This window comes from Coregonus lavaretus (assembly GCF_964263955.1).
Source record: "Coregonus lavaretus genome assembly, chromosome: 13".
NCBI lineage: Eukaryota > Metazoa > Chordata > Actinopteri > Salmoniformes > Salmonidae > Coregonus > Coregonus lavaretus.
This window is the reverse complement of record NC_140000.1, coordinates 19894928-19966809: the sequence shown is the minus strand read 5'-3', so window position 1 is coordinate 19966809 and position 71882 is coordinate 19894928. Positions and strand designations below refer to the sequence as shown.

Below are 71882 nucleotides of genomic sequence, written 5' to 3'. Positions count from 1 at the left end.
TTTTTTTGTGATTACGATCTTGTCTCATCACTGCAACTCCCCAACGGGCTTGGGAGAGGCGAAGGTCGAGTAATGCGTCCTCCGAAACATGACCCGCCAAACCGCGTTTCTTAACACCCGCTCACTTAGCCCGGAAGCCAGCTGCATCAATGTGTCGGAGGAAACACTGTTCAACTGACGACCAAAGTCAGCCTGCAGGCGCCCGGCCCGCCACAAGGAGTCGCTAGAGCACAATGAGCCAAGTAAAGCCCCCCAGCCAAACCCTCCCCTAACCCGGATTACACTGGCCAATTGTGCGCCGCCATATGGGACCCCCGGTCACGGCCGGTAAGGACACAGCCTGGGATCGAACAGCAGGCTGTAGTGACGCCGCTACAATGTGATGTAGTGCCTTAGACCGCTGCACCATTCGGTAGTCCCTCAACTAGCTATCTTAAGGTTAATGCACTTACTCTAAGTAGCTTTGGATAAAAGCATCTGCTAAATTACTAAAATGTAAATATAAATGTCTAAGTGCCTTGACAAACCCACAGCTAGAGCTGCACTTGGCATGAACACGTCATCTCAACAACATACCAGGAATGAACAAAATCACTTTAACCTTTTACAGGAATTTACCTTGAAGTTCTTGGTGTGCCACACTATTTATAGTAAACAAGGCTACCTGGGTTTTAACTCACCTGTGGTAAGGCCAGAAGCACGCTAAGGCCCCAGGCCAAACCCAGCATCCTCTTGTTCCTGTGGTGGGAGTTGAGTGAGTCCAGCGGGTGCAGGATGGCGTGGTGCCTGTCCAGACTGACCACCACCAGAATGAAGGCTGACGAGTGCATGGCAAACAGCTTGAGGAAGCACAGCATCTTACACATGGCGTCTCCGCCATACCACTGCACCGTGATGTTCCAAATGGCGTCCAGTGGCATCACCACAAAGGTCATCATCAGGTCGGCGGTAGCCAGGCTCATGATGAGTGGTCGCAGGTGAGAAGCCAGGCGCCGGCCACGCCCCCGGCACACACTGACCAATAACGCAAGGTTGCTGCAGGCAGCAAATAGGAAGAGGATTAAGGTGGCGCAGACACGGAATTGGGCGGCTCGGGTGAAGGTGGGCGCCTCCCAGTCAACCAGAGGGGGAAACTGGGACATGTTTGAGAGGGCAGGTTGCATTGATCCGGTGGCACCCGCTAATGTAGGCCTCAGGAGGGACAGGTTGCCAGACATCCTGGGTTGGAAAAGAAAAGGGTTATATGAATGACTGTAGATTACAAAGTAAAACATGTATGTCATTATCGTCATTACATACATTATTATCATATACACATAAAAGTTTTTATGCGCCGTCAGTTATTCTATGTTGCTCTGGATAGGATAAGTGATTATTAATGTCACGATCGTCTATAAAGGGAGCAGACCAATACGCAGCGCGTTGAGTGAACATGATGACTTTAATAAAGAAAGCACGTAACTACAAAACAAAAGACGATAGTGAAGTCCAACAGTGACAAAATACTGAACCTGGAACAAAAACCCACAAACACAAGGTGAAAACAGACAGTATAAATATGGCTCCCAATCAGAGATAACGAGCCGACAGCTGACACTCGTTACCTCCGATTGGGAGTCACTGACCAAACACGGAAACAAAACCAAAACCAAACACAACAAATGAACACACCCTATACCCCACACACCCAAATGAATACACCCTGGCTCAAACAACACAGTCCCGGAGCCAGAGCGTGACAGTACCCCCCCCTAAAGGCGCGGACTGCGACCGCGCCTCAATACGGGCTAAACAAGGGAGGGCTGGGCGGGCATACCTCTTCGGCGGTGGTTCTGGCTCTGGTCGTGGTCCCCACCCCACCATAGTCACTACCCGCTTTCGTAGCCTCCTCCAACTGACCCCCACCGGATTAAGGGGCAGCACCGGACTAAGAGGCAGCACCGGACTAAGGGGCAGCACTGGACTAAGGGGCAGCACCGGACTAAGGGGCAGCACCAGACTAAGGGGCAGCACCGGACTAAGGGGCAGTACCGGACTAAGGGGCAGCACCAGGATAAGGGGCAGCACCGGACTCAATGGCGGATCCTGGCTGGCTGGCTCTGGCGGATCCTGGCTGGACGGCTCATGGCTGGCTGAAGGATCTGGCTGCTCATGGCTGGCTGACGGATCTGGCTGCTCATGGCTGGCTGACGGATCTGGCTGCTCATGGCTGGCCGACGGATCTGGCTGCTCATGGCTGGCCGACGGATCTGGCTGCTCATGGCTGGCTGAAGGATCTGGCTGCTCATGGCTGGCTGACGGATCTGGCTGCTCATGGCTGGCTGACGGATCTGGCTGCTCATGGCTGGCCGACGGATCTGGCTGCTCATGGCTGGCCGACGGATCTGGCTGCTCATGGCTGGCTGACGGATCTGGCTGATCCTGTCTGGCCGAAGGCTCTGGCTGATCCTGTCTGGCGGAAGGCTCTGGCTGATCCTGTCTGGCGGAAGGCTCTGGCCGATCCTGTCTGGCGGAAGGCTCTGGCTGATCCTGTCTGGCGGAAGGCTCTGGCTGATCCTGTCTGGCGGAAGGCTCTAGCGGCTCCTGTCTGGCGGAAGGCTTTAGCGGCTCCGGTCTGGCGGACGGCTCTGAAGGCTCATGGCAGACGGGCGGCTTATGCAGCGCTTGGCAGACGGACAGTTCAGACGGCGTTGGGCAGACAGGCAGTTCAGGCGCCGTTGGGCAGACGGGCAGTTCAAGCGCCGTTGGGCAGACGGGCAGTTCAGGCGCCGTTGGGCAGACGGGCAGTTCAGGCGCCGTTGGGCAGACGGCCGACTCTGGCCGGCCGAGACGCACTATAGGCCTGGTGCGTGGTGCCGGAACTGGTGGTCCCGGGCTGAGGACACGCATCTCAGGGCTAGTGCGGGGAGTAGCAACAGGGCATGCTGGACCCTGGGGACGCACATAAGGCCTAGTGCGTGGTGCCGGAACTGGTGGTCCCGGGCTGAGGACACGCATCTCAGGGCTAGTGCGGGGAGCAGCAACAGGCCGGACCGGGCTGGCGACGCGCACCGTAGGTTTGGTGCGAGTGGCAGGAACAGGCCGGGTCGGGCTGGCGACGCGCACCGTAGGCTTGGTGCGGGTGGCAGGAACAGGCCGGGCTGGGCTGGCGACGCACACCGTAGACTTGGTGCGGGTGGCAGGAACAGGCCGGACCGGGCTGGCGACGCACACTGTAGACTTGGTGCGGGTGGCAGGAACAGGCCGGACCGGGCTGGCGACGCGCACCGTAGGTTTGGTGCGAGTGGCAGGAACAGGCCGGGTCGGGCTGGCGACGCACACCGTAGACTTGGTGCGGGTGGCAGGAACAGGCCGGACCGGGCTGGCGACGCGCACCGTAGACTTGGTGCGGGTGGCAGGAACAGGCCGGACCGGGCTGGCGACGCACACCGTGGGCCTGATGCGTGGAGTAGGAACAGGCCGGTCCGTACTGGGAACACACACCACTGGCTTTAACTGGGGATCAGGAACGGGCCGGACCGGACTGGTAACACACATCAGTCTCTCACGCCGTGCCGCAACAACTTCCCTTCCTCTACTCGCCAATGGCTCCCGTAATCCGATAGCCTTCTCTCCACGTCTCTCTGTGGCAGCCTCCTGCTGCCCAGCCGCCCAAGCCATGTGCCCCCCCCAAAAAACTTTTTGGGGTTGCCTCTCGTCCCTCCGACGATGGCCCTGCCGACGCCGTTGTTCCTCTCTCCGTCGCCTCTCCACTGTCTCGCTCCGTGGACAGACGCCCACCCAGACCCTCCCCTAGACTGTATGCTGGTGCGCCCGGAGTGCGCACCTTTAGGGGGGGGTACTGTGACACTCTGGCTCCGGGACTTTTGTATTTGAGCCAGGGTGTATTTGTTTTGTTGGGTTTTGTTGTGGGGTTTGTTGTATAGGGTGTATTCGGTTGGTTGTGTTTTGGGTGAGTTAATTGTGGTGTCGTGTGACTCCCAATCGGAGGTAACGAGTGTCAGCTGTCGGCTCGTTATCTCTGATTGGGAGCCATATTTATCTGTATGTTTTCCTTTGGGTGTTGTGGGTTTTTGTTCCTGTACAGTCATATTCACTGTGGACTTCACGAGTCGTCTTTTGTTTTGTATTTTGTGCGTTATCAATTAAAGTCATGTTCGCTCAACGCGCTGCGCTTTGGTCCGCTTCCTTTCAAGACGGCCGTGACAATTAATGTAAAATAAGACTTCAGGCGACTGAATAAACAGCATACACTACATCAAGATGGTTGTTTTTAATTTCATCATTTAGTCCACCAAACAACTCATCAGAGAGAAGCGTACCCACTGGGCACACCACGATATTTCAACGTGGAAAATGTGGTAATATTTGGTTGAGACGTTGATCAATGAGATTACAACATATTCACCCACTCAAACAGATGGTTGAATTGCCAATGTGTTATCACTATGCTTTCAACCATCTAAAAGCACAACCAAATTCCAATGGAAAAACAATGTCTGATTTTTGGATTAATTGTCACCCAAATGTCTATCACTGCGCTTTCAACCATCTAAAAGCACAACCAAATTCCAATGGAAAAACAATGTCTGATTTTTTTATTAATTGTCACCCAAATGTCTATCACTGCGCTTTCAACCATCTAAAAGCACAGCAAAGTTAAAATGGGAATACAGTGTCAGATATTTTGTTTAATGTGTTATCACTGTGTTTAATTAATCTAATAGAAAACCAAATGACCTGTATTGCAGTTGAGAATACATTAATGCCGTTCGAGATTCTGTGCAGATTGTTACAGCAATTGTGAAGATCTCCATAGACCTGCAACGTGCTACGCATACTATCTTTAACATGCATGCTTTATTTGATTACATAAGAAGAAATGTATAGTTACAATAACCTCAAAATGTGCCAATGGACGTTTTACAAATTTTAAGGTTGAATGTAACATTAGTTTGCAAGATAGCCTAAACTTTAGGCTATTTACTGTATTACAAAAGTAATATTAAATTCTGTTTGGTTGACAACGCAACCAAATATCAACATTTAAAGGAGATGTATATACTGCTTGGATAGATAGATCTAAGCCACTGTCTTAATCCGATTCTTTAATTTATATTTTTGGTTGAGTTGGAGACGTGAATCCAACATATAATTTGTTAACCTTTGGACAAGTTAATAGGCAATTTATTGTATTTCAAAAGTGATATTGAATTGTTTTTGGTTGTCAATGCAACCAAATATCAACATTTGAAGGAGATGTATATTCTGCTTGGATAGTTCCATCTGTGCCACTGACTTAGTCTGGCTTTAATTCCAGTTTGTCTACAAATTAATAATTGATATGTTGGATTCACGTCTCCATCTCAATAAAAAATTGACGTTAAAGAATAAGACTAAATCAAATCATACTTTAAATGCACTTCAAACAAAGTTTGTATTTTCAATTTTTTGTTGAATTCTGGGTTTAATTGAAACAATAGCTGTTGATGACTTTGAAAATGCTATACAGGCCTAAATAGCATCATTGATGTTACAGTGGGGAAAAAAGTATTTAGTCAGCCACCAATTGTGCAAGTTCTCCCACTTTAAAAGATGAGAGAGGCCTGTAATTTTCATCATAGGTACACGTCAACTATGACAGACAAAATGAGAAAAATAAAACCAGAAAATCACATTGTAGGATTTTTAATGAATTTATTTGCAAATTATGGTGGGAAATAAGTATTTGGTCACCTACAAACAAGCAAGATTTCTGGCTCTCACAGACCTGTAACTTCTTCTTTAAGAGGCTCCTCTGTCCTCCACTCGTTACCTGTATTAATGGCACCTGTTTGAACTTGTTATCAGTATAAAAGACACCTGTCCACTACCTCAAACAGTCACACTCCAAACTCCACTATAGCCAAGACCAAAGAGCTGTCAAAGGACACCAGAAACAAAATTGTAGACCTGCACCAGGCTGGGAAGACTGAATCTGCAATAGGTAAGCAGCTTGGTTTGAAGAAATCAACTGTGGGAGCAATTATTAGGAAATGGAAGACATACAAGACCACTGATAATCTCCCTCGATCTGGGGCTCCACGCAAGATCTCACCCCGTGGGGTCAAAATGATCACAAGAACGGTGAGCAAAAATCCCAGAACCACACGGGGGGACCTAGTGAATGACCTGCAGAGAGCTGGGACCAAAGTAACAAAGCCTACCATCAGTAACACACTACGCCGCCAGGGACTCAAATCCTGCAGTGCCAGATGTGTCCCCCTGCTTAAGCCAGTACATGTCCAGGCCCGTCTGAAGTTTGCTAGAGTGCATTTGGATGATCCAGAAGAGTATTGGGACAATGTCATATGGTCAGATGAAACCAAAAAACTTGTCGTGTTTGGAGGACAAAGAATGCTGAGTTGCATCCAAAGAACACCATACCTACTGTGAAGCATGGGGGTGGAAACATCATGCTTTGGGGCTGTTTTTCTGCAAAGGGACCAGGACGACTGATCCGTGTAAAGGAAAGAATGAATGGGGCCATGTATCGTGAGATTTTGAGTGAAAACCTCCTTCCATCAGCAAGGGCATTGAAGATGAAACGTGGTTGGGTCTTTCAGCATGACAATGATCCCAAACACACAGCCCGGGCAACGAAGGAGTGGCTTCGTAAGAAGCATTTCAAGGTCCTGGAGTGTCCTAGCCAGTCTCCAGATCTCAACCCCATAGAAAATCTTTGGAGGGAGTTGAAAGTCTGTGTTGCCCAGCGACAGCCCCAAAACATCACTGCTCTAGAGGAGATCTGCATGGAGGAATGGGCCAAAATACCAGCAACAGTGTGTGAAAACCTTGTGAAGACTTACAGAAAACATTTGACCTGTGTCATTGCCAACAAAGGGTATATAACAAAGTATTGAGAAACTTTTGTTATTGACCAAATACTTATTTTCCACCATAATTTGCAAATAAATTCATTACAAATCCTACAATGTGATTTTCTGGAGAAAAAAAATCTCATTTTGTCTGTCATAGTTGATGTGTACCTATGATGAAAATTACAGGCCTCTCTCATCTTTTTAAGGGGGAGAACTTGCACAATTGGTGGCTGACTAAATACTTTTTTCCCCCACTGTATATGAGTGATAAAGTATGGTCACATTTAATTTGCTCTGTTAAACCTACCCTTTGGAATGACTTCGATAGCAACAGTGAATCTATTTAGTTTTAAGTGGAGATCTCCCACCAATAATTCTCACGATAGCACATTGGTAATACTCAGTGACAAATATCATAGCTAAGCAGGGCTGGGTTTGGTTAAAACCTAAAAACCCTGGATGGGAGACCAAAGGGTAGATTATCCAGAAGGAGGTGCTGCCCAGCCTATTGGTTTTTTTCTGATAGTGGATTTTTTTACATTGAAGATCTGACGTTGTTTTAAAGGTAAAAATTCAACATATTTTACACAAAGGTTGTCTATGTTTAAATTTGGTTACCATGATGACATAATCCGGAGGCAGAAATGTCACCCTCAAAACAACAGCTGATGATTTTCCACGCAGATTCCACATCACAATACGTTGACAAATTAAGTTGAAACAACATTTATTCAACCAGTTTGTGCATGGTGGGCAATGGCATCAAGATGATAAACAATTATCCCGCTGACAGAATCGCAGAGTGACATATTGTAATCTCTTGGTAATCAGAATATGACGCTGCCTGTTATTGCTCAACTATACACAGAAGGCCAGTGGAGATGTATGGGTATTCAACACACTGTTTCTCACTAATGAGACACGAGGCAGCCTCCCCTGCTAATAACAAACCTCTGCAGTATAACTCACACAGTAATCACACCAGCACTGCATCTTCCCCACTCATAACTGCTGTTTTTATGGCTCTAGTTGGCCTCCCAAATATCCCTCTATTCTGTTGGCTAGACACAGGTTTGGCATGTCAGCTAAACTCTAGTCCAGTGTAACATATTTATCTGAAGTCTTGAACACCAGGAAAAAGGCCATATAGATGCTACTGTACTTTTCACGACAGATGTTTGTGAGGAAATGTACATAGGATGTATGTTTGAATGGAATGCTCTGTGTGGAATTGGACTTGGGATAAATGCACTGTACTGAAAAAACAGACATTAAATCCTATGCTCAATAAGCAATACAGGACCTGCTGTTTCAAATAGGCTGTAGTGTTGGTGAGAAGCATTGCAATCATTACTTTGGAAGAAAACAGTGATCCAACCTGATCCGATTCTGTGACCCCAATGGGGTTGTAATAGAGGCCTACCTACCAGTAAATAACCGTGTTGACTCTGACCATGATGGATCTTTTTTATACCTCTTTATGGCCAATGCAATCAGCCCACACACAGAGCACAATAACCTGGCCTGTGTTGCATCCTAGCCTCAGAGGACTGCAATTAGTGCCCTAAAGCATCATTGTGTGCACTGTTTGTGGACTGTGATTCATAACGGCACAGTGACGTACAGTACAGCATGGACCATAGTGGGGGAGAGAGATGTCTTTGCACATCAAAGTGTAATGACAAAGCCTCAAAGTGAGAGGCTGATCCAGGAGGACTTCATGTATATCACACACATACAGTGCCTTGCAAAAGTATTCAACCCCCTTTGCATTTTTCCTATTTTGTTGCATTACAACCTGTAATTTAAATGGATTTTGATTTTGATTTCATGTAATGGACATACACCTAATAGTCCAAATTGGTGAAGTGAAATGAAAAAAATAACTTGTTTCAAAGAATTCTAAAAAATTAATAATGGAAAAGTGGTGAGTGCATATGTATTCACCCCCTATGCTATGAAGCCCCTAAATAAGATCTGGTGCAACCAATTACCTTCAGAAGTCACATAACTAGTTAAATAAAGTCCACCTGTGTGCAATCTAAATGTCACATGATCTGTCACATGATCTCAGTATATATACACCTGTTCTGAAAGGCCCCAGAGTCTGCAACACCACTAAGCAAGGGGCACCACCAAGACCAAGGAGCTCTCCAAACAGGTCAGGGACAAAGTTGTGGAGAAGTACAGATCAGGGTTGGGTTATTTAAAAAATATCAGAAACTTTGAACATCCCACGGAGCACCATTAAAATCATTATTAAAAAATGGAAAGAATATGGCACCACAACAAACCTGCCAAGAGAGGGCCGCCCACCAAAACTCATGGACCAGGCAAGGAGGGCATTAATCAGAGAGGCAACAAAGAGACCAAAGATAACCCTGAAGGAGCTGCAAAGCACAGTGGAGATTGGAGTATCTGTCCATAGGACCACTTTAAGCCTTACACTCCACAGAGCTGGGCTTTACGGAAGAGTGGCCAGAAAAATGCCATTGCTTAAAGAAAAAAATAAGCAAACACGGTTGGTGTTCGCCAAAAGGCATGTGGGAGAATCCCCAAACATATGAAAGAAGGTACTCTGGTCAGATGAGACTAAAATTGAGCTTTTTGGCCATCAAGGAAAACGCTATGTCTGGCGCAAACCCAACACCTCTCATCACCCCGAGAACCCCATCCCCACAGTGAAGCATGGTGGTGGCAGCATCATGCTGTGGGGATGTTTTTCATTGGCAGGGACTGGGAAACTGGTCAGAATTGAAGGAATGATGGATGGCGCTAAATACAGGGAAATTCTTGAGGGAAACCTGTTTCAGTCTTCCAGAGATTTGAGACTGGGATGGAGGTTCACCTTCCAGCAGGACAATGACCCTAAGCATACTGCTAAAGCAACATTCGAGTGGTTTAAGGGGAAACATTTAAATGTCTTGGAATGGCCTAGTCAAAGCCCAGACCTCAATCCAATTGAGAATCTGTGGTATGACTTAAAGATTGCTGTACACCAGCGGAACCCATCCAACATGAAGTAGCTGGAGCAGTTTTGCCTTGAAGAATGGGAAAAAATCCCAGTGGCTAGATGTGCCAAGCTTATAGAGACATACCCCAAGAGACTTGCAGCTGTAATTGCTGCAAAAGGTGGCTCTACAAAGTATTGACTTTGGGGGGGTGAATAGTTATGCACACTCAAGTTTTCAGTTTTTTTGTTTTATTTCTTGTTTGTGTCACAATACAAATATGTTGTATCTTCAAAGTGGTAGGCATGTTGTGTAAATCAAATGATACAAACCCCCAAAAATCCATTTTAATTCCAGGTTGTAAGGCAACAAAATAGGAAAAATGCCAAGGGGGTGAATACTTTCACAAGCCACTGTATCAGAGGTATTAAGGTTGGAAGTAGGATTATGATATGTATTCATCATCATTAATTTGATTTTACAGCATAATATCAAATTAGATAAAATGATCAGATAGTATGTCACAGTGACTATAAATCTTATCTTAGCAAGTGCAGTAGATTTAAACATCAATCAACAACCGTCAAAACATTATCAACGAGTACTCAAACACGTGCTATTCACCTAGAGTAAGATGGAATGACACTGAACCTGGAAACACAAAAAGCCAGTGGGTTGAACGCTTGGGGGCAGAGGCTGTTGTTTGGGCTACATGTGCCTTCTGCCTTCTGACTATTGGCTTAAAAGTCGATGTAGAGGACTGCAGAGCCTGACCTTACCCCACTCCAGAGCTGTCAAAACACTTTCCAAAGACATTGCCCTGTGAATACTAAAGAAAAATAAGAAAGCTCATGTGTTTCTACAGCAGGGACATTGGGACAGGGAGACTTCTGCTCTCCGCCAGAGAGAAATGTCATACCAGAATGTGCCGAAAACGCCGGCTGGTGCAACGGATTCCTCATTAGCTAATTTCGTTTGTCAGCCTACCCTGGGGACTAATGTAGTTTATACATCTTCTACAAAGGGCATTGTCATTTGTAATGACTCATATGCAGAGATGGTGTTTGTTATTGGTTTGTAACACAGGGAAAGCCACATTAGATTGAATACTTTTCAGCCTCCTCTGACCACGACTCGTCTCTATTCGGCCCACCATCAGATCCTGATGGCCCCAGTACTGATGCTGAGAACATTGACACAACACTGCACTTAAAGTAGCAGGACAAAGACAACCTTTCTCTTTATCTCCCTGATTTTGAATACCCAACCGTATCACCCTTTCAGTTTAGATGACCTTGGACAAGTGTGTGTGTGTCATATGCCACACACACACTCCCTCTCTCTTTTGCTTTGTCTCTCTCACCATCTCACTTTAATTAATTCAACATTAATTAAGCCTTTCCTATGCCACACACACACGCACACACACGCACACACACACACACACACACACACACACACACTTTCTCTCTCACCATCTTGCTCACATTAATTAAGTATTTCAACACTGATCCTCACTCTGTCTCCTCTCAATATGTTAACATATTCAAAATGCTCTTGCAGTGTAAAATATCCCATACATTGCAGCTGGCATAGGTGTTAACCACGTAATAAAATTATGTGAGTTATTTTTAGTGGCTGTGATTGTTCTCCCATCCACTGAAGAATCCCTGGCACAGGCACGCGAATGTGTCTGTAGGACATTGGGATCAAGTATCACGCAGTAAATCGATCATCCCAGTCATACACCAGTAGCCTACTGGGGACTTCAAGCAGGGTTCACGGTGTACATTCATGAATTATTTTTTGGCGTCAACGCAAAGCGGCGGTAATATAAGTCCTATATCTAAACCCCGTTCCGTTCTACCCTTGAGCAAGGCAGTTAACCCCCAACAACAACTGCTCCCCAGGCGCCGTGAACGTCATAAGGCAGCACCCCGCACCTATCAGATTCAAAGGGGTTGGGTTAAATGCAGAAGACACATTTCGGTTGGCGTCACTGCCTTTGCTATTTTGGCTTGTGTGCAAGGGAAAACATCCCGGTCGATTCGGAAACTGCAGCAATCTGGATTATACACTTTAAGTGAGGCGAAAACCTTTTACCCAAACTTTGAAAATGGAAGGTAAAAAATGAAAGTATAAGACCTATATATTGAAAATGGAAGGTAAAAAATGAAAGTATAAGACCTATATATTTGTAAAGTTTTGCCTTTATATCTTGGGACATTTGGTTGTTTTCATGGAGTAACTGGACAAGAAGCGTAGATATGCAGGGTTATGGAATATTTTATTCTATTTATGGTTAGTCCCATATAGTCCTTTAACAAATTGGAATATTTATTGATTGTTATGCCACTATAATGTAGGCTATACAACAGTTATTCAAATTGATCCTACAGCGCGTTTATGTAGGCTAGTCATCTGTCCATCACATAATGACGACATGCAGTGAGATATATTACAGGACCATGCTCACTCTTACCTTGTTTAAAGCTCAACTCACTTGGAATGCGCGCATTCCTCTCTATATGCCAAAAAGCACACTTTCTCTCCGATACAATGGTGTCTATTCCAATTGATCAGCTAAACCGTCATGCATTGAAATATCTGTATTATCTTCAGTTGCCGCAGCATCAAAGATAATTGAAAACCAAAATTACGGATTTGTCTCTAAAGTAGGCCTACAACAATTTGACTGTAGCCCATTTCAGCGTTTCAGTTGATCCACTTTTTTTCACTCTGTTTTCTTTTTGTATATCTCAATATCCATGGGAGTTTCCCAAATGATCCAATGTCCAATCCTTGTCGGGCTCCGAAGCTGGTGAAATAGGCTCAGCAGCTACAGAGCAGTTCAACAGACCACTCTTTCCCAGTACTGTCAGTGCTTTCCTCGAAAATCGACCAGGAGGGGAGCTGTCCATACACCCAGGTGCTGAAAAGAAACCTGGTGCATCAAAAGCATAGACTACAGATTCTTTGCCAACACTGATTTGCAGGCACGTGCACAGATAGGGGTCCAACTGTGCCAGAACACCTGCCCCTTTGGCCTCCCACTCGCCAAGTGCCCTTTTTTGTGGTGGCATAGTTTTATATTTTTTGGTATACAGTTTTTGTCGTTGTTCTGAACACACTGCCCCCTAGTCGTCGTGATGACGTCAAATGTGCCCTGTATGGAGCGCATGTGCGCCAGGTTGTGCCTTTTTCCTAGTCTGCCCTGTATGGAGTTGTGTTGAGCGATTAGTTCTTTTTGAGGTAGGTTCAGTTTCGGTACTTTTTTTTAAACATAAAATGCACTATGCATTATGTGGGTTGAATGTTGTAACAACACAGAATACACAGGTGGACTGCAATTAAGTTGTAAAAACATCTCAATGATGCACCTGAGTTTAATTTCGAGTCTAATAGCAAAGGATCTGAATACTTATGTAAATAAGGTATTTCTTTTTTTAAATGTGTAATACATTTGCAAAATTTATAAAAACCTGTTTTCGCTTTGTCATTATGGAGTATTGTGTGTAGATTGATGAGGATCCATTTTAGAATAAGGCTGTAACATAACAAAATGTGGAAAAAGTCAAGGGATCTGAATACTTTCCGAATGCACTGTAACCATTACAATAAAAGCACTGCATGAATCTATCATCTTATTTGCAGTACGAGAAAACATTGCCTTTAATAAAAGCATTTCATGCAATTCTTCGTCATTTTGTATGACTAGAGACAAGCGGAATATTTTTTAATACCACAACAGAGCGCATGCTGCAGCACCGAAGACATTTAGATTTCTATAAAGGCTATTGTTAAAAAAGAGGATAGCCTAAGTTTGGAACAGTGCTAAAGTTGTCTACCAACTGTAAAAATTGAGCGCAACAGAACCAGTTACAACTGAAGTATCTGATCATCAATGAATTAGAGAAAAAGCCATGTGTTGTTTAACACAGCAGCCACATAGGTTTAAGGTTTAATTTATTTAATTTATTATTTAATTTATTATTTATTTACTATTATTTGTTAATCTAATTTTACTGCTGGCATGAGTTACTTAATGTGGAATAGAGTTCCATGTAGTCATGGCTCTATGTAGTACTGTGCCCCTCCCATTGTCTGTTCTTGACTTGGGGATTGTGAAGAGACCTCTGGTGGCATGTCTTGTGGGGTATGCATGGGTGTCATTCAACATGTCAATAGCTCTCACAAATACAAGTAGTGATGAAGTCAATCTCTCCTCCACTTTGAGCCAGGAGAGATTGACCTGCATATTATTAATGTTATCTCTCTGTGTACATCCAAGGGCCAGCCGTGCTGCCCTGTTCTGAACCAATTGCAATTTTCCAAAGTCCCTCTTTGTGGCACCTGACCACATTACTGAACAGTAGTCCAGGTGCAACAAAACTAGGGCCTGTAGGACCTGCCTTGTTGATAGTGCTGTTAAGAATGCAGATCAGCGCTTTATTATAGACAGACTTCTCCCCATCCTAGCTACTGTTGTATCAATATGTTTTGACCATGACAGTTTACAATCCAGGGTTACTCCAAGCAATTTAGTCTCCTCAACTTGCTCAATTTCCACATTATTCATTACAAGATTTAGGGTTTAGTAAATGATTTGTCCCAAATACAATGCTTTTAGTTTTAGAAATATTTAGGACTAACTTATTCCTTGCCACCCATTCTGAAACTAACTGCAGCTCTTTGTTAAGTGTTGCTGTCATTTCAGTCGCTGTGGTAGCTGACCTGTATAGTGTTGAGTCATCCGCATACATAGACACTGGCTTTACTCAAAGCCAGTGGCATGTCGTTAGTAAAGATTGAAAAAAGTAAGGGGCCTAGACAGCGGCCCTGCGGAATTCCTGATTCTACCTGGATTTTGTTGGAGAGGCTTCCATTAAAGAACCCCCTCTGTGTTCTGTTAGACAGGTAACTCTTTATCCACAATATAGCAGGAGGTGTAAAGCCATAACACATACGTTTTTCCAGCAACAGACTATGATAGATAATGTCAAAAGCCGTACTGAAGTCTAACAAAACAGCCCCCACAATATTTTTAATCATCAATTTCTCTCAGCCAATCATCAGTCATTTGTGTAAATGCTGTGCTTATTGAATGTCCTTCCCTAAAAGCGTGCTGAAAGTCTGTTGTTAATTTGTTTACTGTGAAATAGCATTTTATCTGGTCAAACACCATTTTTCCCAAACGTTTACTAAGGGTTGGTAACAGGCTGATTGGTTGGCTATTTGAGCCAGTTAAGTGGGCTTTACTATTCTTAAGTAGGGGAATAACTTTTGCTTCCCTCCAGGCCTGAGGGCACACACTTTCTAGTAGGCTTAAATTGAAGATATGGTAAATAGGAGTGGCAATATCGCCCGCTATTATCCTCAGTAATTTTCCATCCAAGTTGTCAGACCCCGGTGGCTTGTCATTGTTGATCGACAATAATACTTTTTCCACCTCTTCCACACTTACTTTACGGAATTCAAAATTACAATGCTTGTTTTTCATAATTTGGTCAGATATACTTGGGTGTGTAGTGTCAGCGTTTGTTGTTGTCATGTCATGCCTAAGTTTGCTAATCTTGCCAATGAAAAAATCATTAAAGTAGTTGGCAATATCAGTGGGTTTTGTGATGAATGAGCCATCTGATTCAATGAATGATGGAGCGGAGTTTGCCTTTTTGCCCGAAATTTCATTTAAGGTGCTCCAAAGCTTTTTACTTTCATTCTTTATGTAATTTATCTTTGTTTCATAGTGTAGTTTCTTCTTCTTTTTATTCAGTTTAGTCACATGATTTCTCAATTTGCAGTACATTTGCCAATCGGTTGTACAGCCAGAACTATTTGCCATCTCTTTTGCCTCATCCCTCTCAACCTTACTTTTCAATTCCTCATAAATCCACAGGGATTTAACAGTTTTTACAGTCATTTTCTTAATGGGTGCATGCTTATTAGTAACTGGGATAAGGAATTTCATAAATGTGTCAAGTGCAGCGTCTGGTTTCTCGTCATTACACACCACAGACCAACAAATATTCTTCACATGAACAACATAGGAATCACTACAGAATTTTTATATGACCTCTTATACACAATATTAGGCCCAGCCTTTGGAACATTGGTTTTCCTAGATATGGCTACTATATTATGATCACTACATCCGATGGATTTGCATACTGCTTTCTAACAAATTTCTGCAGCATTAGTAAAGATTTGATCAATACTGTGATTAGGGCATGGGAATATAAGAGCATCTGCTAGGCTAAATGAACAAACTAGGCATGCATAGCTCACCGCGTGATCCTCAAACCAAAGACTGGCCAAACTTGTGTTTCTAAAAGTGAGTCCAAAAGGCACTGTTGAATGAATATATAGCGTAATAAGGCATTTTTTGTTTTATGATTATTTAATTGTAAGCTATTTTTTTTTGTACATGTAATTTTATACAACATAATTGCAAAATATATAGGCATGTTGCTAACGTGCTGTTGTTGATGTGTTGTTGAAATGCCGAGCGCTCCTGCCAGCCTGTAACATGTCACAAATGCTTCACAATTGATTTCTTTAAATGGCAGGCTATAGCCTTGAAATAATAAAATAGCTTAAATAATTCATTTTCAGACTTTTTCTTTGCAACTTTGCCTAGGTCAGCATCCAGGAGTCGCCTCTTCACTGTTGACGTTGAGACTGGTGTTTTGCGGGTACTATTTAATGAAGCTGCCAGTTGAGGACCTGTGAGGCGTCTGTTTCTCAAACTGGACACTCTAATGTATTTGTCCTCTTGCTCAGTTGTGCACCGGGGCCTCCCACTCCTCTTTCTATTCTGGTTAGAGACAGTTTGTGCTGTTCTGTGAAGGAAGTAGTACACAGCGTTGTACGAGATCTTCAGTTTCTTGGCAATTTCTCACATGGAATAGTCTTCATTTCTCAGAACAAGAATAGACTGATGAGTTTCAGAAGAAAGTTATTTGTTTCTGGCCTTTTTGTTCCTGTAATCGAACCCACAATTGATGATGCTCCAGATACTCAACTAGTCTCAAGAAGGCCAGTTTTATTGCTTCTTTAAATCAGCACAACAGTTTTCAGCTGTGCTAACACAATTGCAAAAGGGTTTTCTAATGATCAATTAGCCTTTTAAAATGATAAACCTGGATTAGCAAACACAACGTGCCATTGGAACACAGGACTGATGGTTGCTGATAATCGGCCTCTGTACGCCTATGTAGATATTCCATTAAATATCAGCCGTTTCCAGCTACAATAGCCATTTACCATCCAGGTCCATTTTTTTTTAAGCTAACAAGGGGTAGGCCTATGCTTTTAGCATTACAAATAAAATAAAAGCCACAATACCCTCACATACCCCCTCAATTCGAGCCCTGGTTTTAACTTAACACACCAAGCTCTTCACTGACACTTAGATATTTAAGGAGTGCATGGTGACTGAAGGAATTGGCTGACAAAATCTATGGATAGTAGACTATAATTTCATCTGTCAAACAGGTAGGCCTACCTCTTATTTCATGAATAGGAAGACATGGGCTCAAACACAAAGCCCTCTTGTTGTTAGTAGTCTAAAGTAAAATTAAAATGAAGACTGTTTAAATGAATTAGGCCTTCTCGAATTAGCCTACTTTTAGCACCAATGCGCTGTCCATCTCCACGGCTGTCGCTTCATAGTAATGTAAGTTTTGTAAATTACTCGAATATGGCTTATTGTGAGGTCAATAACACTGATACATAGCTTCATTACGGGCAACGAAACATATTGTTTTTATTCAAATCAATTCTACCAGTAGCAAGCTGTCACGCCCTGACCTAGAGAACTCTTGTTGGTTGGGTCAGGGTGTGAGTTCAGTTTGAGATCTATGTTATTGTATTTCTATGTTGGTTTCTAGTAGTTGTATTTCTATGTTTGGCCGGGTGTGATTCCCAATCAGAGGCAGCTGTCGCTCGTTGTCTCTGATTGAGGATCATACATAGGTAGCCTGGTTGCCTACCTTAGTTGTGGGATCTTGACTCGCGTTTGGCTTGTTGTGTTGTAGCCACTGTTTGAGCTTCACGTGTCGTTATTTTGTCAAGTGTTTATTCGTATTAATAAACATGTACGCATACCACGCTGCACCTTGGTCTGACCCATCTCTCAACGATCGTGACACAAGCTTACTGCCGGTCCTCTTTCTCATCTTTGTGCTCTCCCTCTCAAACTGAACAGGACATCAGTAGGCCTCGTCCGCAAGCACAGAATAGAGAGAGCATTTTTTGGACAGGGGGAGGTTAGGCATATTTTCTCAAAGTGTGCCCTTTAGGAAAACCAATTAAACAGATTGAGCGCTTGTTATTTTTGTGTTCTCTTGTAGCAATGATAAACGGCGATGGCTTTGTTAAGCCTTGGGGGGACCATTAATTTACAAAGGATCACAGTTAAATACTTCAAAAATAGATTGCATTTATTTCAAATTGTACAACCATTATTCAACTGAAGAGTAGAGATTTAAGTTAACATGATCAAAGAAATTATACACATTATGACAATCTTAGAATATTGACTATCAAGACATCTTGAAATAAGGCAACAGTAAACATGTCATCCCCCACGAATGATGCAGCGCTTCCCTTGGGCCAATCAGTGTAGTTTTGTAAATGACGGAGCTCTATGGCAAGACGCATCATTCACCGAAGTTTCGTTAAAATCGGGACAGTGGTGTCTGAGATATCGCTTGTGACTAACATACGAACGAACATACTAATGTATTAACGGACGGAGACAGATCCACAGTCCCCTCCCGATTTCATTGTGGGGGACAATGACCAGCATACACACAAGGAGTGTTTGGAAGACAAAGGCAATGACAAGGCAACACTTGTACGTGCAGGAGATGAGACAGACAATATTCTACAGTAGCACTTACTTACATGTGCATTATAATTTTTTATACCAATTTGCAAAGAGCAGATTTGACCCATAGAAATACACTCAATAGAGTCATTCCTATGAATACTTTCAATTAACCAACCACATTAGCCTGGACTTGCATCTAGTCACATGACTGTGCAGATTTGGGACTTCCATTTCTTTAACAGGGGTATGGTCTCTTCATTATCTGACACACCAGTGGGTGGAACTTCGGAGCTCTCGGACAATGGAGTCTCACTAAAACACATGATACGTGTTCAGTCAGTATCAAACCAAAGCTGATTACTGGAAATAACTCAGTCAACATTACGTACCTGTTAGTCTGTGTTGTCCTCGGTTTAATGCTCTCATATAAATGCTCACCTACAGAAGGATTAAAACAAACAGTCTAAATAGGTTGAACAAAGCTTTTGATAACATAGCCATTACTTTCTTGTAACAATAATATTATGTGCAGAATGTGGATTTAAAAAAATTATAGCTTTATTTTAACAGGCTAGAGTGGTCCTCTGTCCAAATAAGGACTACTTAGCCCACAGACTACTTATAGCTAGTAGCTAGCTACTTCCCCAATGGGAGATTTGTGCAAAAGTTCATGTTGTGCACCTGTTTCTCAGGTTAAGATTGAGGGGGAGTGGTTCTTACGCTGCTGGGTGAGTCCAGGGTGGTCTGATGGGGTCTGGTAATGAGGATCGGGCTGCTCATATGTATTATTCAGGTTCCTGGAGGTGAGAGGAAGAGTCACGCTCAAACATCTTCATCTCAAAAATAACTTTTCAAGAATAATTAAAATGACAAGCAGCAGTGTAACATTGGCCACACACACAGCAATGCCAAGTTAAAGGCATCTTAGATATATGGTTACTCGGGGAACGGGAGAATAACAAACAGTGCAGCTATGCAGAAATGAGTGTGTGTGTGTGTTTACAGGAGGATGGTAATGAATCATCAGTGGAGGCCAAGGTCATCCCCACGCACATGAATTACGTATGAGGTTTTGTTTTCTCTGCTGGTGCTCTTATGATACATCTGTGGCTGTCTGATGACTCTCCATTTTCCCATTATTCTAGTCTTCTCTGCAGAGCAGACACTCCCAGAGCTCATCTTCTTCAGTGTAATTTAAGAAAACCCAACAGGTCTTTATACCTTAACGACATTCTGCAAAAATAAACAATTTAAGAGGCCGGCGTCTGGTGGCACGAAATGAAAAAGTGTTTGATTTTTCCAGTGTGCTAATAAAGAATCAAAGTCAATCACAACAAGTAAAATTACCCTGGGTTTATTTATGGGTTGTCTGGATGGGTGTTATTGGGCGTATGCACATGTGTGTATAATGGTGCATCTATGTATGTGTGCCAATGTGTACAGTAAATTAGTGATAATGTGCATTGTGTGCACATGTATGATGATGTTTACAGTGTGTGTGTGTGTTAAATGCCTTGCCTGTTTGCCCCTGGCAGCACAGTCAGATAGCCCGGCTGCTCAGTGAGAGATCCTGTCACCGGTGACTGGGAGTCACCTGCTTCTCCCATGGTCACTGTGTGTGCCTGTTCTCCATCTGGCCCCAGGGCTTCCTCCTCCTTCCCTTGCTCTTCGGTAGACACCTCTGTAGAGCCAGCTCCACTCACTAGGGAACAACAGCCCAGTCAGTACACTGGAGATTAAACTGTATAAACGCATGAGTACACTAACAAGTTCTACAAGAGAGTTGAAAGTGGCTTGAAATTGAAACATTTTTCACAGTCAACATTTAAGCTGAAGGTCCTCACCTTGGGGCTCGTTCTTTGCCCTATGGCCATTCAGAACAGCTTTTCTATTTTGAGTATGTAGACGAGGGCCGAGACCTCTCTATGCAGAGTGTAGTGATGGTTTCCACACAAGCACGCACATCACACGCACACACACACACACACACTTCATTATAGTTCCCACCAACAGACCAGAAGATGGTTGATATATTATCTGGTTATAGTGTTGATATATTAACTAGATACTGGATGATAGATAAAGAAATCAGTTTGTTTTCCTGCAACTGAGTATGACGGTCAGGAGTGTGGTGTCCAGACAGTACCTACCTGGGGTTTTCCAGGGATGGTCAGTGACAGCCTGTGTTGCAGGGCCTCACTCAGCTTGTTGACCAGACGCTCCTGGACCGAGCTGGACGAGTCCTGGAAATGAAGACAGCGGTTATCCAACGTTATACGGTCTGATAAGATCTGAGTAACTATATATAATTGGAAAAGTATATTCTATTGGGGATCGATTGTATGGGTTGGTGTATTTGTAGTAGTGATCCCTTTACCTTGCACTTTGACAGTAAACCCAGAGCTTGTTTGTAGTAGAGGGTGGCTCTCTCCAGGTCTCTCAACTTAAAACGAGCTTCCCCTAAACCCTCACAAGCCTGCCATTGGCCCTTATAGTCATCTAGATATATAGAGAGAGCGAGAGAGAAAAGGAGGAAGAAGAAAGATAAATATAAAGAGATATTGAGAAAGTTGAGTAAACAAGGTAGAGAGAGAGAGAGAGAGAGACAGAGAGAGAGAGAGAGACAGAGAGAGAATGAGGGTGAGACTTAAAGTGTCAAAAGGGGTCAATGGATGTAAAGAGTCATTAATAGTCTGTTTAAACATTTATAACACACTTCAACATATAATATAATATAATAGATATATAATAGAATAAAGTTGGACTTGATTTTGTACCAGTGTCTTTGAAGGCCTGCAGGGCGTGGAGGTAGTTCTCTGCTGCCTCCTCATGCTCCCCCAGCTGACTGAGGGCAAAGGCCAAGTTACTGAAGCAGCGGCCCTGAGCACGACGACTGCCCAAAGACCCTGACACAGAGACACAGCATGAGGGGGAGAGAGAAGGGGGAGGGGTATCAGAGAGAGATACAGAGTGAGAGAGAAACAGAGATTAAAGAGGGAGAGTGGTTAATATAGGGAACAAGAGAATCTTTACAGCGTCATCACTTTTTTACTCACTTAAAAAAAGCATAAGTAGCTATAATGTCATGCTCACATCCCCAACAGCATGTTGGCTGACCCAAAAAAGATCTTATAACCGTTACATGCACATACGCGCAAGACATACCAGTGTGTGAGTCACTCAGTGGTGCTGTGGTAAGCATTCTGTAAGTCCCCATGGGATTGCCTCAGTGGAGTTTCAGCCACACACACACTTCTCTCTTTTGCTAATGTGAGAGCTGCTCACAGAGACAGATTAGAGGCACGGAGAGCACTGGACACACAGACACACCCAGATACTGTAAAGGATTAATCAGGGTATAATGAAATGTGTGAGGAATGGTCTACCCCTCTGCCTAAACAATTACTCCTACACACCTCAGGTGACATGTTCCTCACACACACATTATTCTCTGTGGCTCAGTTGGTAGAGGGCTTGCAACACCAGGGTTGTGGGTTCGATTCTTGCTGGCACCACTCATACGAAAAAAGATATGCACGCAGAGTGCTTTGGAGAAAAGCGCATGCTAAATGGCATATCATTATTACATACAGAAAAGAACAGCACTGAACTGTGCAGAAAATATAGTATAACTATAATTTATGTAATAAGCTCACCATGCAGGCTGGCTGCCTGGCGGTGGTAGTCCAGGGCCTGCCGGTACTGGCTCAGTGTGTTGTGAACGGCTCCCAAGTTCTGTAGGACCACGGCCAGCCTGCTGGGCTTGGTGCTGGCCAGGGGCAGGGCCCGCTCATAGCACCCGGCTGCCTCCTGGAACAACTTCAGCTGGGAGAAACTCAAGCCCAGGTCGTTGTACACCTTACCTGAAAGACGGCGGGAAAAGGTCCCAAAACTGTGATCAAATTGTTGACTGACAATGTTGTTACTCTTTAGTTTTTTCCTCAATTCAGTTACCCTGACAGTTTACCTACCGAGCATCTCTGGGTCTTTGATGTTGTCGCTCAGCTCGAGGCAATCAGTGAGCACGGTGATGATATCATCCATGGTGAAGTCATCTGACTGGAGCATGTGACTTCCTGCCTCTTTGAAGGCCGTGGCGGCTGAGTCCAGCTTGCCTGCCCCCCTGTAGCTCTCCCCAGCCCTCTGGAAGCTCTGAGCTGCCTGGGTCCAGTCCTGAAAACACACAGCTTGAATCAGAACCAGCTCTACGTAGGACAGTCAGTGAGCTGTCAGTATATAGATCTGGCTGCTATACATCTCAAATGAGTCAGTCAGACATTGCAGAATCTCTTACAAATGATTATGAATTAGGGATGTGCATCTTTCCTTTTCAAGACGATTCAATATGCATCTAGATACATGGGCTTCGATACAGGAACAATTTGTTTTAGTTTGAAACGATTCGGTGCGATTTGGTTTGATTAGAGGAACGAATCGAAGCGATTCGGTTCGATGCGATGCACTAACATTTGTTGCGTAAACACATTCATTTTCCATTTTAAATTAAAATCTGCTGCTGATGGAGCTTATGAGCTGGGCCTCTCTCAGCTGTAGCTGTCTGAGCTGACTTCTGTGTGTGTGCACGTACGTGTGTGTAAATGATGTATATGTCTATATTGTATTTAGGCACCTGAGCTGAGCCATAAGGGAAACTCGGCATCTACCACCCCACTTTCAGTTGGGGCGGGGTTGAGCTGAAATCACCATCACCCACTAATTAATTTGTCATTTTTGCAGATTAAAAGTGTTGGAGATAGTAATGTATCAATATTCTGGGCCAATTGTGCACCGCCCTATGGGACTCCCGATCACGGCAGGTTGTGATACAGCCCAGGATTGAACCCGGGTCTGTAGTGAAGCCACTCGGGAGGCCTCAGCACAATCTTAATGTGCATGAAGGCAAAACTCCTGGTGTTAAGTTTTGGAATGGCTTAAGGGGATGAAGATAAGTACAGTTTACTGTTCCCCTATAATGGTTAGGGGTTGAGATTTTTGGGGAGGGCAATCTGATCCTTGAGCTGAACCATAAACAACATACACCTGGAGCTGACTGACCTGTAGGAGCAGGTGACAGTGGGACATTTTCATGCAGGTGTCCCCCTCACTGGCCCCGTCCCCCTGGGAGCGGTACAGCTGGGCTGCCTGGAGGTAGTGACCAGCCGCCCGGCTGTGGTTCCCCAGGGTCTCATGGGCTACAGCCAGGTTGAACTGGAGGTCTGCTACCCGCTCGCCCCTCTCTCCTGGCTGGGCACGCTTCAGGAAGTCCAGCCCCTTCTGGGCTTTACCCGCCTCCACGTAGGCAGCTCCCAAGTTAAAGGCACATGCCCGCTGGACCCTGGTCTCCTTTAGCTGTGGGTGATAGAGTATGGTCAGAGAGGCAACTTAAACATTATAAAAGCTAACATAAGTACCAGTAAACATTATGCAGCATATTTGACTTTCTTCCATACAGTATGTCTAAATGTTGTGGTTGTCAGATGTATGTCGTTGTGAAAACCAATTACCATTTGGTGGACAATAAAGATTGTGTAAACACTGTAATCCATTTGGACTTGGAACCAGACAAGCTTTTGTTGCCTGGACATTTTCCAAAAAAGAAAATCATGTGCCCAACTCTCCCTCTCACAGTTTTAGTAAGCCCTATATTATATGGGTACAAAATGTCTCAAAAGGGACAATGAGGAAGTAGCCTAAGTAATGTCACCTCTATGGAAGCTTTGAAGGCCTTTTTGAAGCAGCTGAGAGCTTCTTCACAGTCTCCTTGCTTTAGGGCAATGTTGCCAGAGGCTGTGAGCTCATCAATGTCCACCTGGACCTTCAGGACATCAGCCTCTTTGTCGTTGCTCTTTACATCCCCGTCACTCTTCTTCTTCTTCTTCTTCTTCCTGTCCTCATGTGAAGGGTAGCTATCAGATGCCATGTTGGGTTCGCCAGGTGGTGGCTACAGGATAGCATTATGAAGAGACTGATGGAAAGAGAGAGAAATAATTATGAAGGTCAGATTATAGTCACACTCACTCTGGTCATGAGACACTGACAGTACTGCCCTCCTTTGGTGACAGTGAGTACTAGCTATGTGGCTAATAACATGAGGACTCTTCTTCAAATAAATGTTTAATCAAGTCTATTATGTGACACCTCCTGCTCACTGAAATACATTTATATTAGGCATATATAGCCAGTATTCTCGTATTCAAATAAACATTTTTGAGAAGTAGCATGGACAGATGTTTATCTTGTTTGCTAGCTAACTTAGCTACTTTCATCTCAACTGATGTGCTGCAAAGTTGAAACCACATGACTAGCTAATGCGTTACTAGCTTCTCGAGTCTTGGTAACATGGCTGACGTAGCAAACTTAGCTAGCTATTTCACTCACATTTTCTAGATGAACATCCATCCAAGACAGAGCCGTTTAAATTAGTTGGTTAGGTCGACAAATACATCGGTAAAGTATCCGTACAGCCTTAACACCTAGTTAGTCTATATCGCTGGCTTTTCTTGTTAGCTAGTTAACGTTACCGAGTTACTGCTTTGTAGAGCCACGGATAGCTATGAAGTAGCAGGTCTGTTGCTATGGCAATATTAAATAGGAAGTGAGAAGTGTTGGCCATAGAAATGATTTTAGGCACAATTAACAAGGAGACTGAAGCAGCAACTTAAATATATTATTGCTATCTATGACTATTTACAAAATGTTTACATTTTTATTTATTTTTATTTTTACAAGTACCAAGTAAACATGTCCCAGAAAGTTATTTATGGTTATCACGTGTGTTCGAACGTTTCTAAAATACAAATCATGTACCACAATGCAAAGCGACCACCTGTATTGGCCAATCAGAACAGCTTCTGATTAGCCAATGAGAGGACGGCGGGATATTCAAAGTTCAAACTTTACGGAAATGTAAACAGAAAAATGTGTCTGCACTACAGTTGAGTCGAGTCAGTAAGAGAGGAGGAAGGATTGTGTAAAACATTTTTTTTTTTAGAATGTGGAAACAGGATCAACAATTTAATTGAAACACTAACCACATGCGAAAATCATATCGATAACTTGACACCAAAAAATATAACTAGCGTTTTTAGACTACTTGCCAGTAATCTCGTCGGCGAAAAAGTCAAGAAAATGGGAGATTCGGGCACACAAACGCGTTCAGGCTGTAAGTTAAGCGACCGTGGCTTGTAACCTAATTAACCAAAGTTTGTTAGACAGTAAACTGGTTGTTTTGCCTGTTTTAGGTGGGTTGCTAACTATAGCTAGCAGGTAACGTTAGCGAATGAGCTAACCTTAACGTTAAAGGCTTACTGTAACGTTATAGCTAGCTAACTCGCTTGCAAGGCTCCTTATATAGCTAACGTTAGCTAACTTGTCAAGGTTAACTTGGGTCAAGTTCATGTCAACTCAGGTATTTAGCTAGGTTAGCTAACTAGATGGTGCTTTGTATAAAGTGATTTGATTGTTTGACATTTTTTACAGATGAGCGGTTGACAGCTGAGGAGATGGATGAACAACGCATCCAGAATGTTGCCTATCAATACCTGTGCCGTTTGGAAGAGGCTAAAAGGTATGTTCAGTTTAAACTTTCTTCTCAGTTGGTTTCGGGCAATAACTGACTTTTACTTCAGACTATCAGTATCACTTCACCCTATCATGGATAGCTAACTTGCTTTTGAAGTGAATTGGCCAACTCTCTGTCCACAGGAAACTGGAAAAGCAACTATCTCTGTCAATAAGTCTGATTGCTCATTATGTTTCAACACATCACATGCAAATTCTTGCATTGATATTCGCTAGTATATTAATATTAGACTTACTTTCTCTCTTGACAGGTGGATGGAAGCTTGTCTCCATGAGGAGCTTCCTGCCCCGACTGAGCTGGAGGAGGGCCTGAGGAACGGGGTGCTGCTGGCCAAGCTAGGCCACTGTTTCGCCCCCAAGATAGTCCCCCTCAAAAAGATCTATGACCTGGACCAGGAACGCTTTAAGGTCTGATCTACTGTTCACCGCCCAATGGTTTTACAGAAATGCCTCTGTCAGTAAGAAAGACTGAGTTTCCTGCTGAGTAACTTTCTTTTTGACAGTTTGTCCTTTCTTTTTCTCTGAAAAATAGCACTCTGCCCCTTGTTTCCCTTCTGGATCCTTTAGAACTACCTATTTTTACTAGTACCTGCTTTTCTGCTATAATATAGTATTTTCACGTGACTGAAAACCAACTCCTTTAGAGCTGAGATTTGAATTTGTGCTGAGCAAGCATAATACTCTATTTCCAATGCATTTAATAGTGTAGCTGAATATCAAAGATGTGTCATGATGCAGATTAATCCAACGGATCATATGTTTCTGCCTCAGGGTATGGGATTGCAGTTCCGCCACACAGACAACATCAACCATTGGCGCAATGCGATGGCAGAGATCGGACTACCAACGGTAAATTAAAGGGAGAAATAAACTCTTTATTAGGCCTCTCCTCACGTATAACAATAGCAATCTTGTTTACTGTTATGCCTGAACTGCACCTAACCCATCCTTGTTGTTTCAGATGTTCCACCCAGAGACGACTGACATCTATGATAAGAAGAACATGCCCAGGACTGTGTACTGCATCCATGCTCTCAGCCTCTACCTTTTCCGACTAGGTTTGGCCCCTCAGATCCATGACCTCTGTGGCAAGGTCAAATTTACAGGTAAAGAGTCCCAGTAGGCCCTTACTATTCAATCACAACTGGTAACTGGGTTAAAGGGAAAATACCATATTAATGTTCCTCTGTCATTCCTGTGTTTTTGGGGTAATATTTATTCTCCAGAGGAGGAGATTAACAACATGAAACGGGAGCTGGACAAATATGGCATCCAGATGCCAGCCTTTAGCAAGATTGGGGGAATCTTAGCCAATGAGATAACAGTGGATGAGGCTGCTGGTAAGTAGATGCACAGATATTTTACTTTGTTGTTTTCAGATATAGAAAATACACCATATTTCAAGTTAAAATATGAATTCACACTGGCCCAAAATGTGTTTGTTTTAGACAAGGGGTTGTCTGTTGGCGCATTGGTACTCTCCACTTAAACTGATATGGATGAGATTCCAAAATTGAAACGCCTATAGACGCATCAGATACTATTGAAGTTCCTTGGTCATCGACTGTCATTTAAGAGTCAATGTTGTCACCGTCCTTGAATAGTTTACCAAAATGTTGCCTCCATCTCCCTTCTCTCTCCCTCCAGTCCACGCTGCAGTTATAGCTATCAACGAGGCGGTGGAGAGGGGGCACGTGGAGGTCACTGCCCAGGCCCTGCGGAACCCCAGCGCTATGCTCACCAACCTGCAGGAGCACCTGATGCCAGTCTACCAGGAGATGCTGCGCCAGGCACGGGCACAGAAGGCGGCTCTCGCCTACACCAAGGTGACTAACTGACTGAATTAATATGATCATTAAAAAATGCATTTATAGCCGTATCCCTGGTACAGAGTTTCTGTTGGTGTCAGGATAGTAATCATGTGTACTGAATTTCTAGCGTAACGGTTCAGAGGAGAAGGATATCTATGAGGAATACCTGACCCAAAGTGAGATTCAAGAGAACATTGACAAAGTGAATGGTGAGTAGGACTTAACCATCAAACAGATAAATAAGAAGATAAATAACAATCGGAACTAAACCGAGTATTTTGTCACTGTGTTTGCAGTGCGTGCAGCCATAGAGCAGGTGGACGAGGCCCTGGATTGTGGGGACTCTATGGCCCTCCTGGAAGCCCTCCAGGTCCCCTGTCTGGCCCTGAGGGGCCTCCAAAGAGACCACGGGCCCTGGTACCTGGAGCAGCTGGCCACTGACCGTGAACAGAAGGCCCTGGTGAGAAACTGCACATTCACACGTGCACACACACACAAACATTGTGACCCCTGACCTTTGCTCTCTGACCTGTGGCAGGACATGGGCTGTGTGGACCCTCTGGAGCGAGATGAGCTGCAGGAGGGTGTGTGTGTGGCTAACGAGGAGGCCCAGCGCAACCAGACAAGTCAGTACAAACTCAACTAAATACTGTATCGTAGTCAGTTCTTATCACAAGGGGCATGCACTATATCAATTCCAGTGACTTTTGAGTTGCTGCGTGTGTGCCCTGTCCTTTGCACTCACAATGTTCCATTGTAGATCCATCCAAATAAAATGTGCATGTGTTTTATACAGTGCAGAAAGCTGTGAGGTCCATCAATGAGGCCCTGCGTCTTGGGGAGCCCAGGCAGACTGTTCGTGCCCTCATGGATCCTGATGCCCACCTCCCAGACGTCTACCCCTTTGCATCAGCGCTCTACCAGAGTGAACTGGCCCCACTGCAGCGGCAGAGCCCTCAGGTAGGTTAGGCTACAGTTCCCCACCTGGCCCTTCAAGCTACCATGGTCACCTAATCATCTCCACCATCCCATCTCAACTCAACTCATTTTCTCTGAACTCCATGCAATGCTGTCTTGGCTGTAAAAAAGACTGTGTGTCCATTAACATTTTTGTAAAATAAAGGTACAAAAATGAAAAGTAATATAAACAATATAGGGGGAAATTACCAGGTTACCGAAATGGAATCACTTTGTATGTAAACTAACTGTAGTGAATGTGGTCCTTGGTGCCTGCAGGGGGAGCTGCAGCAGGAGGAGCTGTTTGTAGCAGTGGAGATGCTCTCGGCAGTGGCTCTCATCAACCAGGCGGTGGAGGCCAAAGATGTGGGGGCCTTCTGTGCCACGCTGGTCAGCCCTGCAGCCGGCCTGGCCGATATTGATGACAGCCTAGTCCAGAGGTGGGTTTCCAGTACTACTCTCCTGACAATTCTCAGTTGTCTCCATGTAGCCTAGTTGCAGATCTGTATACTTTAACCAACTCCTTTGTTATTTGCCTCAGGTACTTTGAGGAGCTGGGTGATCAGAGGAGGAAGGCTGGGAGAGTTCTGCTGACATGGAACGAGCTCCAGAGAGGACTTAACTCTGTAAACGCAGCAGCACAGGAAGAACATGACCGTACGTTTGGAGAACTGAACACCAACTCCCAGAAACACTCTGGGTTTAGGTCCATTGACAGAAATATTTTGTCGGATGCTATTTGACTCTAAAACCAGAGGAACACCTTGTATTTGACTGGATCTGCTTCCTGTTTGTCCACAGAGATCCTCACCATCGGGTTGATTAACCAGGCTCTGTGCCGAGGCGACCCTCAGAAGACTCTGGCTGCACTGCTGCTGCCCTCTAGTGGCCTTGAGGAGGTGGCGACACTCAATGCCTGCCGCTATCACGACGTACTTACCAGAGCCCGGAAGCAGAAGGCTGAGGTATGTCAGCCATGAAGACATAATAGTTTAAAACAGGGAATATAAACAAGATTTTGTCGTTCATTATTCAATGCTGTGTTCAATGCTGTGCCCTGTCCTATCACAGGTGAGCTGTGACCCAGGAGCTGAGTTGTGGTTGGCTGACATTCAGGAAGGAGTGAGAAGAGCCAATCACGACACTCAAAGAGCCCTGAAGAGTGAGTTGGCATAATACCCTCCACATCATGTTTTTTTTTTAAGCCATATTGAAATTCTATACGGAATGTATAACTTTATCTTAACGTTGTGTGTGGGTGTGTTTCCCTGGCCAGTGTCCCTGGGCTTGGCGGCCGTGAACCAGGCAGTGAAGGAGGGCAAGGCGTCCCAGACGCTGCGAGTCCTGCGTTTGCCAGAGGTGGCGCTACGGAGCGTTGTGACAGAATGCGCTGGAGCGTACCAGGCTGAACTCACCGCCCTACTAGGAGCCAAATCTGTGGGAGGTCCGTACCCACTTCCGTGATTCACTTGCGTTCATTCTGGTGATGATCTATGCACTAGTAGCATATTAGCTGCCATAATTGGTCAGCATTAACCGTAGACTCAACGATGCACAAAGTAAACATCAATATCGGGTCGATTTCAGCAACAACTAAGAGCGTTGAAGCGTGAGGCTAAACTTCTCCACTGTTTTGGTCCCGTAGCCACCACATTGTAGCAGAGTGAAGCGCACCCGTGCTCATGCGCAGATACTATGTGACTATTGTATCGCGCTCGTCTCAATATCTGCGGTGTTGCTCCTGGCAGCATCATAAAACTGAGTCTACCTTTAAGCTTCTAGGTAGTGACAAGCCCTAATCTCTATCTGATGTACTGGGACTCAGGGGACAACCGGAGCCCATGGCTGAAGACCAAGACTGAGGACAGCCCCTACTACTTCCACCTGCACAAGCTGGAGGGCACCTGGGAGAGACCGCAGGGCTTCGTTCAGAGCACAGTGTTCCTGGCCCACAAAGAAATACAGGTCAAAATACAAAATTACCTGTAAATACAGTGCAAACGAGCTACAGTTTGTATTGATTAGTTAAGCCAACAGTTATGGCTGACTGTCTCTGTGGTCTGTCTCCCTCTACAGGCGGTGCTGAGCAGTGTGACTGCGGCCCACAGCCGGGAGGTGCATTGGAAAGCCAGCGAGGGCCTGGTGGTGCAGCTGCAGGCCAGGGCCCAGGGATTCCTCCTCAGACAGAGGCTGGGTGCCCGTCTGCACTTCCTCAACACCCAGCTACCAGCCGTCATCACCATCCAGGTCAGCTAGCTAAGGGTTAACGCATAGAACCACAGTGCAAAGACTAACTTTACATACCCAAATACATTTTCCAAACGGCACGGTGCTCAATGTGTGTTTTTGTTTCCAGTCCCACTGGAGGAGGTTCGTACAGCAGAGGGCCTACAGAAAGAGGCTACAGTATCTCTACCAGAACTGGAGGGCTGTGGTCACGGTAAGGTCGACCAAATAAGCTCTTTGTAAATTAGATGACAAACCCTGTGTTATCCTGTGTTGAAGTTGACATCTGTTGTTCTTACTGTTTCTCACGTGGGTGTGTGTTTTAGCTCCAGGCCAGTGTGAAGATGTGGATTGCTCGGAGGAAATACCTTTCTCGTCGGCGCTTCTTCAGACGTCACGTGAGTGCAACCAACCCATCACCCCTGTACACAAACCCTCATCTCTAATTTTGAACCATTTTGTTGGGGGGAAATTGCTGCTTGTAGCCTGACCTTTGTCCTTCTACAGGTGGGCGCCATTATAAAGATCCAGGCATTCTTCCGAGCCAACAAGGCCCGTGAGGAATACAGAATGCTTGGTAGGTGGCCACAGCTCCACTCACAAGTCTGTGCCTGGTTTCCCACACTCTTTTTATTTTTTACAATGATCATAACTAAAGTCCAATGTAAATACCAAGTCTATTGCATAAGACCAGCCTCACTTGCATTGACATCCCCCGTGTCAACACCTTGATCTTTCTCTTCCAGTCCACTCCGCTACCCCGCCGCTGTCGGTAGTGAGGAAGTTTGCCCACCTGCTGGAGATGGGTGACAACGACATCCGCCAGGAGGGGGAGCTGCTGCGTATGAGGGAGGAGGTGGTGAGGACCATTCGCTCCAACCGCCAGCTAGAGACTGACCTGGACCTAATGGACCTCAAGATAGGACTGCTGGTCCGCAACCGTGTCACACTGCAGGTCGGAGCCTAGTTCATTCTGTTATTACTACACTTGTTTCATCAATTCTATTTATTTTTGTTTTGGAATGGGCCTAGAAGTGTCCATAGTCCATCACACTTCTCATCCATTTATTTGATTAACTAACGTGACTACAGGAGGTAGTTTCCCACTGCAAGAAGCTGACCAAGAAGAACAAGGAGCAGCTGTCGGACATGATGGCTCTGGACAAGAGCAAGGGCCTCAAGGCCCTGAGCAAAGACAAGAGGGAGAAACTGGAGGCTTACCAGCACCTCTTCTATCTGCTACAGGTGAGCTGAAGGAAACAACATTTTTTGAATAGGTATTATTGATACAGGGTCAGATATTTTATCTGCCCCCTCATATGTGGCCTGTGCTGAGTTTTCTACAATTGCTTGTTTAATTTTAGTGTATGTGTTCTCAAGACTCAGCCTCTGTACCTGGCCCAGCTGATCTTCCTGATGCCCCAGAATAAAAGCACTCTCTTCATGGAGACGGTCATCTTCACCCTGTTCAACTACGGCTCCGACTGCAGGGAGGCCTACCTGCTGCTGCAGCTGTTCACCACTGCGCTGCGCCACGAGATCAAGTCAGTGTTCGCACACTATATACACACACACACACACACACACACAGGCTGCTCAGGGGGATCAAGTTGCATTGAACTCAACATCTCACTTTTTCTCTCTCTCTCTCCCTCCCTCTCTCAGGTGGAAGGTGGACCAGCCCCAGGAGGTGGTGACCGGGAACCCCACAGTCATTAAGATGTTGGTGAGTTTCTACCGCCATGCCCGCGGTCAGACTGCGTTGAAGGAGATCCTGGGGCCGGCCATTAGAGAGGTGCTGCAGGACCGCACCCTCAGCATCCGCACGGACCCCTGCGAGATCTACAAGAGCTGGGTCAACCAGACCGAGACCCAGACCGGCCACAAGAGGTCAGCACTGAGCCAGGAGCAAATGTAGTATCACAGCGGCACACACACATACTCCTATAGAGATCCCTCTACTAGAGTTGGCTTGACTAGACAGTTTTAGATTGGTCAGTATACAGCAAGAAATACATATACTATGCAGACTGGTTTACTTACTTTAGTTGAATGCACTGATTTGATTTGCTCATGACTGGGATTTAAAGATATGTACGCTCACACTCTCAGATTGGCTTCGAGGTCCATTGAGAACAGTATGTACATGCATACAGACACAGCAACATACTCTGTCTCCTCTCCCCACCCCCAGCTCCCTGCCCTATGAGGTGAGTGCAGAGCAGGCCCTGGCCCACCCCGAGGTACAGCGTCGCCTGGACATCTCCATCGTCAACCTTAAGAACCTCACAGACCGCCTGCTCAACGCTATCACCAGCAACCTGCACAAATTACCGTAAGAGGCCCTCCATGTGCACTCTGCAGAGCTTCTTTTTCATTCTCAATGTAATTAGTTTGAATCACAGCAACCTAATCAAACAGCTGTTGGACATTCACGTCTTCTTCTCACCAGATTTGGCTACAAATTGATTTAGTTTGATTTGTTTCTCTGAGACTTTATTTTCTGTGATGGGAGTTCAACTCTCAGGTTTTCTCCTTCCTCCCACTGTTTCAGATATGGGATGCGCTACACAGCCAAGGTCCTGAGAGATTCTCTACATGAGAAGTTTCCTCAGGCCAGCGAGGACGAGCTTTACAAGGTATACTACTGACCAGACTCGATTTAATAAATCACTTAGATACGGTTAGATATGATCTGAACCATGCATGTGTGATGACGTGCTCTTGTTTGTGTTGTGGTCAGATTGTGGGGAACCTGGTGTTATGATGGTTGTATTGTGGGGAGCCTGGTGTTGTGGTCAGATTGTGGGGAGCCTGGTGTTATGATGGTTGTATTGTGGGGAGCCTGGTGTTATGATGGTTGTTGTGGTCAGATTGTGGGGAGCCTGGTGTTATGATGGTTGTGTTGTGGTCAGATTTTGGGGAGCCTGGTGTTATGATGGTTGTGTTGTGGTCAGATTGTGTGGAGCCTGGTGTTATGATGGTTGTGTTGTGGTCAGATTGTGGGGAGCCTGGTGTTATGATGGTTGTGTTGTGGTCAGATTGTGTGGAGCCTGGTGTTATGATGGTTGTGTTGTGGTCAGATTGTGTGGAGCCTGGTGTTATGATGGTTGTGTTGTGGTCAGATTGTGTGGAGCCTGGTGTTATGATGGTTGTGTTGTGGTCAGATTGTGGGGAGCCTGGTGTTATGATGGTTGTGTTGTGGTCAGATTGTGGGGAACCTGGTGTACTACCGCTACATGAACCCAGCCGTGGTGGCTCCGGATGGTTTTGACGTGGTAGAGTTCTCGGCCGGCTCCTCCCTGCTCCCTGAGCAGCGCCGCATCCTGGGTTCCATCGCACGCATCCTGCAGCATGCCGCCTCACACAAACACTTCCACGGCGACGGCGCTCACCTGCGCGCCCTCAACGACTACATTACCCTGACGCACTCCAAGTTCCGGTGAGTCATCCCGTCTTTTTAGCGCAACCTCCACCACCTTTTCAGAAGAGAGCTTTATTACTATAATTAGGCTATACATGCTAAATGGCTCTTAAGCATTATTCATATATCTTCCGCAGTAAGTTCCTGCGTGCTGCGTGTGACGTGCCGGAGCCAGAGGAGCGTTTTAACATTGATGAGTACTCTGAGATTGTCATCCTCAACAAGCCTGTCATCTACATCTCCATCAGTGAGCTCCTCAACACACATAAGGTCTGGATGCCACATAAGCTAAAGATGCATACTAACTTTTTGTTTTTAATGGGTTCAGGGGGAGGTGGGTTGGGAACAGACCTTTTCAGTTTAGTAGATCCTGTACACTAAAGTGTGTGTGTGTGTGTAGCTTCTGCTGGAGCATCAGGACTCCCTGTGTCCTGACCAGTCTGACCCGTTGCTGACTCTGCTGAGAGACCTGGGGAAGGTGCCCACTATCCATGCTCTGGTTGGTGAGGGGGCTGTAAGCCCCGCGGAGCCCCAGACAGAGCAGAACCTGGCCCAGTACAGTAAGATGGAGGTGTCCCTCACCCTCACCAGCAAGTTTGATGTGTTCAGGGGCTCTGACGATCACCCTGACGCCAGGGGGATTCTCCTCAGGTAGGGGCTTAAACCATTTAACATTTCAGTGTGGTAAGACTATCACACAATGAAAATGGCATGTCTAATGTGAAGTGTGTGTGCTTGTGTTTTGCAGTACCAAACAGTTGATCATCGACGTGATCCGAGCCCAGCCTGGAGACACACTGAGTGAGGTCCTCAGAGCCGCCTCCTCTCAGGATCAGGTATATTTCACAGCTCTTCACTGGGCTCCCACACACCCTCTTTCTCTCACTAATCCATCCATGGGGAGTTGGTAGTAGTTAACCCCCTAACCGCTGGTGTATTCCTCTCAGGAGGTGCAGCATGGGTGGATGATGCACCGCCGCGCCCAGAGGGACGCCCGCACCCCCGAGAAGATGAAGAGGAACCAGTCGATCGTTGCCGACGGCAACCTGTCTCTGGAGGAGAAGAAGCGGAAGATCCAGCGTAGCCTGAGGAGGCTGGAGAGCCTGGGGGTCCTGACCCCACCTGACTCTGAGACACAGATACTACAGCTCATAGCCAAGGTGGATGGAGACAGATATCATACCAAATCAACTACATCCATCTCGTCGCAATTGGTCGCCATTTTGTATTTGCAAAAAAAAATTAAACAAATGTTTTACCTTCTTTCCAAACCACCCCTCCCAGGACATCCGCCACCAGCGTCTGTACCGGCAGCGTCGTCAGGCTGAGCTGGTCAAGCTGAGACAGACCATGGGCAGCCTGCACTGCAAGAGCTCCTTCCACAGCGAACAGGTGGACTTCTACAGTCAGTACATCACCACCTGCCTGGATAACCTCACCGCCAAACACAGGTACACACAAACACATGTGGGAGTGTGACCACACTGCTTGAGGTTCAGTAGGAAAACTGCAACACACTGCTACTGTGCTGAGTTCTCTCTCTCTCTCTTCCTCAGTAAGGTGAGTGGAAAGAAGGCAGCAGAGAGCAAAGGGAAGAAGAGCAAGCAGCCCACTCTGACCTACACTGCTGCCCGTTTACATGAGAAAGGAGTCCTGTTGGAGATCGAGGACCTGCCAGTTACACAGTGAGTATACACACACTCAAGCATGAATGTGCACACACACACCACCCTACCAAATCACCATGTATGGTTACCTAGGTCCTCAAGAAATGACATGTATTTTATTATTTCTCCTCAGGTTTAAGAATGTGATCTTTGACATTGTGCCGGGTGAGGAGGGTGGCACGTTCCAGGTGAAGGCTCGCTTTTTGGGGGTGGACATGGAGAAGTTCCCCCTCAAATACCAGGTGAGTCTGGGTAGTAGGAGAATTAAACTAGAACAGACATTTCAATACAAACCTATGGTCTGTGTTTGTGTAATTGATGTATATCACAGTCTCACTGAAATCAGTGCTCTATATTGCATTTGCTGCAATTATAAATTATTTTGTGCTGCTATTTTGAAAAATCCTGGATTTCAGAACTGTCTATTCACACATCTGTGTTTGTAGGACCTGCTGCAGCTGCAGTATGAGGGAGTGGCGGTGATGAAGATGTTCGACAAGGCCAAAGTCAATGTCAACCTGCTCATCTTCCTCCTCAACAAGAAGTTCTTCAAGAAGTGAGGGGTTAGAGGATACTGCCAGACCACCTACCCCAAAACGGGGCCAAATGCTATTATTAACTCATACCTATACACATCTATTTTTGTACCAATGGATCGTTTTTGTTCATATCTGAGTAAATTGATCCAATCAGTTAATTTAGAAGGATGCTATTCAAACAGGAAATTCACAAAACATGGTCAGTAAGGATGAGGAGGGTTGCTCCTCTTAACAATAATGAATTTGCTCAAGTGTGTACAAATGTGTTTTTGCATAGCCCAACTCCCTCTGAGACACCTGCAGAGAGTTGGGGTCAGAGCCAGCCAGGGGCAGACATTATTAACGGCCTACCTGGAGCAATTAGCGTTAAGGTCTTGCCCAACGGCATTAGACAGATGTTTTACCTTGTCGGCTCTGGGATTTGATCCGGCGACCTTTCGGTTATACTGGCCCAACACCATTGTCTTACGTCAGATCGTGTCACTCCTACGCGACGCTCGTCCCTCAACCACAAATCAGTGCAGACAGCCGTCATGTTATCTGATGTGAGACAACGGGCCCAACACTCTAACCTTGAGGTTACCTGCTGCCCAACTATTTGCCTTGAGAGATGTTGCTCCTCATTTTACTTGTTGTGATGACAGCTGTATAGTATGCCTCAATTTGTATTAATCTCACCCTCCCAGATTTGTTTTATCTTTTATCTACTTTAAGATATTAGAGCAGCTTTACTTTAATAAGGGATTTTAATCAAAAGGGATGTGCATCCGTATTTACATACAATATTTGTTTATCTCTAGTGGTGCTATCTGTGTACGAACGGCTTCATCTTTTATCATTTATTTAATCCACTGATGTTATACGACGACTGTATCCTAATCTTATTTTCAGCCGGCTGATTTCACCACCTTTCTCCCTTTCAAAAACTCACTGAGCAACTTCTCATACATTTTTAAATAGAAACGCTACAGTTTGCCACATAGCAGCCTACACAATCCTCTAGTATTTTGTGCACTACTTGAAATGGGCACAGGACTGCTGCATTTGCTCCCGACTCCACATACATATGCTCTTAGGGGATTTGATGTTGTGCAGCTTAACGTTTCAAATGTCAATGTTTCATTGGCCTAGCAACAGGAACTGGTACTGTAACATGTGCCTTGGGACTTCCTGTGATCATGGCTTATTGTCTCCCTGATGTGTAGGTTACAGACAGGGCTGGCCACATTGTAAGGAATTTGTGTATTTGACCCTAAAGACTGATGAAACAGGGTATTGCAGTGAAGGTGACTTCATTAGCTAGGCTTCTGTCAGCTGGAGCCTTGTGGTCCAACCTTTGACCCCTAACCTAAGAGGCTTGACCTTTTCTTTAGTCTGGGCTTGAAACTTGGTTCAAACTTATGTACATATTTTCTGTCATTTATTTGTATTTTCATCTGTCATTCCGCTACCCTTATGTCAGTCTTCATTTGTTTTATTCTATCTCATTCTCTTTTCAACACTAATATGTTCAGGCCAGTCACAATTTCCACCATTTGGTTGCTAATTTGATGTGGACCAACATGACAATACAACTCTCCTTATTCTCTCCACATAGTGCTGTAGCTGTAAGGGAAATTGGTTAAGCTAACCAGACAATAGACCAACTGCCTGATAAATTGTTGTTCTAATGAATCTGACTATGCAATGGAAACTGTTAACACTCCTGTTTTTACTTTTATATTTAAATAAAAATGTAATTGTTCTTTCACAATTTCTCTGTCAGTTTGTTTTACATACTTGATTACATTTCTAAAGATTAATCTATTTTCTTCACCTGTTATTCTTAATGGCTGTTTTTTTTCTAATGCTTTATTATATCTTCGTAATGGCCATCAGACATTTTTATCCAAACCATCTCAGCAGATGCTTGCTTGCTCTGTGAGCTCCACAAACTGGTAAATAAAAAAACCTACCATGGATATTCACCATGTACACTACATGACCAAAAGTATGTGGACACCTGCTTGTCGAACATCTCATTACAAAATCATGGGCATTAATATGGAGTTGGTCCCCCCCCTTTGCGGCTATAACAGCCTCCACTCTTCTGGGATGGCTTTCCACTAGATGTTGGAACATTGCTGCGGGGACTTGCTTCCATTGAGCCAGGAACATTAGTGAGGTCGGGCACTGATGTTTGGCGATTAGGACTGGCTCACAGTCGGCATTCCAATTCATCCCAAAGGTGTTCGATGGGGTTGAGGTCAGGGCTCTGTGCAGGCTAGTCAAGTTCTTCCATACCGATCTCGACAAACCATTACTGTATGGACCTCGCTTTGTGCACGGGGCATTTTCATGCTGAAACGGGAAAGGGCATTCCCCAAACTGTTGCCACAAAATTGGAAGCACAGAATCGTCTAGAATGTCATTGTATGCTGTAGCGTTAAGATTTCCCTTCACTGGAACTAAGGGGCTGAGCCCTAACCATGAAAAACAGCCCCAGACCATTATTCCTCCTCCACCAAACTTTACAGTTGGCACTATGCATTCGGCCAGGTAGAGTTCTCCTGGCATCCGCCAAACCCAGATTCGTCCGTCAGACTGCCAGATGGTGAAGCTTGATTAACTACTCCAGAGTCCAATGGCGGAGAGTTTTACACCACTGCAGCCGACGCTTGGCATTGAGCATGGTGATCTTAGGCTTGTGTGCGGCTGCTCGGCCATGGGAAACAATTTCATGAAGCTCCCGACGAGCAGTTCTTGTGCTGATGTTGCTTCCAGAGGCAGTTTGGAACTCGGTAGTGAGTTGCAACCGAGGACAGACGATTTTTACGTGCATCAGCACTCTGCAGTCCCGTTCTTTGAGCTTGTGAGGCCTACCACGTCACAGTTGTTGCTCCTAGACATTTCCACTTCACAATAACAGCACTTACAGTTGACCGGGGCAGCTCTAGCAGGGCAGAAATTTAATGAACTGACTTGTTGGAAAGGTGGGATCCATTGATGGTGCCAGGTTGAAAGTTACTGAGCTCTTCAGTAAGGCCATTCTACTGTCAATGTTTGTCTATGGAGATTGCATGGCTGTGTTAAGTGTTGATTACTCATGGCAATTAAATGACCTTTGCTTATTGTTAGACCGTGCATAATGCATGCTGAATGCTGGTCCCATACTGGTAGCCTACCACAGCTGTGAAATATGATGTTTAAAAGACATAAGGTCCAAGTGATTGCATAAGAAATATCCTACAAAAACTTGCATCAAAGTAGGCTACAATCAATCAATTCAACGTGATGTCTACACTAGAGCAACTGACAACATGACAATATGTCACATTTACGATGGCATATAGCCTAAATATTGTGTTGTTGACAGGATGGGCATCTCGGTCAATTTCTCCTAGTTTCTCCCCTCCAGACAACAACATACACCTTTGAGTAGAGGCGCGTCAGTGACACAAGCACAGTCCAATAATTTGTCTGTCTGGATACGGACAGAGAGCGTGAGAGCTTGACGGGGCCCAATCAGCGCTTTTGTATTGCCTGCCAGTGCCGGGGACTGACTGGTTGTGAGGATTTACTGCAGCGCCCCAGGATCCCAAAACCAAATCCGAAGCGAGTGGAACCTGCTGGGTGAAGGCGAGTCAGGTGAGACCGAGGATTTAGCCGCGGCCTATCTAAACTGAAGTTTAACTAAAAACCTCAATGCCCGGATCATGGTTTTAGATGTGATAAGGTTCCAGACTTCAGTCCAACTGAAGTACTGGGACAATGTGAGATGAGTAGCGAAATAACGGTGACATACATAGTAGTTCTATTGGGTTAATAGTGATTCGTTTTGCCGTTATTTTTAGTTCCAAAATGTAGGTAATAAAAGAGGTCTACCTAAAACAGCAGATACAAACGTTGATAATGTTTCAAGGTTCCACATTTGTTTACATTGTAGCAATACAGCGCGCGTGGATCATATTGATACATATAGAGCAGAAATATGTTTATTGTTTAATCTCGAGTCCCTTGAGGTTAACCTAGATTGGTTGGTGGAAAAAATGCGTCTTCGTGGTGTGGTTATGAACAAAATGTTAATCTGAAACCGATGGTTGTAATTTGATTGTTGAAATATATTTATCAACGTTGCTACGATCGAGTTTCTGAATATGAAGGATATTTGTTGATCGAACTGGAGACAAATGGCATGAAGTGTTGTACATATGTCATACAATAAAATGAATTCAAAATGCATCAGCCATTTACGTAAGTGAAGACGTGTTCACCCTCTCAACTTGTTTCCTAGCCCTATGCAAATGGCCACCATGGTTGGCGATGACAAGTGCTGTTGAAGGAATCAGTGAATGCCTGTAGTGATACGAGGGGCAACCAGATGATCAGAGTTCTTATCAATTGACTTTAATGAAATTTTGTCTAGCTGGTGTCAACTTCGTTTTTTTCTTTGAGTTTTATGAACATTTCAGTGGCAGGTCAATGTATGTTTCAGTGACAAGTCAATTGATGTATTTTTGCATCAGAAATGTCACTTGTGAAAACCAATAGATAGGCAGATAATCTATTTTGTGTATGTAAGTGTTAATTTATTATCATTTTGTAATTGTTTTAAGTTATTCCAACTAGGGTTAGACTTTGACTTCACCTCTTTGGTTTTTGTGACCAACACAGACAGACAATGGTTCACAGTCAGTGCCACTTTTTCCAGGAATCCAATAGTAAATATTTTCCATCCTTGAGAACCACTTGTTCAAACTATCATGGCATTTACTAATGGAGGCCAAACAGAGACCTTACCACTCCTATTCAGTTGCACTGAATTATACTAAGATATAACGAACTGTAACAAACAGATAAAAAGCCAAAATCATTGATTTATGCCAAATTATGACAGTCATTTTCCTGATGATTTATTCCTATAAGAACTTGTCTAGTTGACCTTTGCAGGTGAGATGAAAGTTTGGAGAGTCCTCTGCCATACATTTTATTTTCGGAATAGAAATGCAGTAAAGGGATGGACAGCTGGTTGCTCTTCTGTCATTCTAGTCTCCATTTGTATATCTCCTGGCTGCAAATAAAAAATCTGTTGGGCTGTTTATCTCCAGAAGCAAATTGGACTGAAGTGTGCCATTAAAGGACCACAGTCTGGGTTGAACTGAAGTGGGACCCAAACTGGGAACTCTTTAGGGTTCATATACCTCACATCGTCATCACAACACAAACCCTGACATGAGTGGTTGGCAGACGATGTGTGGGTGAATGTAGGTTAGAAGCAGTGTGGATGGTTTGAAAAGCTTCCACAATACAAACTCCATAGAACTAATCTGAATTTTGCACACGCATGTGTGTGTGTACACGGATGTAGATATGCAGTTATACTTTTTATTCACTACATAGTACATCAGATGGTAGATTGTAGACTCCATGACAGAAAAACTCACCTACTCCTCAGAGGACCCCATGGTCTGCTGTGAGACTGCTATGTAAAGGTACCAGGTTGTTTTGTTTGGCATACATTTGAACCCATTGAGTCCCACCGTAATGCCGGCGCGTTTTGGACTTCTAACCCCCTTAAACCTAATTTGTTTGAGCTACAGACCATTAGTATGTGTGATTAACGGGGGCTGAGCTAGAGCGGTGTTTGTAAGACAAGGGTGGATCTCGAAGGTGCCAGGGAACAGATATTTTTACAAAAATGTCTGAATGTTTTGTACTACAAACTACTAAAAGCTATCTATGAAAAGGTGAGTGCCTCACGAACACTTACATGTAACACGTTTTGCTCAATGACGCTCACAAGCTACACAATAATCAAATCAAATCAAATCAAATTGTATTGGCCACATGCGCCGAATACAACAGGTGCAGACATTATAGTGAAATGCTTACTTACAGCCCTTAACCAACAGTGCATTTATTTTTAATAAAAAAGTAAAATAAAACAATAACAAAAAAAGTGTTGAGAAAAAAAGAGCAGAAGTAAAATAAAATAACAGTAGGGAGGCTATATATACAGGGGGGTACCGGTGCAGAGTCAATGTGCGGGGCCACCGGCTAGTTGAGGTAGTTGAAGTAATATGTACATGTGTGTAGAGTTAAAGTGGCTATGCATAAATAATTAACAGAGTAGCAGCAGCGTAAAAAGATGGGGTGGGGGGGCAGTGCAAATAGTCCGGGTAGCCATGATTAGCTGTTCAGGAGTCTTATGGCTTGGGGGTAGAAGCTGTTGAGAAGTCTTTTGGACCTAGACTTGGCACTCCGGTACCGCTTGCCGTGCGGTAGCAGAGAGAACAGTCTATGACTAGGGTGGCTGGAGTCTTTGACAATTTTGAGGGCCTTCCTCTGACACCGCCTGGTATAGAGGTCCTGGATGGCAGGAAGCTTGGCCCCAGTGATGTACTGGGCCGTACTACCCTCTGTAGTGCCTTGTGGTCGGAGGCCAAGCAGTTGCCATACCAGGCGGTGATGCAACCAGTCAGGATGCTCTCGATGGTGCAGCTGTAGAATTTTTTTGAGGATCTGAGGACCCCCAAAAAATTATACAGCTGCACCATCGAGAGCATCCTGACAATAATCATTACAAGATAAGGGGTTCTTCTAGATATAAGATCATAGGAAATCCCAGGACATACAGTAGTGTCTATAATACTGTAATAAGCTCACATAGTTGCTGTCACAAACTCCCAACTCCACACAGTTGTCACTGAGTAGCTGAATATTCATTTCCCAGTGAGCAAACAATTTCTGTACTTACAGCATTCATATACATTTATTTTAATCAGGTTTTTGCTTTGGCTGACCTATTTTTGTTGTTGTTGACATTTGTCAATAAAACTCACGAATGCAACTGTTTGTGGAATTGTTTTGTGTTGTACCTGAAAAGAAAACGGTAGGCCTAAAACACTTAATTGGCTTAATATAAGGGCTGGACATGCAGATAAATGAAAGTCAGATAAATGAAAAGCTGATTTTTACTGGGGTCTTGGGACTGATAGGGTTTAAGGGAAAATTCTGAGTCTCAGCATCATTCTGTTACTGTGGAATTGCACGTATTCATAATATGCATGTACATGTCTGTCTATCTTTGTCCTTTTCAAAATCCTCTTAACAAATCTTCTGTCTGGATCAATCATGCTTCATGTATCATTAGGACAAAGATATGGATGTCTTTCTGGGAAATTCAGCATCTCCACTGTACACAGAACACAGAACTCTGACATCTCTGCTCTATCCTCCTCTTCTTCTTGCTCCCTTTGTCCCTTGCTCCCTCCTTTGCTTAGGCAACCGCAGAAATTAAATTGATTAGTGGTGCGGTCTATAAATAGATAGGCCAGAGTTGCCATGGCAACCATGTGATGTGTTGTGTGATGAAGAACTGGGCATCCTAAGTGTTGTTGTAGTGTAGTGGGAGCAGGAGGATGGGTGTGGGTGTCGGTGTGTAGGTTCGTTTGTCTGGATTATATGATCTGACACTACAGGTGTGTGTATGATATCAGTCTAATGTTGAAGTGTGTGTGTTTTACATTTGCTTTGTGCTAGATTCATTTCGTGAGTAAATGGATTCATCCAAATGAATATATTCAGATTTTTTAAATGTAATGTTTCAGACTTTTTTGTCTAGGTGTCCAGCTACGCCTTGGTTTCCATGGACACTGTTTCCTAATCAGTCTCATGTCAGGAACCCTCTGTACCCTGGGATTGATCATGTGATAAACCCTATTGGTTGTAGACCACAACCCCTGATGCCATCACCGCCATGTCCTCTTATATTTTTCCCTTTCTTTTCAGTCAATACAGTTTTAATGAGGCTACAGTTATGAGATAGATAAACTTAAGGCCCTGTTAATTATTTGTGTCCTGTCCTAATTTCTCTCCTCCCCCCATAAACACACTGGAAATAGGAAGATGATGATCCTTCATTAGATATGATTGTGTTTGATTCCCTCCTAATAACCACAGTGACCCAGCATGAACCGCCTGTGTTCTTTATGAACGGATCATTACATGTTTTTATAGTAATAATGGTGATCTATAATAATGATAGGATTTTTAGATTAGCCTTATAGTCATTTCTAGGGATTCAGTCTGACAATGCATATTCAATTCAATTAATTACAACTTTATTTATCCCCTCAGGGGCAATTATGAAAGGCAAGTTAGTCACAAGTATCATAACACAACACATATAAAGGTAGCTAGTATTAATAGTACACAGACCAAATAATAAGTAAAAAATATCACCTTAGCAGAGGACAGAAACATTTGCATTTTTAAAGCTAATTTCCAGCAATTCTACACATTTTGCCATGGAGCTGAAATAAAATGTTGCAGTTTAAAGCCAGAGGTCATTTTTTTGCAGTTTTACGCTAATCTCTTGCAATTCTATGCATTTTTGCATGGCTAATGCTGTGTTCTTATGCTCAAACATAACTAAATCAATGGGGGCCTGATTACCTAGCATTTATTTTGTTGTATGTTCTCATTATAGGCTATTCTAAAAAAAATATATATAGGCCCATTATCTTTTCTACATACATTCTATTTGGTTTTAGTCATTTAAATTGACCCTGAAAGTTTTTTTCCATCCCGAAAATGTATTTGCAATGCACAAAAAATGTAATCCCGCGACCCACCTGGACCCCTGCCGCTACCCACAAGTGGGTCCCGGCCCACAGTTTGGGAACCACTGCTTGGGTATTATGTTGGAACAAACGGTAAAACCCTTAGCTCAGGGTTTTCCCACGTTGGGTCAGGACTCATGGGTGGGTTCATGGCTGATTCCTTTCTTCCATTTGGTTGCACCTTGTTACCAATGTGTTGTCAAATGTGGGGTGATCATCAGTACTTCATTATTTGCATACAACCCATGCTCTCTCATTGACAGGTTAGGCTGAGATTGGTGGGTTTCTAAAGCTGCTTCTGCACTGACTTCTGCTAGTACCAAGCAACAATAAGGTTAAAGAAGTAAATCACATCTCTGTTTGTAATCTACTCCCTACCACATACATGCACATACTTGGTCCCTACGTAAACCAAAGCCCTTGGGACAATTTTTCTGACTGTACGACATAAGCCCTTATTCGTCACTTCCCCCCTCGGGGTCTTGCAAACACAACTATGCAGCATATTTTTACGATAAAAAAGTTTTATTTTCTCCCCAGTGTTTTTTGAGGGATGGATGGAGGGAAGTGGAGTCAGGACAGGGAAGAAAGTGTTTATACGGGTGCTTTGTTGGCATCGCACAACTGTAGGAAAATGGAGGAGGGGTGGGGGTTGAGGAACGGGAACAAAGGAGCCTTATGTTGGCATGGTCTCTGAAATCCCAGTGTGTGTGTGTGTGTGTGTGTGTGTTTGTGTGTGGGTGCGCCTGTGTGTGCGTCTTCTCGCGGGGCTGGGTATGGCTGAAGAATGCTGTACATATCTTTATCTGTTACTGTGTTGAAGTCTTCTATCGTATAGCTCTCTTCTACAGGATATAGGCTACAGTGACTATGATATATACTGTATCGTAGCAGTCTTTGTCCATTGTCCCTGTAGGATTGTTTTATTTTAATGCCAATATGATCATTGTAAAAAAGGACAGTAAGACAGCATTGTGTATATCACTGCATCTTTTAACCGAGGGTGCTGGTCCCAGTATAATTTTTTTTTGTCCAACCTCTAGGTCACATCAACAGTAGCTTACCTTTGCAGGATAATGATTATGTACCTTCGGGGAATGTTAGTGTGTATGTCTGACTGTCTGTCTCTCTGTCTGTCTGTATGTGTGCTGTTTAAGTGTGTGTGTGTGCGTATGCTGATCACCCCCTCTCGTTTACCATCCTTCCATCTTAGCACCCCCTTTTTCTTCCTCCTCTCTTCCTCTCGCGGTATGGAGGCGTCTGACTTGTGTTGTTTGGCAGCGGGCCCAGAGTGTCGTGTGTGTGCATGTGTGCGCGCATGTGTGTCGATGCGTGTTGGGGTTGGGCGCTGTGGGAGGAGACTGGTGAGAGAGGGAGAGAGAGACGGTGGTTTGTTGCAGCTGAGGGAAACAGTCATCACATTATATAAGGAGCAATAGGGACAGAGAAATGGGGGACAAGAGGTGCTGGGTAAGGATGGTCACATGTACACACACAGACACAAAAACACACACACCACAAGACAATTCTGATTGGCTTGTTAGCCAGGTTTGGTTTTACTTGCCCTTTCTCACTTTTCTGCCTGCTCCCCATCTCTCTCGCTCTTGCTCTCTCTCTCTCTCTGTCTCTCCACAGTTTTCTATGTGGGTTACCACTTCCTTTTTCCTTTTGTAAAGGAAGTGGTAACTTCCATGTCTCATGATGACTGTCTGGACCTGGAGAGTGAGAGTAGTAAACATATATTTAAAAAAATGAAGAAAATGCTGCATTATGAAACCATACTGTTTCCTTGTATTTGAGTTTGTTTGTGTGTGTGTGTGTGTGTGTGTGTGTGTGTGTGTGTGTGTGTGTGTGTGTGTACACAAGAGTGCTACCATTTCTACCTAGCAAGGCATTATGCTCTAATTATAACCAGTCCACCATCCTAGTCCCCTGACAATCCCTCCCCCCACTACCCCCCTCTTCCTGGCCAATCCTCATCACTCTCCAACTTCTTCAAGCATATTATTGGTCGAAGTTGCAGGGCAAACTAACTCCCAGCGGCACAACCTACATTGCCTGCCTGTGTATCCTCAACCAACCCTCCTATGATTCAAGTGTGTCAAATACAATCGGATTTACAGTAACACACACACACACACACACACACACAGGGTACAGTACACATCCATATAGATACATAAAGCCCTCAAGCATGTTCTGTCATGGGTACATATCACATTACATTCCCCTTCATTCAACTCAGACTGGAGAGGTCAGGAAGGAAAAAGTGTGGGTGTGCGTGCGTGCACGTGCCTCTTTCTGTACCTGCAGCCATGTTAATGGACCACAAGTATTTCTCCTATTGTTTTCTGTTGGCTTTGATGGAAATATGAACTTTTAGGGTGGAAGTATGAACAATGATCATTGGAGTTGTAACACAGTTGTTACACATGCTTTACTCTTAATTCAATAGGATAGCTGTGTGCTGTACTGTGTTAGCCTGCTGCTAGTCTAAGGTTGTGGGACAGGGGTAATGACAGCTAACTGTTAGCGCTGTCTGAGGTGGCAAAACAAACAATATGGTGGGAGAGCAGCAGACATGTCAGCTATGCTTCTCTGTTGGAGACTAGTAGAGGCACTTAAGGCACTTTTTGGGGGCAATATTGCTGAGCAATGTTGCCAGCAATGGTTGCTGCAAAAATGTCCCAATGAAAATGAGCAAATTAATTTTTTATAAGCTGGGGAATTTTGATCAGTCGAAAGCGTTCCACAGGGATGCTGGCTCCTGTTGACTCCAATGCTACCCACAGTTGTGTCAAGTTGGCTGGATGTCCTTTGGGTGGAGGACCATTCTTGATACACATGGGAAACTGTTGAGCATGAAAAACCCAGCAGCGTTGCAGTTCTTGGCACACTCAAACCGGTGCACCTGGCACCTACCCCGTTCAAAGGCACTTAAATATGTTGTCTTGCCCATTCACCCTCTGAATGGCACACATATACAATCCATGTCTCAATTGTCTCAAGGCTTAAAAATCCTTATTTAAGCTATCTTTTCCCCTTCATCTACACTGATTGAAGTGGATGTAACAGGTGACATCAAAAAGGGATCATAGCTTTCACCTGGATTCACCTGGTCAGTCTATGTAATGTTTTGTACACTCAGTGTACATACTGTGTTCAGTTTGTCATGTTAAACTGACGAAAACGTCCACGCTGGGGTGCATGCTAATCGTGATTAGCATACTAACCGAAACCAATGCTAAGTCAATTGGACAAACAGGCTAATTCGCAAGCTAGCTAGCCATGTAGATTTTACATTTAGTTTTTAGTTTTGGATTGTTTTTTTGTATGTTAAACTAGCTGGCTAGCTTGATGAATACCATTTACACTTGCTAGCTTAGAATTGTGAAACAAAACGTTGTCTAAATCTAGTTATCCTAATGTATGCATTGCCATTGTTGACTTGACTGGCAGTAGGTTGAGTTCTTTGTTGCTTGTTTGTTAGCTGACAAATTCCAGTACGGATGTGTCAGTCAACAGGCAACAAAAAGCTATAGGAGATGAGTAAATAAATGGGGAAATTGAGGTTTTATTCATGGCCATGTTGCTCAATGCTCATAATTGCTCCAGTGTCGCATACCCGACTCCATTGCCACTAACATTGCTCTGCAATATTGCCTCAAAAACTTGCTAGTGTATCATCAGCTCAAGTATGCCAATGTACGTACTAATGAAGATATTTTCTTTCTTTGCTTGAGTCACGCATTTCAAGATATGTCATAATCATGTTGCTCTTTTGATCTTTAGAAATTATTTTGTTTTATGTTAGGAAAAATAATCACGGCTAACTTAGAGATGTTTCTACGTACTCCCCTCATCCCTGTCTCTCTCTCTCTTTTTTTCATCCATCCAGTCCAGTATGGAGCGACTGAATGAGGAGGCGGTGCGGCTGAGCCTGCTGAAGCGAGGCTTGGACTCCTCCTCGCCTGCAGGCAGTGCCACTAGCAGTGAGCGAGACGAGCTGCTCTCCAAACGCATCAAGATGGAGGGCCACCAGGCCATGGAGCGCCTCAAGATGCTGGCCTATCTGAAACGCAAAGACCTCGCCGGCATGGAGGGGGGAGGGTTGGGAGGGGTCTCAGGAGGCGGGGGTGGTGAGGTCAAGGGTCATGGGTCTTCAGGGGGAGGGGCCTATGAGGAGAAGACCAATGGGAGCCTCCGTGGTCAAGTTGTGGGAGCCCATGGCATGGTGGGAAAGAGCGGGAAGGAGAACATGGGCGAGGAGCCGGTGGATTTCAGCGCCCGGAGAGGGTGAGGGGAGGAGGAGAGAGGAGAGAGGGGGAGTTCAAGAGGATAGGAGGGGAAAATAGAAATCCTTCTTACAATTAAGAATCAGTCAGTCAGAATTGAAAGTGTGTGTGTTCCTCCACAGTGACGTGGACAGGGAGCGACACACACCCTCCCCTGATGTGATCGTCCTGTCAGACAATGAGGCGTCCAGTCCAAGAGGGCCCAGCCAAGGGGAGGAACGCCTGAGGGCAGCGAACCTGGAGATGTATAAGGTGTGTGTGTTTGTGTGTGTGTGTTACAGCACATACAGTGGGGAGAACAAGTATTTGATACACTGCCGATTTTCCTACTTACAAAGCATGTAGAGGTCTGTAATGTTTATCATAGGTACACTTCAACTGTGAGAGACGGAATCTAAAACAAAAATCCAGAAAATCACATTGTATGATTTTTAAGTAATTAATTTGCATTTTATTGCATGACATAAGTATTTGATCACCTACCAACCAGTAAGAATTCCGGCTCTCACAGACCTGTTAGTTTTTCTTTAAGAAGCCCTCCTGTTCTCCACTCATTACCTGTATTAACTGCACCTGTTTGAACTCGTTACCTGTATAAAAGACACTTGTCCACACACTCAATCAAACAGACTCCAACCTCTCCACAATGGCCAAGACCAGAGAGCTGTATAAAGACATCAGGGATAAAATTGTAGATCTGCACAAGGCTGGGTTGGGCTACAGGACAATAGGCAAGCAGCTTGGTGAGAAGGCAACAACTGTTGGCGCAATTATTAGAAAATGGAAGAAGTTCAAGATGACGGTCAATCACCCTCGGTCTGGGGCTCCATGCAAGATCTCACCTCGTGGGGCATCAATGATCATGAGGAAGGTGAGGGATCATCCCAGAACTACACGGCAGGACCTGGTCAATGACCTGAAGAGAGCTGGGACCACAGTCTCAAAGAAAACCATTAGTAACACACTACGCTGTCATGGATTAAAATCCTGCAGCGCACGCAAGGTCCCCCTGCTCAAGCCAGCGCATGTCCAGACCCATCTGAAGTTTGCCAATGACCATCTGGATGATCCAGAGGAGGAATGGGAGAAGGTCATGTGGTCTGATGAGACAAAAATAGCTTTTTGGTCTAAACTCCACTCGCCGTGTTTGGAGGAAGAAGAAGGATGAGTACAACCCCAAGAACACCATCCCAACCGTGAAGCATGGAGGTGGAAACATCATTCTTTGGGGATGCTTTTCTGCAAAGGGGACAGGACGACTGCACCGTATTGAGGGGAGGATGGATAGGGCCATGTATCGTGAGATCTTGGCCAACAACCTCCTTCCCTCAGTAAGAGCATTGAAGATGGGTCGTGGCTGGGTCTTCCAGCATGACAACGACCCGAAACACACAGCCAGGGCAACTAAGGAGTGGCTCCGTAAGAAGCATCTCAAGGTCCTGGAGTGGCCTAGCCAGTCTCCAGACCTGAACCCAATAGAAAATCTTTGGAGGGAGCTGAATGTCCGTATTGCCCAGCGACAGCCCCGAAACCTGAAGGATCTGGAGAAGGTCTGTATGGAGGAGTGGGCCAAAATCCCTGCTGCAGTGTGTGCAAACCTGGTCAAGACCTACAGGAAACGTATGATCTCTGTAATTGCAAACAAAGGTTTCTGTACCAAATATTAAGTTCTGCTTTTCTGATGTATCATACAAAAATCATACAATGTGATTTTCTGGATTTTTGTTTTAGATTCCGTCTCTCACAGTTGAAGTGTACCTATGATAAAAATTACAGACCTCTACATGCTTTGTAAGTAGGAAAACCTGCAAAATCGGCAGTGTATCAAATACTTGTTCTCCCCACTGTATAAGCGCAGTCTATTTGTGTCTTTTTGTGTGTATGAGTGTTAGAATAGTGCATAGTTGTATAGTAATACATTAATTAATTTTAAAACACACATTGTGGACCACTTAGATAGTTTTGAGACACTGTAGGCAATCATAGTAGGCAAACAGTACAGATATTAATTTGGTATCAGCTATAATACATGATATAATCTATACATCATTGGTATCAGCTGTAATACATCATCTATACACATGTAATCAAAAACCAAGTACAATATATAAAAGGACACGTTTTATAGTTGTATAGGTGTGTATGGAGAGGAAAGGCAGAAGTGGGTACAGTATGTGTGCTCATTTGTTTCTATGTGTGTGCTTCAGGGTAAGACAGGGGAGGAGAGGCAGAAGATGATCAGGGCTCTGAGAGAGGAGCTGAGGCTGGAGGAGGCCAGGCTGGTGCTGCTGAAGAAGCTGAGGCAGAGCCAGATGCAGAAGGAGAACCTGGTGCAGAAGGTCAGTCAGTAACCCACCCAACGCTGTCCCATCCATCCTCTATACTCATCTGCTTCAGTCAGTCATTTAGACATTTATTCAGTCATCCACTCGCTCATCCCTCTGTCATCCCTCTGTCATCCACTGCTCACTCTGTAGTTCCCACTACACTCTCTCAGCCACCGCACTCATCCCTCTCACTCTCTCAGCCACCGCACTCATCCCTCTCACTCTCTCAGCCACCGCACTCATCCCTCTCTCACTCTCTCAGCCACCACACTCATCCCTCTCACTCTCTCAGCCACCGCACTCATCCCTCTCACTCTCTCAGCCACCACACTCATCCCTCTCACTCTCTCAGCCACCGCACTCATCCCTCTCACTCTCTCAGCCACCGCACTCATCCCTCTCACTCTCTCAGCCACCGCACTCATCCCTCTCTCACTCTCTCAGCCACCGCACTCATCCCTCTCACTCTCTCAGCCACCGCACTCATCCCTCTCACTCTCTCAGCCACCGCACTCATCCCTCTCTCACTCTCTCAGCCACCGCACTCATCCCTCTCACTCTCTCAGCCACCGCACTCATCCCTCTCTCACTCTCTCAGCCACCACACTCATCCCTCTCACTCTCTCAGCCACCACACTCATCCCTCTCACTCTCTCAGCCACCGCACTCATCCCTCTCTCACTCTCTCAGCCACCGCACTCATCCCTCTCACTCTCTCAGCCACCGCACTCATCCCTCTCTCACTCTCTCAGCCACCGCACTCATCCCTCTCTCACTCTCTCAGCCACCGCACTCATCAGTCTCTCACTTGCTCATCCTCTGCACTCATCCTTTTCTCACTCACTTACTGCTTATGCACTTTACACTTGGGGGAATTGGCCTATATGGATAGGGCTCTAACAGAAACAATACGAGAAGCACATGCATAACCACTGTAGCAATTGAAAGGCAACACTTTGGAGATTATGGGGAAACAAACAGTTCTCCTGACACAAGAATCCAGATATTACACTGTTCATTTTATGTGCATTTTACATATGTTGTACTTTCCGCAGCATTTGTTGATAAAGAAATCTGGAAATACTCTGGATACATTCAGTAACACAATAAGAATATCCATGCAAAATTTGGGGTAGATGCAATATAAGACAAAACAATTTCAAGGGTTTGAGGGAGAGGTCAAACTGGTGTCTCCAAATTGCTACACACCTCACCAACGTGTGCACAGTTCCTAAGTAATTTAAAAACACTTTTATGAGTCAAGGAAAGAGCCTTCAGCTATTAGATTATATTTTGAGCTCTCCTAGCTGTACTGTTAAGGAACTGAAGCAAGCGCCCTTGTGTTTTTTTTGTTTGGAACGCAGCCCTGCATCCCCACCATCATGCAATTACTGTTGTTAATGCGATCCAAAAACGGTCCATTACAAATTGCAATCAGGGTCAGGTGTGCATATTTGAAAGCATATTATATTTCCAACATGAGTTGGGAAATTAAATAATATGATTTTAGTGTTAGGCTTTCACAAGGCACTTCAGAAGAACAGATAGTAATTTTGGTGTGCATGAAATGGAGCCATGGGTGCATTCAGGTGCTAATTCACGGCTAATTTTCTTCACAATACGGCGAACATAGGCTCATTCTGTTCAGAACAACAACCCAGGGTATGACGCCATGTCATCCTCGTAACTGTACATCAAACATAGCGATCATTAATGCCAAAGCAACCCAATTGGAAAGAAGGATGGGGGCATCTTCTTGTTGCAGGTGGTGCTCCCACTTAGAACATCTGTCAGTTGATTCCCATATACTGCTGTAAAACGGATTCCCAGAGCTCTGATGGAATGTATAGTATGTTACTATACTGCTTTCCAATTTATGCGCATATCAGTGACCAAATTTGCTATTTTCACCCTGTATACAGTATTGGGTGTGAAGGGCTACCTAGAAGTTGCTTTGGATAAAAGTGTCTGGTAAATAACCTTACTATATTAGTATTATTCTGTGTTTGACCCCTCTATCACCTCTACCCCTCTGCCCTCCTCAGGTCCCTGTGGTCCAGAACACAGCGTCTGCCCTCCAGAGTGGTGCCATCCACGGTGCTCAGAGCATGAGCAAGATGTCTGGCCGCCCTGGCCACCACACCCCAGAGCCCCAGAACCATCGCACTGCACAGGTGGGCTACAGCACTACACAGGTGGGCTACAGCACTACACAGGTGGGCTACAGCACTACACAGGTGGGCTACAGCACTGGTTCTCTTAGGGTTCCCTTTGTGCCTTGAGTCGGTCACAATGCAAGTTGGGCAGGCACAAGGAAGCCAAAGAGGGGTGTTGGGGGATGGGATTGAACAGTAATTATTTTATTTTGCATGAGAACCATCCCACAATAAAGCAGAGGTCTCCTGTTTCAATAATAGCACAGTGACGCCATCTCGTGGTATGAAGTGGCATTACCCTCTTAAATAATCTCTGGTGAATATGAGCAGGAAAATGACATGACACTGAAAACCGACTAACACCACCACCCATGTCTTACTTATAATCTTCTTCTCCTCCTCTTCCTCCTTCTTCTCCTCCTCTTTCCTCCCCCAGGGTCACTCAGTGATCAGGTCAGCCACCAACAGCTCCATGTCTCAGATGATGATGTCACAGAGCAGGGTGATAGCGCCCAACCCTGCCCAGCTGCAGGGCCAGAGGCTGACACAGCAGAAGCAGGGTGGCATGCGCTCCTCAACTGGCAGCTCTAACAACGCCGTTAGCTACCAGCAGGTAAACCCCAATGTCATCTCTGTTATTGGTCATAATCATCATCAGGGGCGGCAGGTAGCTTAGTGGTTAAGAGCGTTGTGCCAGTAACCGAAAGGTCACTGGTTCTAATCCCCGAGCCGACTAGGTGAAAAATATGTCGATGTGCCCTTCAGCAAGGCACTTAACCCTAATAAGAGCGTCTGCTAAATGACTAAAATGTAAATGTAATAAAGCAGTGAAAAAAATAAAATAAGAGTACAGATTATTGAATGGGATAATGCAAACTTTTTTGAGAGATAATTAGAAAATACTATTTTATTGATTAAATTGTATTTATTGGTTCTCTTAAACTAAAGGGATAGTTTACCCAAATGACAAAATCACAAATTGGTTTCCTTAATCTGTAAGCAGTCTATGGACAGGGTATGTCCATAAAAAAAGTGCTGAAAAAGTTTGAATACCGCTGTCATAGAGGTTCAAAATCAGTTGTTTCCACTCAGATGCCAGGTTTTGAGGGTTTTTACATCATTTTTAGCAGATAAATGTAGCTGTCATGCCATCAGACTTAAACTTAAAAACACTGTTCTGAATGACGGGTATGGTTCTCTGTGTGTACTTACAGTCTTCCACCCAGCAGGTGGCAGCTTCTCTGCGCTCTGGCTCCTCCTCCTCCTCGGCCATCTACATGAACCTGACCCACATGCAGGCGGCCGGAGCCGCGGGAGGGGTCAGTGGGGTGTCGGGGGTGGGTGCGGTCAGCCCCTCAGCCACACACAGCCCAGGGGGGACATCGGTGGGCTCCTCCATGGCAGACACAGCCAGCAGCCAGGCGGCCGCCAAGCTGGCCCTGAGGAAGCAGCTGGAGAAAACCCTGCTGGAGATCCCGCCTCCCAAGCCGCCGGCGCCACTCCTCCACTTCCTGCCGTCAGCGGCCAACAGCGAGTTTATCTACATGGTGGGCCTGGAGGAGGTTGTGCAGAGTGTCATTGACAGTCAGGGTGAGGGACGGAACTGGAACCCTTTTGCTGATGCCTAGCTAGCCATTAGTCCTGCACACAACCATCAAACCAACAATGTTTTCAGATGAGTCGGTTTGGAATTGGGCCCCTCTCCCCTCACTGAACTCTTGTGGCTCTCTCTTTAGGTAAACTGCGTTTGCCCTCCTCCATGGAGCCCTTCTCGTGTGCCCAGTGCAAGACGGACTTCACCCCTCACTGGAAGCAGGAGAAGGGTGGGCGCATACTCTGCGAGACCTGTATGTCGTCCAATCAGAAGAAGGCACTGAAGGCCGAGCACACCAATAGGCTGAAGAACGCCTTCGTCAAGGCTCTACAGCAGGAGCAGGTCAGCATTCCATTGGCTCCCCGTTGCTCTGTTCAGGCAACCATTGTTTATAGGGAAAGTGTGTGTGCGTGTGCGTGTGAATAACCATCTTTTACTAAATTTGTCACAGGAGATTGAGCAGAGAATCCAGTTGCAAGCCGCTCTTGCCACCAGTTCAGCTCAAACTGTTCCAAGCGTCAGTAAGGCTGAGTCTATGAGCAGACATCACACACACAGACAGGTATGTCACTGTCACCACTGTAATAAGTGTTACCTACTGCAATAGACAATCTGTCACCACCACTTTCACTAGCATTGTTCAGCAAAATTGATAAAAGGTCCAATTGTAACAGCTGCATAATGGATACTTGTAATTTTTTTAATCGATCAAATATTGACTGAATTATAGCTCATAAACCACATAAACCTCTCTCTTGTGCAATATTAAACCCCCTATTTATGAGATTTGGTTGTACATTTTCGGGAGTGACTTCCATTGCGGCTGAGTTACTGTGTAAACACTTCAAATTAATTAAATCTGAACTTTTAAAAACTTTACAAAAATTGACCACCCACTTGTGCAATGATCGCTTTCTCTTCTGTCTTTAATCCCTGTCTAAGGGTGGGGGTTGAAATAGATGCGTATCAAAAATCACATGTGCCATTGTTGACATTTTGATCTGGACTGGCATGTGTTTGAGCGGTCATTAAAACGCGATCGCAAAATCAATTGGAAAGTGTATTTACAAGCAAGGGTTGGAATGTGCATTGCTTTTATGTGGTTCTCTGTAGCTCAGTTGGTAGAGCATGGTGCTTGCTATGCCAGGATAGTGGGTTCGATTCCTGGCACCACCCATACTTAAAATGTATGCATGCATGATTGTAAGTCGCTTTGGATAAAAGTATCTCCTAATTGGCATATATTATTTTGAAATAAATCCATCCAGCGACAAATGTGTGACAAGAGAATTTACACCCCACAAAAACAGGCGTAAAATGGCTGCAAAAAGGGGAATCCTGAGATGGGTGGGGAATGCACGTTACTACTTTCACATTTCCCCAACCGTCATCACACCCCCTTTAGTTGTTGAGGATGTCCCGTGCGGACAGATGGACTCTCCATCTGATGTGTGTTTGTGTGTGTGTGTGTGTGTGTGTGTGTGTGTGTGTCCTCCAGGCGCCTCAGCCCCAGGTGACCCAGTCCCAGGCCTCCCTCCAACGGGGTCTGTCCGGCTCGGCCCGAGGCGTCCTGTCCAACTTTGCCCAGGCCTCCCAGCTCTCGGTGGCCAGCAGCCTGCTGGGCATGACTGGAAAGCGCAGTGGACAGCAGGGCACTAGTGGGCACAGCCGGGCACAGCAACAGCAGCAGCAGCAGCAACAGCAGCAACAGCATCACGACAACCGCCGCCAGCTCTACAGCATTCCTGGTGAGTAGACAGACCAGTGGTTGGGCTGGGGATGGGGCTGAGATAAGCCATACAACTGTATAGACCAGGGGTTGGGCTGGGGATGGGGCTGAGATCAGCCATACAACTGTATAGACCAGGGATTTGGCTGGGGATGGGGCTGAGATCAGCCATACAACTGTATAGACCAGGGATTTGGCTGGGGATGGGGCTGAGATCAGCCATACAACTGTATAGACCAGGGGTTGAGCTGGGGATAGGACTGAGATCAGCCATACAACTGTATAGACCAGGGGATGGGCTGGGGATGGGGCTGAGATCAGCCATACAACTGTATAGACCAGGGGTTGGGCTGGGGATGGGGCTGAGATCAGCCATACAACTGTATAGACCAGGGATTTGGCTGGGGATGGGGCTGAGATCAGCCATACAACTGTATAGACCAGGGGTTGAGCTGGGGATGGGACTGAGATCAGCCATACAACTGTATAGACCAGGGGATGGGCTGGGGATGGGGCTGAGATAAGCCATACAACTGTATAGACCAGGGGTTGGGCTGGGGATGGGGCTGAGATCAGCCATACAACTGTATAGACCAGGGATTTGGCTGGGGATGGGGCTGAGATCAGCCATACAACTGTATAGACAGAAGGCCTTTGTAACAGTCTCTCACTGCCTCCCTCCCTCTCCAGGGGTGAACATCGCCTACCTGAACCCAAGCAACGTGGGCGGCCACAAGGGGTCCAGCATGGCTGACCGCCAAAGGGAGTACCTGCTGGACATGATCCCGCCTCGCTCCATATCCCAGTCCATCAGCGGACAGAAATGAACCCCCCACCTCGACGCAATACCACAACCCTACCCCACACCACACTCCAACCCACATCGCATGCAGTGCCTGTTAGTGTGCCTACCAAACTAACCTGTATGAAGAACACAATCAACAAGTCAAAAGAGGCCACCAAACTCTGAAATGACTTTTCATTTGAACGTGATGCAAACCCTTTTTAATTCCTTGTTATTACTATCGTCATTAGTGCTATGGATGTTGTTACTACATTGCCGCTACCAGCTATGAGCGTGCCCATCTTTGTGGAGAACCCCTGTCTTTATATGCTTGTGGCAGTGTCCCGACTGTGGGGTGCCTTTTGGTTTGGAATTTTGCGCTTGTTTTTGAAGCAATATTTTGTCTAGCTTGAGCTTTCCTTACCAGACTCAAGTCTTTGTTATGTCTGGAATTACCAAGCTATCTTTTTGAGAACTACACCACTCTCCAATCCCTGCTCTTTCCCTGATTTCTGATTTCAACCATCACCCTGTTTTTCCACATTTGGTTGTGAAATGTTGGAAGAGAAATGATGCCAGACCGGCCAAACCTTTGTTTTAAAAAGGTGATTGTGATGGTTTAACTTTGACCTGAATTTCTAAAGCCTTTGAGCTTGAGCTTTCTTCAAAGATTTGTGGGGATAAAAGAGGATGTTTGAGACCCTGGAGTTGTCTGAAGCAATGCTTCTCTAACTGTCTGTTGAAACAAGGGTGGATACATATCTCACAGAGAGAGACAGCCCAACGCACCATCTGGACTTGGATTGGATGCACCGCTGAAAAACGACTACTCCCATTGGACATGAAGGCATAGAAACTGAACCTATAGCAGAGTTGCCCTGTATCCTTTCACCTTTTCATTTGCGGCAGCTGAGGAGTTAGTATCCTAAAGTATATATAATTGATGGGGTATTGATTGGAGAGATCATTTAGAGGGATTTGATTGGACGAGAGATAATGTGAACATACTTAATTGGCTGAGAGATCAGGTGAATAAAGTTTGTACTTAATTGGAGAGGATACAGGTATTGGATTGGGGATCATCACTAGACTCAATATTGAAGGGGTTTCCCATAGCTTTGTACTTATTTAGGAGTGGGAATGGGGGGGAAGAGGCACGGGTTGATCCCTCTCTCCCCTCTTTTCATTTCTTAGCTAATAGGATTTGCTGTTATTCACTCTACCCTGACATACAAAGTTATGGATTCCGTTTAGATAAAATGTTCAGACTATTTCAACTTTCTAATGTCTACATTATTCCTCATGATGTCTGTGAGGCATTTGAAAACTGAGAGTGGCTAGCTGGCTATTAGCTTTAAGCCTGCTTTAAGCTATTTAGATGTTTGGTGTCTTCTGAAGTGTTTGCGTATCTGAAAGGTACTTTACACAGGAGACAATAAATAAATACAGTATGACAAATACAACTTGAATATTTACATAAATCAAACAGTTATATAGAAAGAGACATTTACAGGATTGACATAATGTGTTATGGCAATGCACAGGACTGTACATGCAGAGCACTTAGCTACAGAGAGTAAGAATATTGTTTCTGTCCACCAGGAATCCAGGGTGAATTGATTGATTACTATTGAATTGATTATTGTTCCATCTCATGATAATTGTGGCTCTATTTCAGCAATGCAAGATGTTGAATTATTTCAGGATTACATTTGGAAGTAACAAATACTGGTGCACCCATGTTAAAGCTGCAGGCAATATTAATTCCAATTTCATTTTCTTGCAAGCAGGAGTTGCCGGGTTATTGACCCTTATTCCCTGCAGTTTTACTCCTCGCCCTTTTTGATAAACTTCAAAAGCAGGTGCAATATTTTGAGACACAGGGAAGATGATAAAGTTCATTATTTGTGCTGAATGTTACTATTTTATCCATTTAGTATCCCCGACTACAGTTAGGTAGCATTACTCCCATATACAGTAGTATAAGCATTATTATTATTTTACCCAGATGGAACAGATGTTGTGTTGGCCGTGTTCAGTAAGCACCAAACTGGAGAAAATGTTTTAAACAGAGGTAGTACTACCTGCACTTGTTCTATAGGGGCATTCATTTCTGTTGTCTGTTTGAAAACCTTTCCTACTGTTTGTGCCTAATGAACACGACCCAGGGTTTGCTGTAGTCTAATAGCACAGAACACTCCACAGCTAGATCACTGTTTGGGATGGACGACAGTGACGCTTGGGTGATAGTTATCTTTGTCCTCTTTGTTGTATGTATGCGTTATAGACTTACTTCATCATCAATCTTTCTCTCTTTCTCGAACTATGCCAGATGCACCATTGAACATTTTTGTTTTGAAGAAAGTAAAGAAAAACACAGGAAAAATATCATTTTCAAATGTAATTTTTGTAAGGTTTCAAACATATAAAAAACTACATTTTGCTGACCTGTCAATTCAATTTCATTTCTGACAAAAAATAAAAATGTAAATGGGGAAAAATAAAAATCAAGAAATATAATTAACTAAAGAAATTGAAAATGTCAGGTAATATTATCTTGAACGGCTGTAATAATAATGATCTATTTATTGTACATATGCGTTCCTCCTTTGTGGAATAAGACACATTGAATTCAAGGTGGGTATACATTGTATAGAAAAACTAACAAAAAGCCATGGATATTGTGAAGCTTGTCATTTTGTTGAATGATCACTGTGTATTCCTGTTCCACAAATGTGCAAAGATGTGTGGGGTTTTTCTATTTACTATCAAAAGCATTCTCAACTTTCTATATCTTGTTTTCTAGTACTTAGAGGCAGTAGGATCATCTTTTATGGCGAGTTGTTTGATCTATCCCAGGACCACTTTGTATGAAGTCCTCCGCTGTTATTACATGCTTTACTTTCAGCAGCATTGATGTTCAGTTAGCGATTAGTTAATATTATTATCATTATTGTACACTTTAAAAAATGTATCCTCGTAAAAAATATTGTAAGGCTTGGCGTAGATCAGACAACTGGGATGGGACATTTCATTATCTTTTTTTTTCTCCTAGTATATATTTTCCAGATAAAGACAGTGCATGGTCCACATATAAGTAAGAAAGAGACTCATGAGATGAACTACCCGCTGTGTGTTTAAAATACAGTCATAATGGATAAGCTATGTGCTAACCTAGCCATGGTCATTAAGCAAGTCTTCAAATACACCTTTAAAAGATGAAGGAGTACTAGATGTTGTGTCAAACAGAGCTTGGAATACTCTCAACAACACAACGCAAATGGCTCAGAATGGCTTGCATCATATTCTGTCAATAAAGTTTAAGCGATGTTTTCAAGTATTTGATGTGGTCAAATGATGATATGGATCTATGTGGACCTTTATTATGTAATGGCAACATAAAGCATCTGAAAGAATACACTCATAGATATTTGAATAAATAAATGGATAAATGCAAGTGTTTTTTGTGCTGTGGCCGTGTGTGACAGACACATCTCCCCTTGCCTGTGTGTCAGGGTCATTATGGTTCTGACTAAAGGGAGTACAGCTACCACCAGAAGTGACTTTCGTAGCAGGTTAGGAGAATTAATGTGGCAGGTTGAGACTTAGGTTAAGGTTAGGAAAAGGGTTAGGGCTAGCTAAAATGCTCTCCTAACCTGCTATTAAAAGTCACTACCGTTCGTAGCTGTACTCCCTCTTGTCACAACTGGTCATTATGGTGATCGACATGATCTACATCACTTGTCTATAAACAAGAATTATACAATTGCATAAACCAAAAAAAGAAATGGAAAAGAGAACCCAAATGATTAGATTTTAGTCATTTAGCAGACGCTCTTATCCAGAGCGACTTACAGTTAGTGAGTGCATACATTTTTCATACTGGCCCCCTGTGGGAAACGAACCAACAACCCTGGCGTTGCAAGTGCCATGCTCTACCAACTGAGCTAAAGGGGACCCTAAATGATGTCCTAATACTCTCCAGGACAGGCTGCTGTATATTTCATCCACCTCTCAAGCTCAATTTACCCCTACCTATACAGTGGGGAAAAAAGTATTTAGTCAGCCACCAATTGTGCAAGTTCTCCCACTTAAAAAGATGAGAGAGGCCTGTAATTTTCATCATAGGTACACGTCAACTATGACAGACAAAATGAGAAAACATTTTCCAGAAAATCACATTGTAGGATTTTTAATTAATTAATTTGCAAATTATGGTGGAAAATAAGTATTTGGTCACCTACAAACAAGCAAGATTTCTGGCTCTCACAGACCTGTAACTTCTTCTTTAAGAGGCTCCTCTGTCCTCGACTCGTTACCTGTATTAATGGCACCTGTTTGAACTGCACAACATTTTGGAGAAATAAGCTTTTTGTGGACATGGAACATTTCTGGGGTCTTTTATATCAGCTCATGAAACATGGGACCAACACTTGACATGTTGCCTTTATATTTTTGTTCAGTATATATATATTAGTCATTAGTCATTAGATAATATATAAGTTATTAGATAATTAAGAGATTATGAAGCATTACCTCAAATGAAAGATTTTTTAAAAATTACATAAACAACATTTGTAATGCATTGCTATTCGAAACTACATGATTCAATTATAAAGATGTTTACATTTGTTTTTACATGTACATTGTTTACATCACTTACAATGATAGATCCCCAGAAAAATATTTAACTGATTCCTCCAATACTGTCTATCTGTGGTGCTGTAATCATCACGATTCCTATCAACAGCATCATCAAACCAACCATTATCTGTACGGTCTGTGGGAGAAAAGCTAAGGATTAGCTTCTGACTGGATTTAAGTGAATAAACCATATAAAACATAAAACATCTTAAATTCCCAAAGTACAATGGCTCATTGTGCATTAAAACAGTATTACAGTACCTTTCGCCAAAGCCACAAACCTAAATGATAGTTTGAAAATAAATAGAAATAGGTACAAGTAATTTATAACAGTTTTTATCTCAATATCAAATCATTTCTAGGTAACAATTAAGAACCTTACTGTGATTCATTAAAATGGTAAAAAATAAACAAAAATAGCTTCTTAGCAAAGAGCAATTTCTCAAGCAAGAATTTTGCTAGGACTGTCTGGTAGTGGTCTGAGTGGGGAGGGGAAAACTGAAAACTAGCGGTTATTGGCAGAAGGTTTGGAAATGTCTTTCTTATTGGTCTATTAAATAATTTACCGTTGAGCGATGTCACCAGGCAGGCCAAAACTCCATCCCACCAAAACAGGCTGACATTTCAGGCGGTCTTTTCAAACAGCTCTTACACTAAAAGGGCATTATCATAAAGACAGGCATCGAGGCATTCAGTTACTGTTCTATTGAACACTAGAAAGGGCAAAATGAGTGAACTAAGCGACTTTGAGCGTGGTATGATCATCGGTGCCAGAAACGGCTGGCCTCCTGGGCTTTTTACACACAACAGTGTCTTTACCGAGAATGGAGCCACAAATAAAAAACATCCAGTTAGAGACAGTCCTGTGGGCGAAAACAGCTCGTTGATGAGAGAGGTTGAAGGCGAATGGTACTAATAAATAACGGCGCCATACAACAGTGGTGTGCAGACCGGCATCTCGGAACGCACAACTCGTCTGCCTTTGTCACTGATGGGTTATTGCAGCAGACGACTACACCAGGTTCCACTCCTATCAGCTAAAAACAAGATGAAGCGGCTGCAGTGGGCATGCAATCACCAACACTGAACAATTGAGGAGTGTAAAAACATTGCTTGGTCCGACAAATCCCGGTTCCTGTTGCGTCATGCTGATGGCAGAGTCAGGATTTGGCATAAGCAGCATAAGTCCATGGCCCCATCCTGCCTGGTGTCAATGGTACAGGCTGGTGGCGGAATGGTGTGGGGAATGTTTTCCTGGCACACGTTAGGTCCCTTGATACCAATTGAGCAACGTTTGAACGCCACAGTGTATCTGAACATTGTTGCTGACCAGGTGTATCCCTTAATGGCTACAGGGGTGTCCGACCCAGTACTAGATGAGTGTACCTAATAAACTGGCCACTGAGTGTATAGAAAACACAGGAAAATCACGTTTTTGACTGCACTGGGCCTTTAAAAAAGCAGGCTAATGATGGATGGACCAATAACTGACATGGTTTGGCAGAGCAACCTGTACATTCCTATCCTTCATTCATTCTTGGCCATTTTATTCCCTCAAGACTATTGTGTCTCTTCTTATCTCCTCTTGTGGTTCCTCTTGTGGTTTTCATGAACAACTGTGTGATCAGTTTCTTATACGACCTAATTCATGGCTAATGCGTGAATTTGAAAAATTCATCTCAAAACGCATGTGTGTCAAGGTTCATATGGTGTAACATATCACAACTGTGAGTACAACCCAACCCATATCCCAACTGTGAGTACAACCCAACCCATATCCCAACTGTGAGTACAACCCAACCCATTTCCCAACTGTGAGTACAACCCAACCCATATCCCAACTGTGTACCGTCACACATAGGGTCTGGTATAATAAAGGTGTGGTATAATATAGGTGTGGTGTAATAAATGTGCGGTATAGTAACGGTGTGGTGTAATAAATGTGTGTTATAATAACGGTGTGGTATAATAACGGTGTGGTATAATAAAGGTGTGTTATAGGCAACATTCTGAATTGAGTAAGAAGGAAGTAAGAAACTGAAATATACTGTTTGTATTGTTAGTTTTTGGCCTATATCTGGTCAGTAACTGGAACACTCACTCACTTCACGAAGTTAATTTTACAGCAACCTTAAATACCATATCCAACAACTGAATGAAAGTGTTTGACCAAGGTTGATGCTTTTGGCTACAGTGGCTTATATCATCATCAAACAATCTACTCTGAAGTGAAATGGACTACGCACAAATATCCAATTGTTCAGCAAGTTTATATGGTTGTCATTACATTGAGAATAAGGACTATAATGGCCTATGTAATACATGTTGCAAACCCTCAACTCTATGGTGCCAGGTTTGTCATCCATGTACTTCATATAAATGTGCACTAGAGGACAGTACTGTTTAGCACACATCAAATTGGGGCCACTAGACAATAAATAGCTTTCACTTGTATATAAGAACCTTGACAGCTGGGGTGTGAAAGGGATTTTGTTGATTTTGCCTATTTAAAGGTAGTGTCAGATGGTCTTATTTCTTGCAATAAGGGCTTTGGTCTTTTAGCACTGACTGTATTATAGTCATGCAGCTATGCATTGGTTGAATATCATCGTCATGATCTGTCAGGCCATTACCAATAATGGTCTCTGGGGTAGACGTAACATAGTAAATGTAAATCCGGGAGTAATGATATGTTACATTTCGAATGGTATGTATGAATTTGTGGCAGTCCATCATCCATATCATATGATATGTTACGAATTTCAATTCGTACAATATGTTACAAATTGTAAATCGTACAATATGTTACGAATTCTTTTAACATATGATATGTTACGAATGCCAATTTGTTGTGGGTAACGTTAGCTAGGTGGCTAACGTTAGCTAGGCTAAGGGTTAGGTTTAGGGGAAGGGTTAGCTAAAATGCTAAGTAGCCGCAAAGTAGCTAAAAAGTAGTTGCAAAATTGCTAATAAGATTTCTGTGATGAGATTCAAACACGCAACCTTTAAATTGCTTGACGTTCCTATGTAACGTTATACGCCCACCCATCCAACCGGACTAACCACCCTACTTCGGTTTTTGCCATGAGTAACCTTCTGTCTTCTGTAACCATACCAAAGGTATATCAGACTAATTTGAGTGTTCCGGATATACGTTTACTATGTTACGTCTAGTCTATCAACCAGGCTGCTATACCGGATTTTTGACACAGTTGTTAGCATGATGCCCCGTTTACATCATGAAGTGCACGTCATCTTCATGAATTCTTGCTCCGCTACTGAATGGACAAGTGTAGTGTTTGTAACACAAGATGGAGGAGAGCTTGTCTCTCGTCAGAGATCGCATTTATTTTGGGAGATAAGATATTATATTTTCATTCAAGACATATGTTGTTTCAGGTGATAATAAAACATTTTTACTTTTTCCTCAACTTGTTTCTTTAACTTTATAGCGAGTCAAGCTAGGTTGCACTGCAGAGCAGCTAGCTAAAAGCTAGGCTAGGTTGAAGATACCATTGTAGCTAGTGACCTCCACCTTATAATTATCATCAAAAACAAACGTCCTTACCATCACAATAAACTTAAACGGGAGGCAACAGTCATATAATATAATTGGCTTACCAGCCAATGTGTAGTATTTAACATTACTATTAAAATTGCAATCACTTATAGGAATGGGTTATTGTTTACAAATTGCTAGATAATCCCATAAACCATCACCGAAAACCACGTCATTTCATCTTCCTCTGTGGTTGGACTGAAGACGATGCAAAGTTTAAAAAAAAATCAAAGTATGCTGCATCTGTCTCACAACGGAGCCTTCAACCGCAAGGGGGCGTTGCGTTTCCAATCCATTGTGGACATCCCCATTGAAATGCAGTACATCTGCCGCAACATAACGGAGTGCTTATGGATAATATAAACAAGGCTTTAGGATTGTCAGACAATTTTTGGCCCAAACCTAGCTCAAATTCTACACGTTGGAGTAAAACGAGGCTACAGCATCCATAAGGTGACCATTATGCCTCGTTCACATTACCCATAAGCACTCCATTATATTGCGCTGGATGTCATGCATTTCAATGGGGACGTCCACAACGGAGTGGAATTACAACGCCCCCTTGCGGTTGAAGGCGCCGTTGCTAGACAGACACTGCATAATTTGACATTTTCCAAACCTTGCGTTGTCTTCAGTCCAGCCAGAGTCCGGAAGTTACAAAATCACAGAAGAAGATTAAAATATGTGGTTTTCGGTGATGATGGCAGCAACCGAAATTGATTAGATAAAGTTATTTTGCAAGCAATTTTTAAGCTAGCTAGCTTGATTCTGTATGGAGCCATAGCTAGCTAGCTAGCATAATCATTAGAAAAGGAATCATTCACCTGCTAAGACCTAGCAACTGACATAAATCCCATGATTTATTGATCACCCAGTTAGATCTGGAGTTTTAGTAGAAGCACGACGGAAGTTAGAAAATAATTTGTTTAGCTTTTACATTGGCTGCATACTGTGAATCTGTACTGCCCTTTGATTCATGAAAAAACATATCTAAATCATTTACAACTGTCTGTCCCCACTCTCCAGGCTGCAATCCACTCAAAGTTAGACAGGGTCCATTCAGGCCTCTGTCAGCTCCACAATGCCATGTGGGATGTGAAGGACATCCAGAACTCCCTGGCAGAAGTCAGTAATGACTGGGGGCAAAGCATTAACACCATTGAGAACATGAAGTACTTGTAAAATATGCTGGGATGCAACATCAGTGGAGGCTCCTCAGAGGAGGAAGGTGAGGACCATTCTCCTCAGTGAATATATATATATTTTAAAAGTGAAAACTAACTAAATATATTCACATGTCACTAAATAATTAATTAAAACACACTTGCAATGAAGGTCTACAGTAGCCTCAACAGCACTCTCTGGGGTAGCACCATGGTGTAGCCGGAGAACAGATAGTTTCCGTCCTCCTCTGTGTACATTGACTTCAATACAAAACCTAAGAGGCTCATGGCTCTCACCCCCTTCCATAGACTTACAGTAATTATGACTGAATTAGAGGGTGATGCCTCTGGAATTTATGCACTGATTGAGTAGGTGAAGTTATGGAGATTGTGCTCCTATTAGAGAAATAGTGAGAGAGACAGTTCCTCAGTTTAGGGTTATTTAATGTTGATTGGAGATTAACAATGTTTGCAATTCTGTGCCATGTCACTCAGCTGTGATTATCCAATTAACTGTCCATTTATCCAGATGTGGTCTGAAAATAATAATAAACATGAGTACAATGGCATCAATACTAATATTGTTCAACTGTGCTGTTTCACAAAAGTTACATTTTATGGACACAGTATATTTTACATTAGTTATCTTGTTATTTTTAGTCCCACCCCTCAGCTCCACTATGGTATGACGGTTTGACTTGGAAAGTTTTTTTTGCCTGGTCACAGACAGCCATTGGGTTGTGCAATAAAATCCACAAGCGAAGGGAAAAGGTGAGAGGAGGAGCGTAGATGCGAGAATGAATTATATAACGAGCAAAGTGATCATGCTGTTTGGATGTGGCTGCTATGAAAGTGAACTGTGTGATCAAGGGTGTATTCATTCCGCCAATTCTGTTGCAAAACGTTTCTTACACGGAAGCAAATGGAATGAAACGGGGATGGATCTACCTAAATTTGTCCAATAGAAACTCTCGTTTTGGACTAATGATTACACCCTAGAGCAGCTAGATGCAGTCAACAGTGTGCAAGGCGGTATTGAATGTGTCACTGTCTGTAACCTTGATTACTCAAATATTTATCTCGACCTGTGCACCTACATTGTAAACTTTCATTCGTAGGCTGTAGCAACCTTATGATGGGTATAGGGAACATTTTAGTATCATATAGTAGCCTAAACCTATCTATGTTACATTGAGCTGGGTGAATGGAATATGAATAACAGTCATCCAATATGCTGTAATAGAAGTAAGGCCATGCTCATTAAAAAAACGGCACCTACCGCCACTGAACACAGTCAGCTAGCCTCAGCCGTGGAGAACCTGAAGTATATATTTTCAGGTATGTTCAGCTGCAGCATTAAATGTGATTGGGAACTATTATTGTTGGTTTGCATTGCATTTGATGTGACACTGTACAGTTACAATGTATTTATGTAGTAATATTTATCCTACCTTCCTGTGCAGTGCCTGAGTTGACAGACACTCCGTTAATGATAGAGCAAGCCGAGCTGTTGGAGGGCCACCACAAGCTGATGAACCTGGAGTGCTCATGGAATGACTTCATGCACGATCAGTACCGCATGGGCAGCAAGAACACACACAAAATGAACCTAATTCGAAACTACTTTGGCAAGGTGGAGGGCCTGTCGGACGACCTGGTCAAGCAACTGTGGATAGTGTTGCATCGCGCCATGGGCAAGGCTGGAGGCCACAGTGAGCAGTGACGCTGGTGCAGTGCTTCCCAACACTTTACAACACCTTTACAGGTTATTCAAGCTCTACCACAACACTGTGTCCATGAGGGTGCAGGAACTGACTACAGAGGACCTGACGGCCAACACGATTGTGTCCCTCCTCACCTGGGTCCTCAATTTAAGGGAAACTTCACCGCTAGACACTATTTGGGGTGTTTTTCCAGTCTCCCTACATAATTTTAAGCGATGAGAGGGTGTTCCAGACATAATTATGCACCATAGCGGTATTTTTGAAATTCCGCAACGGTAGAGTTCAACCAATGACGTTGTCACGGTTTCGGCCGAGGCTGCTCCTCCTCCTGGTTCGGGCAGGCTTCGGCGGTCGTCGTCCCCGGAGTACTAGCTGCCACCGATCGATGTTTCATGTTCGTTTGGTTTTGTCTTTATGTTGTACACCTGTGTCTGGTTAGTCCTCGTTAGTGTCCTATTTAGTTCTCGTTGGTTGTGTTTGTCTTTGTGTGTGATTGCTCTTCTGTTTTCGTGTTGGAGCTACGTACTTCCCTCCAGTGTTTTGGAGAGGGTTTTCGCACATGTTAGTGCGCCGTTTGTTTGACGCCTGTGTGCGCCGTGATTTCGCCTTCGGGCTTATTGTGCTTATTTTCTACGTGATTATTGCACTAAAGTCTTTTGGACTGAGCTTCTGCGTCCTGCGCTTGATTCATGCACCACACCCACCTTCAGCACCCCTTGACAGAATCACACACCAGAATGGAATCAGCAGGATCTGCAGTTACGCCTGAGTCGCTCTAGGAGCATGTCCGCGGCCAAGATGACCAGATACGACAACTGGGGACCGCTCTACAGGACGTCATCAACACCTTGCACCGATGGGAGGCCAGCGGGGTACCCACGCCTCCACCTACCCTGCCAACCCCATCGGCCGGTCCACCAGTCCCAGGTCCGGAACCCAGGGGGATTCGGCTCTCGCTCCCGAGGGCGTATGACGGAACAGCTGCCGGGTGTCAGGGGTTCCTCCTGCAGGTGGAGCTCTACCTGGCCACTGTATACCCGGTGCCCTCGGGACACGAGAGCGTTTCCGCCCTCATCTCCTGTCTCACGGGCAAGGCGTTGGAGTGGGCTAACGCCGAGTGGAGGAAGATGGACGCCAACACCATCTCCTACGGGGGAGCGTCTAGTCCACTTGAGACAGGGGAGGAGGAGCGCACAGGCGTTTGCTCTAGAGTTCCGGACTCTAGCGGCGGACGCAGGGTGGAATGAACGGGCTCTCATCGACCATTTTCGATGTAGCCTACGGGAGGACGTTCAACGTGAGTTGGCCTGCAGGGATACCCATCTTACCTTCGACCAGTTGGTCGATATGTCCATCCGTCTGGACACCCTGCTGGCCACCCGTGGACGTCCCGAGGGGGGTCCGTCCATTCCGCCCTCCGGCACCTCCGAGCCGAGCCCTATGGAGCTCGGGGGTGCCGGCGCTAGAGAAAGGAGGAGGAGGAGCCCGAGGGGGCCTGTCTCCTGCACCAAGTGCGGTCGTGGAGGGCACACTGCGGCCAGGTGCTGGGGAGGGTTCTCCGGGGGAGAAGACAACAGGCCACGCACTGGGGGGGCCTCCCAGGTGAGTAGACGTCCCACTTACCCAGAGCTTTCTGTTGCGCACTTTTGTATACCTGTTTGTTTTCCACAGGTTGCACCTCATTCCCAGCATAAGGCGCTAGTAGATTCAGGCGCAGCTGGGAATTTTGTTGATCGGAAGTTTTGTGTAGATTTAGGGATCCCTCTCCTACCTGTTGACAAACCTTTTCCCGTTCATGCCTTAGATAGCCGCCGTTGGGGTCGGGGTTGATTAGGGAGATCACAGCGCCACTTAGGATGTGTGCGCAGGGGGGTCATGAAGAGACTATACAGCTGTATCTGATCGACTCTCCTGCGTACCCAGTGGTGCTGGGAATTCCCTGGTTAAGCACCCATAACCCTGCTATTTCGTGGCAACAGAGGGCTCTCGATGGGTGGTCTGCTCAGTGCGAGGGGCGATGTCTGGGTGTTTCCGTGGGGGCGACTTCGGTGGAAAGTCCAAACCAAGTGCCCGCACTGCACATTCCGCCTGAATATGGGGATTTAGCTCTCGTGTTTAGCAAGACTAGGGCGACGCAGTTGCCTCCTCATAGATAGGGGGATTGTGCGATTGATCTCCAGGCAGGAGCAGCGCTCCCACGGAGCCATGTGTATCCTTTGTCTCAAGAGGAGAGAAAAGCTATGGAGACTTACATAGCCGAATCTTTGAGACAGGGATACATTCGGCCCTCCACTTCTCCCGCCTCCTCGAGCTTCTTTTTTGTGAAAAAGAAAGATGGAGGGTTGCGCCCGTGCATTGATTACCGTGGTCTCAATCAGATTACTGTGAAATACAGTTATCCACTCCCTCTGATTGCGACCATGACGGAGTCATTGCATGGAGCGCGGTTTTTCAC

At 44.5% G+C, this 71882-nt stretch overlaps 4 protein-coding genes across 4 annotated transcripts in view; 2 read left to right on the top strand and 2 right to left on the bottom strand.

Moving 5' to 3' along the window:
- The window catches only part of LOC311139479 (gonadotropin-releasing hormone II receptor-like), a gene marked incomplete at both ends in the record, with an annotated part of 4493 nt that extends 3183 nt beyond the window's left edge, over positions 1–1310 (bottom strand). Inside the window, one exon of the mRNA XM_084174362.1 lies at positions 681–1310. Within this exon, the coding sequence (XP_084030488.1) occupies positions 681–1310 (630 nt within the window). The remainder of the gene's footprint in view (positions 1–680) is intronic.
- A 16926-nt stretch (positions 1311–18236) lies between these two features.
- Positions 18237–24564, bottom strand: LOC311139650 (uncharacterized protein; the record flags this gene model as incomplete). Its single annotated transcript, XM_084174561.1, has 12 exons — positions 18237–18956; positions 19034–19082; positions 19365–19441; positions 20163–20346; positions 20489–20567; positions 20795–20887; positions 21022–21143; positions 21422–21550; positions 22301–22507; positions 22616–22817; positions 23700–23993; positions 24349–24564. The coding sequence occupies 12 exons, from the start codon at positions 24562–24564 to the stop codon at positions 18845–18847; spliced, it is 1764 nt and encodes a 587-aa protein (XP_084030687.1). The 3' UTR covers positions 18237–18844.
- A 1208-nt stretch (positions 24565–25772) lies between these two features.
- LOC311139599 (ras GTPase-activating-like protein IQGAP3) lies at positions 25773–36870 on the top strand (the record flags this gene model as incomplete). Its single annotated transcript, XM_084174508.1, has 36 exons — positions 25773–25806; positions 26124–26211; positions 26477–26633; positions 26997–27074; positions 27187–27331; positions 27452–27565; positions 27873–28051; positions 28164–28245; positions 28333–28496; positions 28575–28662; positions 28833–28996; positions 29273–29433; positions 29535–29650; positions 29795–29958; positions 30065–30155; positions 30270–30437; positions 30819–30958; positions 31070–31240; positions 31350–31433; positions 31546–31617; positions 31727–31796; positions 31966–32174; positions 32312–32464; positions 32600–32763; positions 32885–33109; positions 33414–33554; positions 33774–33858; positions 34429–34661; positions 34781–34913; positions 35044–35294; positions 35392–35479; positions 35591–35803; positions 35928–36094; positions 36200–36328; positions 36444–36552; positions 36757–36870. 36 exons carry the CDS (start codon positions 25773–25775, stop codon positions 36868–36870), a joined length of 4944 nt encoding a protein of 1647 aa, XP_084030634.1.
- Positions 36871–40353: 3483 nt separating this feature from the next.
- On the top strand, positions 40354–61674 carry LOC311140350 (transcriptional repressor p66-beta-like). The gene is made up of 11 exons (XM_084175373.1): positions 40354–40476; positions 49351–49748; positions 49870–49999; positions 51955–52086; positions 54120–54269; positions 54667–54843; positions 55445–55820; positions 55967–56166; positions 56276–56386; positions 57323–57572; positions 58244–61674. The coding sequence occupies exons 2-11, from the start codon at positions 49357–49359 to the stop codon at positions 58378–58380; spliced, it is 2055 nt and encodes a 684-aa protein (XP_084031499.1). The 5' UTR covers positions 40354–40476; positions 49351–49356; the 3' UTR covers positions 58381–61674.
- The last annotated feature ends 10208 nt before the right edge of the window (positions 61675–71882 follow it).

Bases quoted from the DNA above. Each gene is read 5' to 3' on its own strand.
- LOC311140350 (XM_084175373.1), top strand. From the start codon at position 49,357: ATGGAGCGACTGAATGAGGAGGCGGTGCGGCTGAGCCTGCTGAAGCGA. The intron at 52,087-54,119 runs GTCAGTCAGTAA...TGCCCTCCTCAG, and splicing joins AGGAGAACCTGGTGCAGAAG to GTCCCTGTGGTCCAGAACAC. The intron at 56,167-56,275 runs GTCAGCATTCCA...AATTTGTCACAG, and splicing joins AGGCTCTACAGCAGGAGCAG to GAGATTGAGCAGAGAATCCA.